The 61,445-nt window shown below is 48.3% G+C and overlaps 1 protein-coding gene across 1 annotated transcript; it reads left to right on the top strand.

The window, feature by feature from the left end:
- The first annotated feature begins 9,704 nt into the window (after positions 1 to 9,704).
- LOC124043262 (polypeptide N-acetylgalactosaminyltransferase 4-like) lies at positions 9,705 to 59,530 on the top strand. Its single transcript, XM_046361647.1, is given in 12 exon segments — positions 9,705 to 10,268; positions 17,463 to 17,918; positions 19,466 to 19,635; positions 44,751 to 44,940; positions 45,027 to 45,189; positions 45,191 to 45,213; positions 45,574 to 45,691; positions 52,184 to 52,360; positions 53,969 to 54,100; positions 54,484 to 54,594; positions 55,724 to 55,876; positions 57,499 to 59,530. Coding segments are annotated over 11 exon segments (1,770 nt in total). The 5' UTR covers positions 9,705 to 10,268; positions 17,463 to 17,529; the 3' UTR covers positions 57,643 to 59,530.
- Positions 59,531 to 61,445: the final 1,915 nt, after the last annotated feature.

The raw sequence follows: 61,445 nt of genomic DNA on the forward strand, positions 1-61,445 counted from the left end.
GGAAGTATGCTTGGGGTCAATGTCCATTTGGAAGACCCATTTCCAACCAAGCTTTAACTTCCTTCTTGAGATGTTGATTCAATATACCCACAACATTTTCCATCCTCATGAAGCCATCTATTTTGTGAAGTGCACCAGTTCCTCCTGCAGCAAAGCACCCCACAACATGATGCTGCCACCCCCGTGCTTCACGGTTGGGATAGTGTTCTTCGGCTTGCAAGCCTCCCTCTTTTTCCTCCAAACATAACAATGGTCATTATATGGCCAAACAGTTCTATTTTTGTTTCATCAGACCAGAGGACATTTCTCCAAAAAGTATGATCTTTGTCCCCATGTGCAGTTGCAAACCATAGTTGGGCTTTTTTATGGCGGTTTTGGAGCAGTGGCTTCTTCTTTGCTGGGCGGCCTTTTAGGTTATGTCGATATAGCACATTTTACTGTGGATATAGATACCTTTGTACCTGTTTCCTCCAGCATCTTCATAAGGTCCTTTGCTGTTGTTCTGACTGCACTTTTCACACCAAAGTACATTCATCTCTAGGAGACAGAACGCGTCTCCTTCCTGAGCGGTATGACGGCTGCGTGGTCCCATGGTGTTTATACTTGTGTACTATTGTTTGTACAGATGAACGTGGTACCTTCAGGCATTTGGAAATTGCTCCCAAGGATGAATCAGACTTGATGAGGTCTACAATTATTTTTCTGAGGTCTTGACTGATTTATTTAGATTTTCCCATGATGTCAAGCAAGGAGGCACTGAGTTAGAAGGTAGGCCTTTAAATACATCCACATGTACACCTCCAATTGACTCAAATGATGTCAATTAGCCTATCAGAAGCATCTAACGCCATGATATAATTTTATGGAATTTTCCAGGTTGTTTAAAGGCACAGTCAACTTAGTGTATGTGTGTAAACGTCTGACCCACTGGAATTGTGGTACAGTGAATTATAGATTAAATAATCTGTCTGTAAACAATTGTTGGAAAAATTACTTGTCTCATGCACAAAGTAGATGTCTTAACCGGCTTGTCAAAACTATAGTTTGTTGACAAGAAATTTGTGGAGTGGTTGAAAAACTAGTTTTAATGACTCCAACCGAAGTGTATGTAAACTCCTGACTTCAACTATATATATATATAATATATATATATATTTATTATTATTTTTGCTAAAAATGTGGAGCTCAGAATCTGCCCTGAATGACGTGTTGCCACCGATTATAACTCATAGCCTACTGACAACATTTAGAGGTAGGCCACTGTCAAATCTTATTCTAGAGTGGGTTGTGCTGTTTCAACTGGGTTAGGATTATCAGACTGGAAAAGTGAAATATGAAAAAAGCTTTTCAATCATGCACTGGCAGACAGTTCAGTTACCTGTTCGAGGGAGTAAAAATTGCAGCGCATCCGATTGGTATTTTCTAGTTGGCTGAGGCAATTAAAGCATTTCAGTGAGAGCTTGCTCGGAACGATTTTATTGACTCTGTGTTTTGATAGATGTGACGAGGGATGGAAGCGGTAGGAACAGTTCCAGCAGTGCTATCAGGTGCAAACAGAAGGAGTCAGGATCTCCGGCTCCACAGGGGTAAGACATCAGAGGACGCACGCTTCCCAGTTCCCGCGTCACTGCCTCCGGGCTGTGACTCATCCAGTTGTCATTGACGATGATGAGCTCCCCAGTGTGCTAGGTCAGGGGAGAGAAACGACACTTGACTCCGGATCGAATGTTCCTCTAGTACTCAGGGCCGTAACCACATATGAAGACACAGAGGTCCGTACCTTGATAATTGATTCAAGAAAAAAAGTATATATCTTTTTTAAAATTTCACCTTTATTTAACTGGGTAGTCCTCAACTGGCAGCTTCATTAAATAGTACCTGCAAAACACCAGACTCAACGTCAACAGTGAAGAGGTGACTCCGGGATGCTGGCCTTCTAGGCAGAGTTGCAAAGAAAATGCCATATCTCAGACTGTCCAATAAAAATAAAATATTAAGATGGGAAAAATAACACAGACACTGGACAGAGGAACTCTGCCTAGAAGGCCAGCATCCCGGAGTCTCCTCTTCACTGTTAACATTAAGACTGGTGTTTTGCGGGTACAATTGAATTAAGCTGCCAGTTGAGGACTTGTGAGACATCTGTTTCTCAAACTAGACACTCTATATTACTTGTCCTCTTGCTCAGTTGTGCACCGGGGCCTCCCACTCCTCTTTCTATTCTGGTTAGAGCCAGTTTGCACTGTTCTGTGAAGGGAGTATTACACAGCGTCATACGAGATTTTCAGTTTCTTGGCAATTTCTCGCATGGAATAGCCTTCATTTCTCAAAACAAGAATAGACTGACAAGCTTCAGAAGATAGGTCTTTGCTTCTGGCCATTTTTAGCCTGTAATCGAAACCACAAATGCTGATGCTCCAGACACTCAACTAGTTTAAAGAAGGCCAGTTGTATTGCTTCTTTAATCAGAACAACAGTTTTCAGCTGTGCTAACATAGTTGCAAAAGGGTTTTCTAATGATCAATTAGCCTTTGAAAATGATAAACTTGGATTAGCTAACACAACGTGCCATTGGAACACAGGAGTAATGGTTGCTGATAATGGGCCACTGTACACCTATGTAGATATTACGTAAAAAATCAGCCATTTCCAGCTACAATGGTCATTTACAACATTAATAATGTCTACGCTGTATTTCTGATCAATTTGATGTTATTGTAATGGAATAGTTTTCTTTCAAAAACAAGGAAATGTCTAAGTGACACCAAACTTTTGAACGGTAGTGTAACTCTGGGTATTCCTTTCCTGTGGCGGTCCTCATGAGAGCCAGTTTCATCATAGTGCTTGATGGTTTTTGCGACTGCACTTGAAGAAACGTTCAAAGTTCTTGTGGGCAAAGCTGTCATCAAGGCAAATGTTGGCTACTTTGAAGAACCTCAAATATAAGTGTAACGGGATTCTTCCTGGGAAGGAGAGGCGGACCAAAATGCAGCGTGGTTATTTTGATACATCTTTAATAAAGATGAAAATAGAACAATATACAAGAAACGTAAAAAAACAAAAACAGCCCTATCTGGTGTATCAAACACAAAGACTGGAACACTCACCCACAAAACCCAACACCATATATCATATATCATAGTTGAGTACTTTTTTCACCACTACACAGAGATATGAGAAGAATGTAGTTCAACAAAAGTGTATTCAAAATTCACGGGTGCCTCATTACATGATGTGTGCCAGTTCCTTCAGGTCTAAGACAATCATAAATAGTAAACAAGTACCATGTCAAAAAGCTCTCATACCATCCAATAGAGTCTGTCAAATGCAATTGAGAACGAGCCAGTTGTATGCAGTAATAGAACTAGCTCTCACATCTCTGCACAGATCCCAAAAGCAGAAAGCTGGCCATTTGCCTGCCTTTCTTCCAAAATGATTCTTACTTACTGTACAACTTTCTTTGAGGCACAGTCTTCCAAAACAGCTTGCCCACAAGCTTCACACCTCCTTCTCTCCTCCTACCCCCTTTGTGTCTCTTATAAATGACACAAACAGCTAACAGACTTCGATGTGTTGCCAGGACAATGGGATGAGAGCCTTGGGGAGTTTGGTGCAGGAGAGGGGAGGGAGTTTTTGGAGAGTGTGTGTGTGTGTGAGATGGGAGTTTTGGAGGTATGAGGAAATGGGGTGGTGTGTTTGCATGCCATGGAGGAGCTTTGTTTAACAGAGGCTCCCAGAGGGCCCCGTGGCTAGAATGGGAATAAGCCCTTCTCTCTCACACATTATCACTTAGAGGATTCAGGTTCTGGCTCAGGTCTGCTTTGGCTGCATAAACAGTTGTCGTGTCTTTACTATCATTAAACTGAAGACTTATGGTTTTTATCAAAGATTCTCTGTAATTAGTATTACGCGATTAGACTGATTTAATCATGTAACCGTAATTAACTAGGAAGAAGGGGCACCAAGGAAAAATATTCAGATTACAAGGTTATAATTTCCTAATATAACCTTTCAGATATTTTCATATCTGATCCACAGTCTTCTGATTAATGAATGATTTACTTTACCTCACGTTAGTCTCATTCCAAACATCATAAATTGTTGGTTATCTGCACGAACCCAGTCTTCACTATGAGTCATCCATATACATCAATTGTCTTAAATAATTTATTTATTACTAAGTAATTCACAGAAATGCATAAACAAACAAACAAACAAACAAGGTCAATGTGGTTACAAGAAATGATAGGAGAATGTGCCCTAGTGGGCTAAACCGGCATGGCGGCTTGTTAGACAAAAGGGGAAGTGTGGGTCATCTAAGAAGTCACTACAGAGTGATAATTATAACAATTGAAATGCTAATTCTTTGCACATGAACGCTCACTCATTCGGGAACAATTGCAATCAATATATATATTTACGCTCAGTGTGTCGTCTTGATCGCTGGTGAAAAGTTTGTTTCTGTTGGAGAGTTTCGTCCTCTCTCTCTCTCCCCTCTCTCTCTCTCTCTCTCTCTCTCTCTCTCTCTCTCTCTCTCTGTCTAGAGGGGATAGTTCAGAGTGATATTCATTAATTTGTTATAGAATGGATGTTTCGGCGGTTGTCGTTACCGAATTCCTAGCTGCAGACCAGTAATTCATATCAAAGACTTGTTCTTATTCTGTCAGTATCGATAGTCTAAGAGTTTAACCACGTGGTATGGTTAAAAGATTCAGCAATGGTCTACAACCTTTGTCCACCCCTAATGGAGAAAAACATGGTCTGGTGATAATTTCTCAAGGTTGCGTTTTATTCAGAATGACAGAAAAGGGCCTGTCCCAGGATGCCTGACCCTAACTGGGCTCAGGGGCGGTCCTCTGATTTAGTTAACTCCAATCCCCTTTTTGAGTTTTCCTTCATTAAACAGTCCAAAATCATATTACACAATTTTACAAACAGTATCATACTCACTCATTCATCTTATACAACAATTAGATGTAAACCTCATATCTGAGGCTATTATATAAACATTGTTATGGTAATGTGGCCACACAGTCTCCCATGAGCTTCCCCAAGTTGTGACAAATGGACCAGTTTGTATCTGGTTTTTTCACCGATCTTTTATACTTTCTCCGGAACATGAAATTTGTTCGTACCTCAAGTTCTGTGAGGTGGAAGGAATTGCTTTGTTCTCCATGAAAATTTACTCTGCCTCTTATACTATGTGGCCATGTGGCAGGGTCTTCTCAGGAATTTACGACCTCTCTGACCACAGCAACCTAGTTGAAGGAGGCAAGGGGAGGCAGGGTGAGGGGGATGGGGCTTGCTATGCCCAAAGAGGCCAACGTCATTACATAGTGCATGGCACCCTGCCTCTTGCATCCTTGGCACAGTCACTCACCACCGCAGCACACTGTAGCAGCAGCTCCTGGCACAGAGTCAGTCTGGAGGGTGAGAGACACGTCCTTGTTGTGACCTCTCTACCTCCCTCAATGACAGCACAGCGAACTCAAACAACACTCGCTGTCATTGTCTGTATTTCCCTACCTACCTCCCTCCCTCCCACTCCCTCCCTCCCTCACTCACTCACTCACTCACTCACTCACTCACTCACTCACTCACTCACTCACTCACTCACTCACTCACTCACTCACTCACTCACTCACTCACTCACCAACCTCCCTCACTCCCTCACCCCGTCCCTCACTCACTGACTCCCTCCCCCCTCCCTCCCTCCCTCGCGGTTGCGTAGTAGAACATCATCTGTAATTGATGGAAATATACTCTGACACATCCATTTGGGAGAGCGAGGGTCTGAGGGTAGGCTCAGGTAATTATGAGTCACTCACTGTGTCAACTAAGGTCGAAAGAAATGTCAAAAGTCCCATTAGTGTGTTCACAAATTGACTAGCCTCGCCAGTCCTGGTCGTTGAAGGTCACCCTTACTATTCCTTTCTAATGGCTGAACTTCATAAGGACAGAAGTCAGAATACGGCAGACCTGGGTTTAAATACTATTTGAAATAATTTCACATACTTTAGTTTGCCTTGATTGAGCTTACCTGGCTAAATGGAATCAATAGTCGCACATGAGCAAATCCATCTGGCACTACAGGCAGACGAAAGCAAACACTCAAAGTATTTGAAAGATTTCAAATAGCATTTGAACCCAGACATGGAATGTGGGCCAGAATCCATCTCAATTAAGAGCCGGGACCTTCCAATAGACCTTGATTCACAGTGATTTATTGCATGGCCTAACCAAATGAAAAACAACTGCAGTGTGTGGGGACACTGGAGTAATTATATCACACTTGAAAATGTAAATATTGGTGATGGTGTTGGAAATGCAACAGGGACACTCCATGTTTGTGGGGGAGTATGTTCAGTTTTCCGATCAGCTCTCGCTCCTTTGCATAAATGGCATATCCTTGAACAGTGCTCTACAGATTGCAGATATGGTGGAAGAAGTTCACATGGATGGGATTTGAGATGTCATTGGCCTGCTCCGGTATAGTTCCTCTGTGGAATCTATGGCACACACAAAACGTCTGAGGTGCATGAAGGTGGTGAAGAGTATTAAGAAGGCCGTCGATCAGCATTTCAGATGAGTTCACGACTTTGTGACCTGTCCTTGCAGATCTGATTATTGTGCCACTGGTAAATATGTAATATGATGTACTATCTAACAAAGCCACTAGATGTCGATGCACACTTTGATAATTGTTTTCCCACTGAGCATTGCATTTCGACTTCTGTAATGACTACTTGATATTCAGCACCCGAAATCCTTTCAAAATAACTGCATGGTTAATAAGGTCCCAAGATGAGAGACGTGTTCAACTTGAACTGTGTTTGACCTGAAACGACCCTCCAGGTGACAATAAGATGCTATATTCAGACAATGTTCTAATTGGCTTAATCAGGCCAATCTGAGAAAAAAGCCTTTCTGGCCTGTTTAAAAACAGTTTACCACTTTAATGTTGTTTAAGAAACAATTCATTACTGGAATATATTTGACAAATTATGATCTGAATCATCTTCATTGTTCCTTTATCACTTTCCATAGAACAAGCACAAATGGTTAGTCTTTGTATGTAGGCCTAACACTGTCATGTCATGTGATCTCACATTGATACCATAGCTGTCAACACATTGTATGTTTAGTATAATGTTTAATTTTAATCAATTAATTGAATGAACATTTACATTTTTTTTAGGAACACATGGGTAAGCGAACTTGTACAATTCAGAGGCTGCAACTAATTAAGCTTTTGGATTCAGGAAAGGTTGTAACGTAAGACTATGCAAGAGTCCCTCTTGTTTAGTTGCTTGAGATCTCCGATAATATCAGGGAAACGGGACCCCTCTGGTTCTGCCTGGGGGCTCCTGGGAGAGAAAGAAGTGTCAATTGGTTTCAACGGGAGAAAGAGAGAAGGAGAAAGAGAGGGAAAGATAAAGAGAAAATGAGAAAGAAAGAGATGGAAGATGAAAGAAAAGTTCCCTGGCAGGCTACCAATAGTCACAGGTGTCTGCCGAACAATGGGCCAGTACAATGGTGGTTGCCAGCCTGGCACACTGCTGCCCAGCCAGGCCTGGTTCGGTATGAACAGGACCCCTAGAGGAAAGACACCAAACCAATCCTTATAGGGGATTAAACTGTTAATAAATCATTTGGGGGGTAATTTGTAGCTGTCATTTGTTAATTTACCATAAAAGAGGTGTAGCCTATACTCTTTTCCTGTTAAAATGATGTTATTACACTGTGACACACGATTCACAGTCTTGTGAGAATGATTGTGAACTTGAGTTATTTACAAAAGTTAAAACTGGCTTCATTGAATATCCTCAGCATTTGCATTAAATATCGACAACATTCCAGCAGTGGAGGCTGCTGAGGTGAGAAGAGGACGGCTCATAATAATATCTGGAACGGATCAAATGAAATGGCATCAAACACTTCAAAACCATGTGTTTGATGTATTTGATACCATTCCACTCATTCTGCTCCAGCCATTACCACAAGCTCGTCCTCCCCAATTAAGGTGCCACCAACCTCATGTACATTCCAGTATTGCATTTATATTCTTATCAGTGCTAGTCTGTGCATTGAACTTTAGCCACAACCCATTATACAGCCTGTGATATCAGATTCAAACCTAAACCCTGTTTTAAGTTATGAAACCATAAACCATGTGTTGGTATTGATCTAACATAAGCAACGTTGTCTTGACACTGTGAAATGAGAAGGCAAATAAATTATTCACACAGAACACTTTGCCTGATAGCTGGCTGTGAATTGTATCTATTGGAATTTAATTTGTTTCATATTTTCAGTGTTTGAGTGATCCGTCCTCGGTCGTCTGCAATAGCTACAGACTTGAACTGACACGTGGCCACAAGTGTTCTCAAGCCACATTCATATAGTTCCTCTCCTTTTACTGAAGGTCAAATTTCCAAAGTTTTTATTTGGCAAATAAACCTGAACTGACTGACAGCTCTCTGGTTAAAGAAACCTGTTCTCATGACATACATTTGTTGACATTGCAATGCCTATGTAGTCAATTACACAGAGTAGGCCTAACCTATTTTATACTGTTGAAATATGCCACACCGGGGCTGCCCTTTGCAATAAAGTCGGTGGAGTTGAAGTCCAGGTTATCTAGGCTACTTCAGGCTTTGAAACACAGGGATGTAGACAGTAGATGGATATTTACCAGGTAATAAAGGCTGGGTACAACAATGGTCTGTAGGATGTGAAAGGCTTCCTTTAACCAACAGTTGTGAAATACTGATCACAAAAAAGTCAAAGCCAAACAGTTATGGTCCAAAGGTTTGATTCTGTTAACTCCTCCATTCCCATTTAAGGGGGTGTTTCACATCCTTTTTCATTTATGCATATATGTGCCTTTTGTTTATTCCCACAAGTATTCAACAATTGTTTTTTTATTTGTCAATTTTAAGAAGTTGTCAAAAATAATGTTAATGTTCAAAAGCATGCAAACTTACATAGACATATTGAGAGTTCAGACTGGGGCACATGAAAATCTAATTAATAAATGCAGGCTCTAACCTGTAAGCCACACCTCTTAGAGTGTCAACCATGGATAGAATATATATACACATATACAGTACTAGTCAACAGTTTGGACACACCTACTTATTCTAGGGTATTTCTTTATTTTGACATTGTAAAACTACGAAATAACAGAAATGGAATCATGTTGTAACCGAAAACGTTCTAAAGAAATCCAAATATATTTTATATACTTCAAAGTAGCCACCCTTTGCCGTTGTAATGTGTTCGCTAAGAATCGGAAAGCAAGTACAGAGAGTGAATTTAATAAATAATGTAACAAAACGAGAGTAGGTACAGACATAAAAGATTGGAACAGAATCAATAAAAACCTGGGGAAAGAACCAAAAGGAGTGACAGATATAGGGGAGGAAATCAGCAAGGCAATGGAGTCCAGGTGAGTCTCATGAAGCGCAGGCGCACGTAACGATGGTGACAGGTGTGGTAATGAATAACCTGGCGACAACGACTGCCAGAGAGGAGGAGTAGACGTGACAGCCTTGATGATAGCTGAGCACTTGTTGGCTGCTTTTCCTTCACTGTGTTTCTGATCAATTTGATGTTATTTTAATGGACAAAAAAATGTTGCTTTAATTTAAAAAAAGGACATTTCTAAGTGAACCCAAACTTTTGAACAGTAATATATATACACACACTATTAGAGATATGGATTAACTGGTAAAGTGTCACATAACGCCAAACACACACACTATATATATAAGATCAATTAGCTACATTTTTATGTATTATTTATGACAGAAAATGTGTTACAAGTGGATATCACGTTTTATAAAATGAAATATTATTTTTCCCCGCAATGCTATGCTCACGTGTTTTTAATTTATTTTTATGTTTAGCTCTAACTTCCTGGTGACCAACCAACTACACTTGCTCAATCAGCAAACCTGAATTTCTGGAATAACAAGCGGTTTTAAAGTAAAACATATTTTCCAGTACGCCTACATTTAGTCTGGTATCTAATTGAGTACACAGCTTGAAGAAGCTTCCATTGAAATCGAGTGAAAACAAGAGCTGGCTTCCTAAATTCCAGAACGTAAAAGTGACATCCCCAGCTAGCCAGCGCTCATCAACGTGGAGAGGACGTGGTTGTGCCTTGTGCTTACTGACAGCTGTAGTCAGAGCTAGAAGACAGATGCAAACTAGAGAAAACCCTGAGCAGTTTCTAAGAACACGGAATGCAGTGGAATGATAAGGTAAGAATTATATTAACTTGCACACTTGGCTAATCAGGTGTAATCTATCAAGCAAGGTAATTTAGCACCAATGGTCGCCCTGGACCAGAGCTAACTATCAAGGAGGTCCGTCAGCTGGCTAGCAGATAGATCGCTTTCTCTTTTGCGACAGGACGTTTTGCTAAACGTGGCTAACGTTAGTTGATGCGTAAGTCTCTTGTTCTCGAAAATGACTGGCTGGGCAACCAGCTCCAAGTGAGTAATACGCTAGCGAACGTCAGGTGTATAACAAGCTAACGTTTGAGTCTCTGATTAGATAACTATCTCTCAGCTCTGATAGCTAGTTAATATAGCTAGTTAGTTAACGTTAGTAATTCCAATTTGACAGCTGAACTAGGCTAACCTAACCCATGTCCATGCAAATAACTTTTACTAATGTTATTTTGTAACAAACCGTCTGTTGGAACAAAAGGTAGTCATGCTGATTGCTGAAGATGGATCTTCTGCTCACTCCCTGCACTCAGACCACAACCTTAACATCTGGGAAAACAATAACTAAACTAAACCTGTCAACATACAAGAAGACATCAGTTATCATTTTAGAGTTTGAGTCAACAGCATGCAAAATGCATCACTTTCTATTAAAGAGAAAGTAGGCTGAAGCTGAACTACAAGCTTTCCCTGTAGGCTATAGTCTATTTGCGTCAGTGTGATGGAGGTCTGTGAAATACATTTTATATAACACTTATCAACCTCCTGATACTGTTTGATACGGCCAGCCGTCGGTCTTACTACAATGTGTAGGTCTAGCGTAATCACTGAGGAGTTGTTTGTGTCATTGAGGGATGTTTTTCAATGCTGAATGTTTACACCGAGTAAATGCTCACATAAGCCTGTTGGCACTTGTAGTTGAAGCTGGCCAACTGTTCCTCTCTGGTGTACCAGTGACACTCCGGGGGGGAGGAGGAGTTTCCCATAGGTACAAATCAAGGATCAGCATCCCCTCCCCCCATTCTAACCATTATGGGGGTAAATGCAAAACTGACCCAAGATTAATGTTGGGGGAGGGGGGGGGGGGGGGGCAACTTTAACCTACACCATTCAGTGACACTGATAACATCATGGTAAAATACAGAATGTACTAGTACCTATTTTGTCATGGGTTTTTCAGTGCTGAAGGTTGATTTTTATTTGCTGGTTGAAAACACACACACCGTATATACATTTTAAAAACGTGACAGGGATATCACAAACAAGTCAGACTTATTTCCATTGTGGAAATAAATTAACAGCGAGTAAACTCTCACATATTGGCCCTCATGTTTCAGGTTGTCTAGCTGTTCATCTGCAGTGTACCAATCCAATCACTGTACCATTCAGTATACCATTCAGTGACACAGATACAATCACACAGTATGTGTGTCAATCACACAGTGTGTAGGAATGTACTCACACCTATTTTCTAACTTGCAGTTACTGTTGTCAGTGCAACTTGTTTGACTGGTCTCTGAGATGGATGTCACAGCAAAAGCGCAGCCCTGTTCCGTGTTTGTACTTTAACATCCTTGTAGATTACGCTAGCTCTCTGTCAATGTCAGGGAGATGTTTCTTCTCCTTAGCTGTTGCAGATGAAGACATTGGCTACATCCATTCCTAGTGGTGTGCGAATAGAGTAGAGAAGAGGCTGATGATAATTATGTTGGAACATTATTCTAGGGCTAGGCTAGCCCAACTGGTTCTAGCCCAACTGGTTCTAGCCCAACTGGTTTGTGCATAGCAGCAGAATTCATTCCACCACACAAAACAATACAAGATTATGGCTGGATTAAAGTCCTTCTCCAGATGGCTATAGTCTACTGTACACTAAACTCTATAGTCTACTGTACACTACTCTAGTCTCTATAGCCTACTGTACACTACTCTATAGTCTACTGTACACTACTCTAGTCTCTATAGCCTACTGTACACTAAACTCTATAGCCTACTGTACACTAAACTCTATAGTCTACTGTACACTACTCTATAGTCTACTGTACACTACTCTAGTCTCTATAGCCTACTGTACACTAAACTCTATAGCCTACTGTACACTAAACTCTATAGTCTACTGTACACAACTCTATAGTCTACTGTACACAACTCTATAGTCTACTGTACACAACTCTATAGTCTACTGTACACAACTCTATAGTCTACTGTACACTAAACTCTATAGCCTACTGTACACTACTCTATAGCCTACTGTACACTACTCTAGTCTCTATAGCCTACTGTACACTAAACTTTATAGCCTACTGTACACTAAACTCTATAGCCTACTGTACACTAAACTCTATAGCCTACTGTACACTACTCTAGTGTCTATAGTCTACTGTACAGTAAACACTATCCTATTGTACACTACTCTATTGTCTACTGTACACTACTGTATAGCCTACTGTACACAACTCTATAGTCTCTACAGCCTACTGTACACTACTGTATATCCTACTGTACACTACTCCATTGTCTCTATCCTACTGTACACTACTCTATAGTCTACTGTACACTACTCTAGTCTCTATAGTCTACTGTACACTAAACTCTATAGCCTACTGTACACTACTCTATAGCCTACTGTACACTACTCTATAGCCTACTGTACACTACTCTATAGCCTACTGTACACTACTCTATAGCCTACTGTACACTAAACTCTATAGCCTACTGTACACTAAACTCTATAGCCTACTGTACATTAAACTCTATAGCCTACTGTACATTAAACTCTATAGCCTACTGTACACTACTGCCTATAGCCTACTGTACACTAAACTCTATAGTCTACTGTACACTAAACACTATAGCCTATTGTACACTACTCTGTCTACTGCACACTACTCTATAGCCTACTGTACACAACTCTATAGCCTACTGTACACAACTCTATAGTCTCTATAGCCTACTGTACACTACTCTATATCCTACTGTACACAACTCCATTGTCTCTATTTCCTACTGTACACTACTCTATAGCCTACTGCACACTACTCTATAGCCTACTGCACACTACTCTATAGCCTACTGTACACTACTCTATAGCCTACTGTACACAACTCTATAGTCTCTATAGCCTACTGTACACTACTGTATATCCTACTGTACACAACTCCATTGTCTCTATTTCCTACTGTACACTACTCTACAGCCTACTGTACACTACTCTACAGCCTACTGTACACTACTCTACAGCCTACTGTACACTACTCTATAGCCTACTGTACACTACTCTATAGCCTACTGTACACTACTCTATAGCCTACTGTACACTACTCTATAGCCTACTGTACACTACTCCATAGTCTTTATATCCTACTGTACACTACTCTATAGTCTACTGTACACTACTCTATAGCCTCCTGTACACTAAACTCTATAGCCTCCTGTACACTAAACTCTATAGCCTACTGTACACTACTCTATAGTCTACTGTACACTACACTCTATAGTCTACTGTACACTAAACTCTATAGCCTACTGTACACAACTCTATAGCCTACTGTACATTACTCTATAGCCTACTATACACTACTCTAGTCTATATACCGTACTGTAAACTACTCTATAGCCTACTGTACACTACTCTATAGCCTACTGTACACTACTCTAGTCTCTATAGCCTACTGTACACTACTCTATAGTCTACTGTACACTACTCTATAGTCTACTGTACACTACTCTATAGCCTACTGTACACTACTCTAGTCTCTATAGCCTACTGTACACTACTCTAGTCTCTATAGCCTACTGTACACTACTCTATAGCCTACTGTACACTACACTCTATAGCCTACTGTACACTACACTCTATAGCCTACTGTACACTACACTCTATAGCCTACTGTACACTACACTCTATAGCCTACTGTACACTACACTCTATAGCCTACTGTACACTACACTCTATAGCCTACTGTACACTACTCTATAGCCTACTGTACACTACACTATAGCCTACTGTACACTACACTATAGTCTACTGTACACTACACTATAGTCTACTGTACACTACTGTATAGTCTCTATAGCCTACTGTACACTACTGTATAGTCTCTATAGCCTATTGTACACTACTGTATAGTCTCTATAGCCTACTGTACACTACTGTATTGTCTCTATAGCCTACTGTACACTACTGTATAGTCTCTATAGCCTACTGTATAGTCTCTATAGCCTACTGTACACTACTCTATAGTCTGTATAGTCTACTGTACACTACTCTGTAGTCTCTATAGCCTACGGTACACTACTCTATAGTCTACTGTACACTACTGTATAGTCTCTATAGCCTACTGTACACTACTGTATAGTCTCTATAGCCTACGGTACACTACTCTATAGTCTACTGTACACTACTGTATAGTCTCTATAGCCTACTGTATAGGCTCTATAGCCTACTGTACACTACTCTATAGTCTACTGTACACTACTGTATAGTCTCTATAGCCTACTGTACACTACTGTATAGTCTCTATAGCCTACGGTACACTACTCTATAGTCTACTGTACACTACTGTATAGTCTCTATAGCCTACGGTACACTACTCTATAGTCTACTGTACACTACTGTATAGTCTCTATAGCCTACTGTACACTACTGTATAGTCTCTATAGCCTACGGTACACTACTCTATAGTCTACTGTACACTACTGTATAGTCTCTATAGCCTACTGTATAGTCTCTATAGCCTACGGTACACTACTCTATAGTCTCTATAGCCTACTGTATAGTTTCTATAGCCTACTGTACACTACTGTGTAGCCAGCAAGCGATGGTGGACCCAAAGCCTCCTGTAGCTGGTGGCTTAGTCCTACTTGTTTTGGATTTTTCAGAACTCCCACAGTCTTACTCCAAAGAGGAGGCAGATCTTCTCCCTAAGCCTGCTGTTAGGCTGCTGGTCCGAATCCCTCCCTCCCCAGACACACCAAGGGCTATCAGATTCAGTGGGAGGAAGTTGTGATGGCCTGCTAATATAAAGGAGGTTTTGTTTAGTAGCGTTCTCTATTTTGTAACCCCAGGCCTCGAAGAAAGAGGCATGGGCCTGGTAATGCCTCGAAGAACTGAAATGGAGACTCATGCTTTGTGACTTAGCAATGCTGCAGCGCACATCAAGCTGACAATGTTTTGGCTTAGGCCTATCATATAAAAATCTATTTAGGGGGTAACATTCTTGCCATCCTCTCAGAATTTCCCTGTCAAGATCAAATATTGAATATTTTTAAATTTACGACGTTATAGTAAAGCAGTCTAGTCTTGATAATGGAAAAAATCTCAATGCTCGAGTAGAACGCTGGAATGTGTGTGTGAATGGAACACATCACATGTAGGCTATTTTCGGAGTGGAAAGGTACAGAGTGGATTAAAGCGTGTGGAAGTTACTGTCTAAAGCCTCAGTCAGTCACTGCTGCTGTACTGAGTATCCCTGCTGAAATATTAATACTGTGATTACACTCAATGACAGTAATGCTGGCGACGGGTTTAGCAGTATCTGCCCTCTTTGATTCGCCTCTGGTATGCCTGTCTTTTGAGTTGAGCTATCTGACTGTATCTAAGCCTACATGTTGTTACTACTAGAAGAACATTAGAACAACATTAGGCCTAGACTGTTGCTTAACCCTATCACCTTAGAGAACCTTGGCTATATAGTACGCTTTGAAAAAATGGTTCCAAAAGGGTTCTCTGGCTGTCCCCATTGGAGAACCCTTTGAAGAACCTTTTTGGGTTCCATGTAGAACCCTCTGTGGAAAGGGTTCTCACATCAGGACAGCCAGAGAACCCTTTTGGAACCATTTTTTTCCAAAACCATCTAGGGTGTACAATATGTGTTGTTTCCTGTATAAAATGTTGGATTTGATTAAAGATGCAATGTACAGAAATCGCTCCGCCATTTCCTGGTAGCTAAGATTCTATTCGTTTGCCTCAATTCAGTTTGTGACAAAACAGTGTAGAGAATCATTGTACCATCTAAACCACTGTGAAATATTATTTCCATAACAAAACATATTGTATTTTCAGCTGTTTGAAGCTGGTGTATAAAACTGAAGAACGGGAAGCATAGAAATAGAACAGATCTACCTCTTCTTAGACTTGCTTTCACTGAGAATTACAGATACAACTCGTAAATTTGGTCAGGTCGCCCAAAAAGTTACATGTTGAAACATCTCAACACACAGCGTAGCAGCCTATAATTCCACCAGTGATCTTTGCTATTTCTATTTAATTTCAGCTCCCATTTAGCCCTGAATTTGTCAGTCAATTTGAGCGGCATCATTAGCAGTGTTTTCTCATTTAGCAGTAAACATACGTCTCTGTCAAGCATTAGCGCTGCCACGGAGTGGAATGAAATTAGCATAAAATCATTAGCCTTTAAGCGTTTTGTGTTTAATCAAATCTTGTTGTCATGTGGAATGCTCTGAGTGATAATTTTAATGAATCAACATATTTTTAATCAACAGATAGGCCTGTCCCCAACCTCCACTGTCATAATGATTTCTATCACAGTTATGCATAACTTGTTATAATCAGTATTATTCAGCTGTTGTAATGGAAATATTTAAGATGATAATTTAGAGTAATCAACAGTGTTGGACTTTCTGTAATACAGCATTTCCAGTGTTCTATTTGTAACACTCAAGGTGCAGGTTGATGGTCGCCAGACTTGTTCTGGATTATTTTCATATCTGTTGATAGTGGTTGACGCCAGACTGGAGGTACATAGACCGAGGACACACTGATTATTCACTGTCCTATTGATGACATTCTATGAACACTGATTCTGTAGCAGCTGACAAAGTCACTGCCTTTTTAGTTCTCTTCCTACAAGCCTCTCAGGCTAGTGTTTCCACAGCATTTGGTGTGCTCTTAATAGGATGTGAAGGTCCAGTCTCCAAGAGGCCAGTTAGACATTTTCTCTGCTTCTGCGCTTTAGGTGTCTCCCTGTTGCAACTTGTAATAAACCGGATGGATTTTTGAATGAACTACGACTGCTCTCCTTTTTGTTCACCTGGTAGTTCCTAGTACAGCCTGTTTTTAAGTGGTTTAGGTCTAATGGTTCACTGTCATGGATCCACTTATAACTCAGCTCAAGGTATCTAATACTTTCATCGTAGGCCAAACTTCAAACTGGACCTAAACCTTTTCTCAGCCCTCCTTGCTGTTTGTTGTGTTTTCCACAGAGCTGTGTGGCCTGGGCACTCTTGAGTGGCAGTTGGTGAGACTCCACGTGACTGGTTGCTGGGGGCGATGAGGGTGCGTTGGTCCCGGAAGCTGGGCTTCCTAGCAAAGACCTTCTTCCTGCTGTGGGTGCTATGGCTGGGCTACATTCTCCTAGCCCGCTCCACCGCCTCCTCCATAGGGGCCGATGGAGGGGAGGACGGAGGGGGCCGCAACCTGCTGGTCAGGCACTTCTCCCGTGTGGAGGAGCAGGGAGGTGAGCAGCTGGCCAGGCCCGTGTACGTGAAGGCGCCAGCGGACGCCAACGCGCACGGGGAGTGGGGCCAGGCTACCAGGCTGAACCTCAGCCCGGAGGAGAGGAAGCAGGAAGAGGACAGCGTGGAGAGATACGCTATTAATATCTTTGTTAGTGATAAGATCTCCCTGCACCGACACATCAAGGACAGCAGGATGAAAGAGTGAGTAGCCAAATGATCTTCATCTCAACACAGGGCATAGAGAGCCCCGCCCCTCCCAGCAGTACAATCAGGTAGCCTAGCAGTTAAGATCGTTGAGCCAGTAACCGAACGGGCGCTAGTTTCAGTCCCGAGCCGATTAGGTGACAAATCTGTGTCCTTGATCAAGGCAATTAACCCTAATTGCTCCTGTAACTTTTGATAAGAGTGTCTACTAAATGACTAAAATGTCATAAATGTAATTCATCTGGACCAGTAGTTTAGACCAGTAAACATCTGTTACTGATTGCAGAAACATACTGTTGGCATACAGTCAGCTTCCAATAAACACTGAATCTGTCTGGGCTCACTGTCAGCTTCCAATAAACGCTGAATCTGTCTGGGCTCACTGTCAGCTTCCAATAACCGCTGAATCTGTCTAGGCTCACTGTCAGCTTCCAATAACCGCTGAATCTGTCTGGGCTCACTGTCAGCTTCCAATAAACACTGAATCTGTCTGGGCTCACTGTCAGCTTCCAATAAACACTGAATCTGTCTGGGCTCACTGTCAGCTTCCAATAAACACTGAATCTGTCTGTCTGTCTGGCTCACTGTCAGCTTCAATAAACACTGAATCTGTCTGGGCTCACTGTCAGCTTCCAATAAACACTGAATCTGTCTGGGCTCACTGTCAGCTTCCAATAAACACTGAATCTGTCTGGGCTCACTGTCAGCTTCCAATAAACACTGAATCTGTCTGGGCTCACTGTCAGCTTCCAATAAACACTGAATCTGTCTGGGCTCACTGTCAGCTTCCAATAAACACTGAATCTGTCTGGGCTCACTGTCAGCTTCCAATAAACACTGAATCTGTCTGGGCTCACTGTCAGCTTCCAATAAACACTGAATCTGTCTGGGCTCACTGTCAGCTTCCAATAAACACTGAATCTGTCTGGGCTCAATTCCAAAAACACTGAATCTGTCTGGGCTCACTGTCAGCTTCCAATAAACACTGAATCTGTCTGGGCTCACTGTCAGCTTCCAATAAACACTGAATCTGTCTGGGCTCACTGTCAGCTTCCAATAAACACTGAATCTGTCTGGGCTCACTGTCAGCTTCCAATAAACACTGAATCTGTCTGGGCTAAACTGTCAGCTTCCAATAAACACTGAATCTGTCTGGGCTAAACTGTCAGCTTCCAATAAACCCTGAATCTGTCTGGGCTTGCGGTCAGCTTGGAGTGAGGCCATGATCCTTTTGTAAGGCATACGAGCTGTCTGTGTCCATAACTTTACAGAGAGTAGCCTACTTCCCTGACTGGCTTTTCTTTTTTTTCTTTCTTTCGTCTCTACATGAGCACTGCTCAGGCATGTGGGACATCGGTGTGATTTCTTTCCCTTAACATTTCTGCCTCCACAGCTCCCAACAGGAATGACACCAAATGCTCCTCTCCTGCACTGACCAAAGCAACTCTCAAACAACTCTCCAATGAGCCACTGATTGTGTGGTCAGTCTTGCAGTCAGTTTATAACCTGATCCTCCTAACAACAACTCTCTCATTTGAGTACAGATGCAGAGCTAAGAAGTTTGACTACCGCCGTCTGCCGACCACGTCAGTGATCATAGCGTTCTACAACGAGGCCTGGTCCACCCTGCTCAGGACCATCCACAGTGTTCTGGAGAGCACACCCGCTGTCCTCCTTAGAGAGATCATCCTCATAGATGACTTTAGTGACCGAGGTGAGACAGAGCATGAAACTGGCTTTGCCTGATTTTAAGATTTATTTTGGAGAGAAGGGTAGTGCATGAGCGAGAGAGAGCGGGTAGTGCATGAGCGAGAGAGAGCGGGTAGTGCATGAGCGAGAGAGAGCGGGTAGTGCATGAGCGAGAGAGAGCGGGTAGTGCATGAGCGAGAGAGAGCGGGTAGTGCATGAGCGAGAGAGAGCGGGTAGTGCATGAGCGAGAGAGAGCGGGTAGTGCATGAGCGAGAGAGAGCGGGTAGTGCATGAGCGAGAGAGAGCGGGTAGTGCATGAGCGAGAGAGAGCGGGTAGTGCATGAGCGAGAGAGAGCGGGTAGTGCATGAGCGAGAGAGAGCGGGTAGTGCATGAGCGAGAGAGAGCGGGTAGTGCATGAGCGAGAGAGAGCGGGTAGTGCATGAGCGAGAGAGAGCGGGTAGTGCATGAGCGAGAGAGAGCGGGTAGTGCATGAGCGAGAGAGAGCGGGTAGTGCATGAGCGAGAGAGAGCGGGTAGTGCATGAGCGAGAGAGAGCGGGTAGTGCATGAGCGAGAGAGAGCGGGTAGTGCATGAGCGAGAGAGAGCGGGTAGTGCATGAGCGAGAGAGAGCGGGTAGTGCATGAGAGAGCGGGTAGTGCATGAGAGAGCGGGTAGTGCATGAGCGAGAGAGAGCGGGTAGTGCATGAGCGAGAGAGAGCGGGTAGTGCATGAGCGAGAGAGAGCGGGTAGTGCATGAGCGAGAGAGCGGGTAGTGCGGCGAGAGTGCATGAGCGAGAGAGAGCGGGTAGTGCATGAGCGAGCGAGAGAGAGGGTAGTGCATGAGCGAGAGAGAGAGAGAGAGAGAGGTAGTGCATGAGCGAGAGAGAGAGAGAGAGAGGGTAGTGCATGAGCGAGAGAGAGAGAGAGAGGGTAGTGCATGAGCGAGAGAGAGAGAGAGAGAGGGTAGTGCATGAGCGAGAGAGAGAGAGAGAGGGTAGTGCATGAGCGAGAGAGAGAGAGAGAGGGTAGTGCATGAGCGAGAGAGAGAGAGAGAGTGCATGAGCGAGAGAGAGAGAGAGGGTAGTGCATGAGCGAGCGAGAGAGAGAGAGAGGGTAGTGCATGAGCGAGCGAGAGAGAGAGAGAGGGTAGTGCATGAGCGAGAGAGGGTAGTCCATGAGCGAGCGAGAGAGAGAGAGGGTAGTGCATGAGCGAGCGAGAGAGAGAGGGTAGTGCATGAGCGAGCGAGAGAGAGAGAGGGGTAGTGCATGAGCGAGCGAGAGAGGGTAGTGCATGAGCGAGGAGTAGTGCATGAGCGAGAGAGAGAGAGAGAGAGAGGGTAGTGCATGAGCGAGAGAGAGAGAGGGGTAGTGCATGAGCGAGCGAGAGAGAGGGTAGTGCATGAGAGAGAGAGAGAGAGTAGTGCATGAGCGAGAGAGAGAGGGGGTAGTGCATGAGCGAGAGAGGGTAGTGCATGAGCGAGCGAGAGAGAGAGAGGGTAGTGCATGGGCGAGAGAGAGAGAGAGGGTAGTGCATGAGCGAGCGAGAGAGAGAGAGAGGGTAGTGCATGAGCGAGCGAGAGAGAGAGAGAGGGTAGTGCATGAGCGAGCGAGAGAGAGAGAGAGGGTAGTGCATGAGCGAGCGAGAGAGAGTGCATGAGCGGTAGTGCATGAGCGAGCGAGAGAGAGGGTAGTGCATGAGCGAGCGAGAGAGAGAGAGGGTAGTGCATGAGAGAGAGAGGGTAGTGCATGAGCGAGCGAGAGAGAGAGGTAGTGCATGAGCATGAGAGAGAGAGGGTAGTGCATGAGAGAGAGAGAGAGAGGTAGTGCATGAGCGAGAGAGAGAGGGTAGTGCATGAGCGAGAGAGAGAGAGAGGGTAGTGCATGAGCGAGAGAGAGAGAGAGAGGGTAGTGCATGAGCGAGAGAGAGAGAGAGGGTAGTGCATGAGCGAGAGAGAGAGAGAGGGTAGTGCATGAGCGAGAGAGAGAGAGAGTGCATGAGCGAGAGAGAGAGAGCGGGTGCGAGAGAGAGAGAGCGGGTAGTGCATGAGCGAGAGAGAGAGAGGGTAGTGCATGAGCGAGAGAGAGAGGGTAGTGCATGAGCGAGAGAGAGAGAGAGGGGTAGTGCATGAGCGAGAGAGGGTAGTGCATGAGCGAGAGAGAGAGGGTAGTGCATGAGCGAGAGAGAGAGAGAGGGTAGTGCATGAGCGAGAGAGAGAGAGAGGGTAGTGCATGAGCGAGAGAGAGAGAGAGAGGGTAGATGAGCGAGAGAGAGAGGTAGTGCATGAGCGAGCGAGAGAGAGAGAGGGTAGTGCGAGTGCATGAGAGAGAGAGAGGTAGTGCATGAGCGAGAGAGAGAGATGAGCGGTAGTGCATGAGCGAGCGAGAGAGAGAGAGTGAGGGTAGTGCATGAGAGAGAGAGGGTAGTGCATGAGCGAGCGAGAGAGAGGGGTAGTGCATGAGCGAGAGAGAGAGAGAGAGCGAGCGAGAGAGAGAGGGGGTAGTGCATGAGCGAGCGAGAGAGAGAGAGAGGGCGAGTGCATGAGCGAGCGAGAGAGAGAGAGAGGGTAGTGCATGAGCGAGCGAGAGAGAGAGAGAGGTAGTGCATGAGCGAGCGAGAGAGAGAGGGGTAGTGCATGAGCGAGCGAGAGAGAGAGAGGGTAGTGCATGAGCGAGCGAGAGAGAGAGAGGGTAGTGCATGAGCGAGCGAGAGAGAGAGAGGGTAGTGCATGAGCGAGCGAGAGAGAGAGGGTAGTGCATGAGCGAGCGAGAGAGAGAGAGAGAGAGGAGTGCATGAGCGAGAGAGAGAGAGAGGGTAGTGCATGAGCGAGCGAGAGAGAGAGGGTAGTGCATGAGCGAGCGAGAGAGAGAGAGAGGGTAGTGCATGAGCGAGAGAGAGAGAGAGGGTAGTGCATGAGCGAGAGAGAGAGAGAGGGTAGTGCATGAGCGAGAGAGAGAGAGGGTAGTGCATGAGCGAGAGAGAGAGAGAGAGGGTAGTGCATGAGCGAGAGAGGGTAGTGCATGAGCGAGAGAGAGAGAGAGAGAGAGAGAGAGAGGGTAGTGCATGAGCGAGAGAGAGAGAGAGAGGGTAGTGCATGAGCGAGAGAGAGAGAGAGGGTAGTGCATGAGCGAGAGAGAGAGAGAGGGTAGTGCATGAGCGAGAGAGAGAGAGAGAGAGAGGGTAGTGCATGAGCGAGAGAGAGAGAGAGAGAGAGAGAGAGGGTAGTGCATGAGCGAGAGAGAGAGAGAGAGGGTAGTGCATGAGCGAGAGAGGGTGAGCGAGAGAGGGTAGTGCATGAGCGAGAGAGAGAGGGTAGTGCATGAGCGAGAGAGAGAGAGGGTAGTGCATGAGCGAGAGAGGGTAGTGCATGAGCGAGAGAGAGAGAGAGGGTAGTGCATGAGCGAGAGAGAGAGAGAGGGTAGTGCATGAGCGAGAGAGAGAGAGAGAGGGTAGTGCATGAGCGAGAGAGAGAGAGAGAGAGGGTAGTGCATGAGCGAGAGAGAGAGAGAGAGAGAGGGTAGTGCATGAGCGAGAGAGAGAGAGAGAGAGAGAGAGAGGGTAGTGCATGAGCGAGAGAGAGAGAGAGGGTAGTGCATGAGCGAGAGAGAGAGAGAGGGTAGTGCATGAGCGAGAGAGAGAGAGAGGGTAGTGCATGAGCGAGAGAGAGAGAGAGGGTAGTGCATGAGCGAGAGAGAGAGAGGATAGTGCATGAGCTAGTAGGGTAGTGCATGAGCGAGAGAGAGAGAGAGAGAGGGTAGTGCATGAGCGAGAGAGAGGGTAGTGCATGAGCGAGAGAGAGGGTAGTGCATGAGCGAGAGAGAGGGTAGTGCATGAGCGAGAGAGAGGGTAGTGCATGAGCGAGAGAGAGGGTAGTGCATGAGCGAGAGAGAGGGTAGTGCATGAGAGAGAGTGCAGAGCGAGAGAGAGGGTAGTGCATGAGCGAGAGAGAGGGTAGTGCACGAGCGAGAGAGAGGGTAGTGCACGAGCGAGAGAGAGTAGTGCACGAGCGAGAGAGGGTAGTGCACGAGCGAGAGAGAGAGGGTAGTGCACGAGCGAGAGAGAGAGAGAGGGTAGTGCACGAGCGAGAGAGAGAGAGAGGGTAGTGCACGAGCGAGAGAGAGAGAGAGGGTAGTGCACGAGCGAGAGAGGGTAGTGCACGAGCGAGAGAGGGTAGTGCACGAGCGAGAGAGAGAGAGGGTAGTGCATGAGCGAGAGAGGGTAGTGCATGAGCGAGAGAGAGAGAGGGTAGTGCATGAGCGAGAGAGGGTAGTGCACGAGCGAGAGAGAGAGGGTAGTGCACGAGCGAGAGAGAGAGAGAGGGTAGTGCGAGAGAGAGAGGGTAGTGCACGAGCGAGAGAGAGGGTAGTGCACGAGCGAGAGAGAGAGGGTAGTGCACGAGCGAGAGAGAGGGTAGTGCACGAGCGAGAGAGAGGGTAGTGCACGAGCGAGAGAGAGGGTAGTGCACGAGCGAGAGAGAGGGTAGTGCACGAGCGAGAGAGAGGGTAGTGCACGAGCGAGAGAGAGGGTAGTGCACGAGCGAGAGAGAGGGTAGTGCACGAGCGAGAGAGAGGGTAGTGCACGAGCGAGAGAGAGGGTAGTGCACGAGCGAGAGAGAGGGTAGTGCACGAGCGAGAGAGAGGGTAGTGCACGAGCGAGAGAGAGGGTAGTGCACGAGCGAGAGAGAGGGTAGTGCACGAGCGAGAGAGAGGGTAGTGCACGAGCGAGAGAGGGTAGTGCACGAGCGAGAGAGGGTAGTGCACGAGCGAGAGAGGGTAGTGCACAAGCGAGAGAGAGAGGGTAGTGCACGAGCGAGAGAGAGAGGGTAGTGCACGAGCGAGAGAGAGAGGGTAGTGCACGAGCGAGAGAGAGGGTAGTGCACGAGCGAGAGAGAGGGTAGTGCGAGAGAGAGGGTAGTGCACGAGCGAGAGAGAGGGTAGTGCACGAGTGAGAGAGGGTAGTGCACGAGCGAGAGAGAGAGGGTAGTGCACGAGCGAGAGAGAGAGGGTAGTGCACGAGCGAGAGAGAGAGGGTAGTGCACGAGCGAGAGAGAGGGTAGTGCACGAGCGAGAGAGAGGGTAGTGCGAGAGAGAGGGTAGTGCGAGAGAGAGGGTAGTGCACGAGCGAGAGAGAGGGTAGTGCACGAGTGAGAGAGAGGGTAGTGCACGAGCGAGAGAGAGAGGGTAGTGCACGAGCGAGAGAGAGAGAGGGTAGTGCACGAGCGAGAGAGAGAGAGGGTAGTGCACGAGCGAGAGAGAGAGAGGGTAGTGCACGAGCGAGCGAGCGAGAGGGTAGTGCACGAGCGAGCGAGAGAGAGGGTAGTGCACGAGCGAGCGAGCGAGAGGGTAGTGCACGAGCGAGCGAGAGAGAGGGTAGTGCACGAGCGAGCGAGAGAGAGGGTAGTGCACGAGCGAGCGAGAGAGAGGGTAGTGCACGAGCGAGAGAGAGAGAGGGTAGTGCACGAGCGAGAGAGAGAGAGGGTAGTGCACGAGCGAGCGAGAGAGAGAGAGAGAGAGAGAGAGAGAGGGTAGTGCATGAGCGAGCGAGAGAGAGGGTAGTGCGAGAGAGAGAGGGTAGTGCGAGAGAGAGGGTAGTGCACGAGCGAGAGAGAGGGTAGTGCACGAGCGAGAGAGAGGTAGTGCACGAGAGAGAGAGAGAGGGTAGTGCACGAGCGAGAGAGAGAGGGTAGTGCACGAGCGAGAGAGAGAGAGGGTAGTGCACGAGCGAGAGAGAGAGAGGGTAGTGCACGAGAGAGAGAGGGTAGTGCACGAGCGAGCGAGCGAGAGGGTAGTGCACGAGCGAGCGAGCGAGAGGGTAGTGCACGAGCGAGCGAGCGAGAGGGTAGTGCACGAGCGAGCGAGAGAGAGGGTAGTGCACGAGCGAGCGAGAGAGAGGGTAGTGCACGAGCGAGCGAGAGAGAGGGTAGTGCACGCGCGAGCGAGAGAGAGGGTAGTGCACGAGCGAGAGAGAGAGAGGGTAGTGCATGAGCGAGCGAGAGAGAGAGAGAGGGTAGTGCATGATTGACAGAGGGTAGTGCATGAGCGAGCGAGAGAGAGGGTAGTGCACGCGCGAGCGAGAGAGAGGGTAGTGCATGAGCGAGCGAGAGAGAGGGTAGTGCATGAGCGAGCGAGAGAGAGAGAGAGAGAGAGAGAGAGAGAGAGAGAGGGTAGTGCATGAGCGAGCGAGAGAGAGGGTAGTGCATGATTGAGAGAGGGTAGTGCATGAGCGAGCGAGAGAGAGAGGGTAGTGCGAGAGAGAGGGTAGTGCGAGAGAGGGTAGTGCGAGAGAGAGAGGGTAGTGCGAGAGAGAGAGGGTAGTGCGAGAGAGAGAGGGTAGTGCGAGAGAGAGAGGGTAGTGCGAGAGAGAGAGGGTAGTGCGAGAGAGAGAGGGTAGTGCACGAGCGAGAGAGAGGGTAGTGCACGAGCGAGAGAGAGGGTAGTGCGAGAGAGAGAGGGTAGTGCGAGAGAGAGAGGGTAGTGCGAGAGAGAGAGGGTAGTGCGAGAGAGAGAGGGTAGTGCATGAGCGAGAGGGTAGTGCATGAGCGAGAGCGAGAGGGTAGTGCATGAGCGAGAGGGTAGTGCATGAGCGAGAGGGTAGTGCATGAGCGAGAGAGAGAGGGTAGTGCATGAGCGAGAGAGAGAGGGTAGTGCATGAGCGAGAGAGAGAGGGTAGTGCATGAGCGAGAGAGAGAGGGTAGTGCATGAGCGAGAGAGAGAGGGTAGTGCATGAGCGAGAGAGAGAGGGTAGTGCACGAGCGAGAGGGTAGTGCACGAGCGAGAGAGAGGGTAGTGAACGAGCGAGAGAGAGGGTAGTGCACGAGCGAGAGAGAGGGTAGTGCACGAGCGAGAGAGAGGGTAGTGCACGAGCGAGAGAGAGGGTAGTGCACGAGCGAGAGAGAGAGAGGGTAGTGCGCGAGCGAGAGAGAGGGTAGTGCGCGAGCGAGAGAGAGAGAGGGTAGTGCGCGAGCGAGAGAGAGAGAGAGGGTAGTGCACGAGCGAGAGAGAGAGAGAGGGTAGTGCACGAGAGAGAGAGAGAGGGTAGTGCACGAGCGAGAGAGAGAGAGAGGGTAGTGCACGAGCGAGAGAGAGAGAGGGTAGTGCACGAGCGAGAGAGAGGGTAGTGCACGAGCGAGCGAGAGAGAGGGTAGTGCACGAGCGAGCGAGAGAGAGGGTAGTGCACGAGCGAGAGAGAGAGAGGGTAGTGCACGAGCGAGAGAGAGAGAGGGTAGTGCACGAGCGAGCGAGAGAGAGAGAGAGAGAGAGAGAGAGAGGGTAGTGCATGAGCGAGCGAGAGAGAGGGTAGTGCGAGAGAGAGGGTAGTGCGAGAGAGAGGGTAGTGCACGAGCGAGAGAGAGGGTAGTGCACGAGCGAGAGAGAGAGGGTAGTGCACGAGCGAGAGAGAGAGGGTAGTGCACGAGCGAGAGAGAGAGAGGGTAGTGCACGAGCGAGAGAGAGAGAGGGTAGTGCACGAGCGAGAGAGGGTAGTGCACGAGCGAGCGAGAGGGTAGTGCACGAGCGAGCGAGCGAGAGGGTAGTGCGCGAGCGAGCGAGAGGGTAGTGCACGAGCGAGCGAGAGAGAGGGTAGTGCACGAGCGAGCGAGAGAGAGGGTAGTGCACGAGCGAGCGAGAGAGAGGGTAGTGCACGCGTGAGCGAGAGAGAGGGTAGTGCACGAGCGAGAGAGAGAGAGGGTAGTGCATGAGCGAGCGAGAGAGAGAGAGAGGGTAGTGCATGATTGAGAGAGGGTAGTGCATGAGCGAGCGAGAGAGAGGGTAGTGCACGAGCGAGCGAGAGAGAGGGTAGTGCACGAGCGAGAGAGAGAGAGGGTAGTGCATGAGCGAGCGAGAGAGAGAGAGAGAGAGAGAGAGAGAGAGAGAGAGAGAGAGAGGGTAGTGCATGAGCGAGCGAGAGAGAGGGTAGTGCATGATTGAGAGAGGGTAGTGCATGAGCGAGCGAGAGAGAGAGGTAGTGCGAGAGAGAGGGTAGTGCGAGAGAGAGGGTAGTGCGAGAGAGAGAGGGTAGTGCGAGAGAGAGAGGGTAGTGCGAGAGAGAGAGAGGGTAGTGAGAGAGCGAGAGAGGGTAGTGCGAGAGAGAGAGGGTAGTGCGAGAGAGAGAGGGTAGTGCGAGAGAGAGAGGGTAGTGCGAGAGAGAGAGGGTAGTGCACGAGCGAGAGAGAGGGTAGTGAGCAGAGAGAGGGTAGTGCACGAGCGAGAGAGAGGGTAGTGCACGAGCGAGAGAGAGGGTAGTGCAGAGCGAGAGAGAGTGCATGAGAGAGGGTAGAGCGAGAGAGAGAGGGTAGTGCATGAGCGAGAGGGTAGTGCATGAGCGAGAGCGAGAGGGTAGTGCATGAGCGAGAGGGTAGTGCATGAGCGAGAGGGTAGTGCATGAGCGAGAGAGAGAGGGTAGTGCATGAGCGAGAGAGAGAGGGTAGTGCATGAGCGAGAGAGAGAGGGTAGTGCATGAGCGAGAGAGAGAGGGTAGTGCATGAGCGAGAGAGAGAGGGTAGTGCATGAGCGAGAGAGAGAGGGTAGTGCATGAGCGAGAGAGAGAGGGTAGTGCACGAGCGAGAGGGTAGTGCACGAGCGAGAGGGTAGTGCACGAGCGAGAGAGAGGGTAGTGCACGAGCGAGAGAGAGGGTAGTGCACGAGCGAGAGAGAGGGTAGTGCACGAGCGAGAGAGAGGGTAGTGCACGAGCGAGAGAGAGGGTAGTGCACGAGCGAGAGAGAGAGAGGGTAGTGCACGAGCGAGAGAGAGAGAGAGGGTAGTGCGCGAGCGAGAGAGAGAGAGGGTAGTGCGCGAGCGAGAGAGAGAGAGGGTAGTGCGCGAGCGAGAGAGAGAGAGAGGGTAGTGCACGAGCGAGAGAGAGAGAGAGGGTAGTGCACGAGAGAGAGAGAGAGGGTAGTGCACGAGCGAGAGAGAGAGAGGGTAGTGCACGAGCGAGAGAGAGGGTAGTGCACGAGCGAGAGAGAGGGTAGTGCACGAGCGAGAGAGAGGGTAGTGCACGAGCGAGAGAGAGGGTAGTGCACGAGCGAGAGAGAGGGTAGTGCACGAGCGAGAGAGAGGGTAGTGCATGAGCGAGAGAGAGAGAGAGGGTAGTGCATGAGCGAGAGAGAGAGAGGGTAGTGCATGAGCGAGAGAGAGAGAGGGTAGTGCATGAGCGAGAGAGAGAGAGAGGGTAGTGCATGAGAGAGAGAGAGGGTAGTGCACGAGCGAGAGAGAGAGGGTAGTGCACGAGCGAGAGCGAGAGAGAGGGTAGTGCACGAGCGAGAGAGGGTAGTGCACGAGCGAGAGAGAGGGTAGTGCACGAGCGAGAGAGAGGGTAGTGCACGAGCGAGAGAGAGGGTAGTGCACGAGCGAGAGAGAGGGTAGTGCACGAGCGAGAGCGAGAGAGAGGGTAGTGCACGAGCGAGAGAGAGGGTAGTGCACGAGCGAGAGAGAGAGAGGGTAGTGCACGAGCGAGAGAGAGAGAGGGTAGTGCACGAGCGAGAGAGAGAGAGGGTAGTGCACGAGCGAGAGAGAGAGAGGGTAGTGCACGAGCGAGAGAGAGAGAGGGTAGTGCACGAGCGAGAGAGAGGGTAGTGCATGAGCGAGAGAGAGAGAGGGTAGTGCATGAGCGAGAGAGAGGGAGAGGGTAGTGCATGAGAGAGAGAGAGGGTAGTGCATGAGCGAGAGAGAGAGAGAGAGAGAGGGTAGTGCATGTGCGAGAGAGAGAGGGTAGTGCATGTGCGAGAGAGAGGGTAGTGCATGTGCGAGAGAGAGAGGGTAGTGCATGAGCGAGAGAGAGGGTAGTGCACGAGCGAGAGAGAGAGAGAGAGGGTAGTGCACGAGCGAGAGAGAGAGAGAGAGGGTAGTGCACGAGCGAGAGAGAGAGAGAGAGGGTAGTGCACGAGCGAGAGAGAGAGAGAGAGAGGGTAGTTCACGAGCGAGAGAGAGAGAGAGAGGGTAGTGCATGAGAGAGAGAGGGTAGTGCACGAGCGAGAGAGAGAGAGAGGGTAGTGCACGAGCGAGAGAGAGAGAGAGAGGGTAGTTCATGAGCGAGAGAGAGAGAGAGGGTAGTGCATGAGCGAGAGAGAGAGGGTAGTGCATGAGCGAGAGAGAGGGTAGTGCATGAGCGAGAGAGAGAGAGAGGGTAGTGCATGAGAGAGAGAGAGGGTAGTGCATGAGCGAGAGAGAGAGAGAGAGGGTAGTGCATGTGCGAGAGAGAGAGGGTAGTGCATGTGCGAGAGAGAGGGTAGTGCATGTGCGAGAGAGAGAGAGTAGTGCATGAGAGAGAGAGAGGGTAGTGCATGAGCGAGAGAGAGAGGAGTAGTGCACGAGCGAGAGAGAGAGGGGTAGTGCATGAGCGAGAGAGAGAGAGAGGGTAGTGCATGAGCGAGAGAGAGAGAGAGTGCATGAGCGAGAGAGAGAAGGTAGTGCATGAGCGAGAGGGAGAGAGAGGGTAGTGCATGAGCGAGAGAGAGAGAGAGGGTAGTGCACGAGCGAGAGAGAGGGTAGTGCACGAGCGAGAGAGAGAGAGAGGGTAGTGCACGAGCGAGAGAGAGAGAGAGGTAGTGCACGAGCGAGCGAGAGAGAGAGAGCGAGAGAGAGAGAGAGAGGGTAGTGCACGAGCGAGAGAGAGAGAGGGTAGTGCACGAGCGAGCGAGAGAGAGAGGGTAGTGCACGAGCGAGCGAGAGAGAGAGGGTAGTGCACGAGCGAGCGAGAGAGGGTAGTGCACGAGCGAGAGAGAGAGAGAGGGTAGTGCACGAGCGAGCGAGAGAGAGAGGGTAGTGCACGAGCGAGCGAGAGAGAGGGTAGTGCACGAGAGAGAGAGAGAGAGGGTAGTGCACGAGCGAGCGAGAGAGAGGGTAGTGCACGAGCGAGCGAGAGAGAGGGTAGTGCACGAGCGAGAGAGAGAGAGGGTAGTGCACGAGAGAGAGAGAGGGTAGTGCACGAGCGAGAGAGAGAGGGTAGTGCACGAGCGAGAGAGAGAGGGTAGTGCATGAGCGAGCGAGAGAGAGAGAGAGAGAGAGAGGGTAGTGCATGAGCGAGCGAGAGAGAGAGAGAGGGTAGTGCATGAGCGAGCGAGAGAGAGAGGGTAGTGCGAGAGAGAGAGGGTAGTGCGAGAGAGAGAGGGTAGTGCGAGAGAGAGAGGGTAGTGCGAGAGAGAGAGGGTAGTGCGAGAGAGAGAGGGTAGTGCATGAGCGAGAGGGTAGTGCATGAGCGAGAGAGAGAGGGTAGTGCATGAGAGAGAGAGAGAGTAGTGCATGAGCGAGAGGGTAGTGCATGAGCGAGAGGGTAGTGCATGAGCGAGAGGGTAGTGCATGAGCGAGAGGGTAGTGCATGAGCGAGAGGGTAGTGCATGAGCGAGAGGGTAGTGCATGAGCGAGAGAGAGGGTAGTGCATGAGCGAGAGAGAGGGTAGTGCATGAGCGAGAGAGAGGGTAGTGCATGAGCGAGAGAGAGGGTAGTGCACGAGCGAGAGAGAGGGTAGTGCACGAGCGAGAGAGAGGGTAGTGCACGAGCGAGAGAGAGAGGGTAGTGCACGAGCGAGAGAGAGAGGGTAGTGCACGAGCGAGAGAGAGAGGGTAGTGCACGAGCGAGAGAGAGAGGGTAGTGCACGAGAGAGAGAGAGGGTAGTGCACGAGCGAGAGAGAGGGTAGTGCACGAGCGAGAGAGAGGGTAGTGCACGAGCGAGAGAGAGGGTAGTGCACGAGCGAGAGAGAGGGTAGTGCACGAGCGAGAGAGAGGGTAGTGCACGAGCGAGAGAGAGGGTAGTGCACGAGCGAGAGAGAGGGTAGTGCACGAGCGAGAGAGAGGGGGTAGTGCGCGAGCGAGAGGGAGGGGGTAGTGCGCGAGAGGGAGGGGGGTAGTGCGCGAGCGAGAGAGGGGGTAGTGCGCGAGCGAGAGGGAGGGGGTAGTGCGCGAGCGAGAGAGAGGGGGTAGTGCGCGAGCGAGAGCGAGGGGGTAGTGCGCGAGCGAGAGAGAGGGGGTAGTGCACGAGCGAGAGAGAGAGAGAGGGTAGTGCACGAGCGAGAGAGAGAGAGAGGGTAGTGCACGAGCGAGAGAGAGAGAGGGTAGTTCACGAGCGAGAGAGAGAGGGTAGTGCACGAGCGAGAGAGAGAGGGTAGTGCATGAGCGAGAGAGAGAGAGAGAGGGTAGTGCATGAGCGAGAGAGAGAGAGAGAGGGTAGTGCATGAGCGAGAGAGAGAGAGGGTAGTGCATGAGCGGGAGAGAGAGAGAGAGAGCGCATGAGCGAGAGAGAGAGAGAGGGTAGTGCATGAGCGAGCGAGAGAGAGAGAGAGGGTAGTGCATGATTGAGAGAGGGTAGTGCATGAGCGAGCGAGAGAGAGAGAGAGGGTAGTGCGAGAGAGAGAGGGTAGTGCGAGAGAGAGAGGGTAGTGCTAGAGAGAGAGGGAAGTGCGAGAGAGAGAGGGTAGTGCGAGAGAGAGAGGGTAGTGCGAGAGAGAGAGGGTAGTGCATGAGCGAGAGGGTAGTGCATGAGCGAGAGAGAGGGTAGTGCATGAGCGAGAGAGAGGGTAGTGCATGAGCGAGAGAGAGAGGTAGTGCATGAGCGAGAGAGAGAGGGTAGTGCATGAGCGAGAGAGAGAGGGTAGTGCATGAGCGAGAGAGAGAGGGTAGTGCATGAGCGAGAGAGAGAGAGAGGGTAGTGCATGAGCGAGAGAGAGAGAGGGTAGTGCATGAGCGAGAGAGAGAGAGAGGGTAGTGCATGAGCGAGAGAGAGAGAGAGAGAGAGAGAGGGTAGTGCATGAGCGAGAGAGAGAGAGAGAGAGAGGGTAGTGCATGAGCGAGAGAGAGAGGGTAGTGCATGAGCGAGAGAGAGAGAGAGGGTAGTGCATGAGCGAGAGAGAGAGAGAGGGTAGTGCATGAGCGAGAGAGAGAGAGAGGGTAGTGCATGAGCGAGAGAGAGAGAGGGTAGTGCATGAGAGAGAGAGAGAGGGTAGTGCATGTGCGAGAGAGAGAGGGTAGTGCATGTGCGAGAGAGAGAGAGGGTAGTGCATGTGCGAGAGAGAGAGAGAGAGAGAGGGTAGTGCATGAGCGAGAGAGGGTAGTGCATGAGCGAGAGAGGGTAGTGCATGAGCGAGAGAGAGAGAGAGGGTAGTGCATGAGCGAGAGAGGGTAGTGCATGAGCGAGAGAGGGTAGTGCATGAGCGAGAGAGAGAGAGAGGGTAGTGCATGTGCGAGAGAGAGAGGGTAGTGCATGAGCGAGAGAGAGAGAGAGGGTAGTGCATGAGCGAGAGAGAGAGAGGGTAGTGCATGAGCGGGAGAGAGAGAGAGGGTAGTGCATGAGCGAGCGAGAGAGAGAGAGAGGGTAGTGCATGAGCGAGAGAGAGAGAGAGGGTAGTGCATGATTGAGAGAGGGTAGTGCATGAGCGAGCGAGAGAGAGAGAGAGGGTAGTGCGAGAGAGAGAGGGTAGTGCGAGAGAGAGAGGGTAGTGCTAGAGAGAGAGGGTAGTGCGAGAGAGAGAGGGTAGTGCGAGAGAGAGAGAGAGGTAGTGCAGAGAGAGAGAGAGAGAGAGGGTAGTGCATGAGCTAGAGAGTGCAGAGCGAGAGAGAGGGTAGTGCATGAGCGAGAGAGAGGGTAGTGCATGAGCGAGAGAGAGGGTAGAGAGGGTAGTGCATGAGCGAGAGAGAGAGGGTAGTGCATGAGCGAGAGAGAGAGAGGGTAGTGCATGAGCGAGAGAGAGAGAGGGTAGTGCATGAGCGAGAGAGAGAGAGGGTAGTGCATGAGCGAGAGAGAGAGAGAGAGAGAGAGGGTAGTGCATGAGCGAGAGAGAGAGAGAGAGAGAGAGAGGGTAGTGCATGAGCGAGAGAGAGAGGGTAGTGCATGAGCGAGAGAGAGAGAGAGGGTAGTGCATGAGCGAGAGAGAGAGAGAGGGTAGTGCATGAGCGAGAGAGAGAGAGAGGGTAGTGCATGAGCGAGAGAGAGAGAGAGGGTAGTGCATGAGCGAGAGAGAGAGAGGGTAGTGCATGTGCGAGAGAGAGAGAGGGTAGTGCATGTGCGAGAGAGAGAGAGGGTAGTGCATGTGCGAGAGAGAGAGAGGTAGTGCATGTGCGAGAGAGAGAGAGAGAGAGGGTAGTGCATGTGCGAGAGAGGGTAGTGCATGAGCGAGAGAGGGTAGTGCATGTGCGAGAGAGAGAGAGAGAGAGAGAGAGAGGGGTAGTGCATGTGCGAGAGAGGGTAGTGCATGAGCGAGAGAGGGTAGTGCATGAGCGAGAGAGAGAGAGAGGGTAGTGCATGAGCGAGAGAGGGTAGTGCATGAGCGAGAGAGGGTAGTGCATGAGCGAGAGAGAGAGGGTAGTGCATGAGAGAGAGAGAGAGGGTAGTGCATGAGAGAGAGAGAGAGGGTAGTGCATGAGCGAGAGGGTAGTGCATGAGCGAGAGGGTAGTGCATGAGCGAGAGGGTAGTGCATGAGCGAGAGGGTAGTGCATGAGCGAGAGGGTAGTGCATGAGCGAGAGGGTAGTGCATGAGCGAGAGGGTAGTGCATGAGCGAGAGGGTAGTGCATGAGCGAGAGGGTAGTGCACGAGCGAGAGAGAGGGTAGTGCACGAGCGAGAGAGGGTAGTGCACGAGCGAGAGAGGGGTAGTGCACGAGCGAGAGAGAGGGTAGTGCACGAGCGAGAGAGAGGGTAGTGCACGAGCGAGAGAGAGAGGTAGTGCACGAGCGAGAGAGAGGGGTAGTGCACGAGCGAGAGAGAGAGGGTAGTGCACGAGCGAGAGAGAGAGTGCACGCTTCGAGAGGAGGGTAGTGCACGAGCGAGAGAGAGAGGGTAGTGCACGAGCGAGAGAGAGAGGGTAGTGCACGAGCGAGAGAGAGGGGTAGTGCACGAGCGAGAGAGAGGGTAGTGCACGAGCGAGAGAGAGGGTAGTGCACGAGCGAGAGAGAGGGTGCAGAGAGAGAGAGGGTAGTGCACGAGCGAGAGAGAGGGTAGTGCCCGAGAGAGAGAGAGTGCGCGAGAGGGGAGGGGGGGTAGTGCATGAGAGAGAGGGGGTAGTGCGAGAGAGAGGGGGGTAGTGCGCGAGCGAGAGAGAGGGGTGCGCGAGCGAGAGAGAGGGGGTAGTGCGCGAGCGAGAGAGAGGGAGGGTAGTGCACGAGCGAGAGAGAGGAGGGTAGTTCACGAGCGAGAGAGAGGGTAGTGCACGAGCGAGAGAGAGAGGGTAGTGCACGAGCGAGAGAGAGAGAGAGGGTAGTGCATGAGCGAGAGAGAGAGGGGTAGTGCACGAGCGGGAGAGAGAGAGGGTAGTGCATGAGCGAGAGAGAGAGAGGGGTAGTGCATGAGCGAGCGAGAGAGAGAGAGAGAGGGTAGTGCATGATTGAGAGAGGGTAGTGCATGAGCGAGCGAGAGAGAGAGAGAGAGGTGTGCGAGAGAGAGAGGGTAGTGCGAGAGAGAGGTAGTGCATGTGCGAGAGAGAGAGGGTAGTGCGAGAGAGAGGGTAGTGCGAGAGAGAGGGTAGTGCATGAGTGCATGAGCGAGAGGGTAGTGCATGAGCGAGAGAGAGGGTAGTGCATGAGCGAGAGAGAGAGGGTAGTGCATGAGCGAGAGAGAGAGGGTAGTGCATGAGCGAGAGAGAGAGGGTAGTGCATGAGCGAGAGAGAGAGGGTAGTGCATGAGCGAGAGAGAGAGAGAGAGAGAGGGTAGTGCGCGAGCGAGAGAGAGAGAGAGAGAGAGAGAGAGGGTAGTGCATGAGCGAGAGAGAGAGGGTAGTGCATGAGCGAGAGAGAGAGAGAGGTAGTGCATGAGCGAGAGAGAGAGAGGTAGTGCATGAGCGAGAGAGAGAGAGAGAGTAGTGCATGAGCGAGAGAGAGAGAGAGGGTAGTGCATGAGCGAGAGAGAGAGGGTAGTGCATGTGCGAGAGAGAGAGAGAGGGTAGTGCATGTGCGAGAGAGAGAGAGGGTAGTGCATGTGCGAGAGAGAGAGAGAGGGTAGTGCATGTGCGAGAGAGAGAGAGAGAGGGTAGTGCATGAGCGAGAGAGGGTAGTGCATGAGCGAGAGAGGGTAGTGCATGAGCGAGAGAGAGAGAGAGGGTAGTGCATGAGCGAGAGAGGTAGTGCATGAGCGAGTGCATGAGCGAGAGAGAGAGAGGAGGGTAGTGCATGTGCGAGAGAGAGAGGGTAGTGCATGAGCGAGAGAGAGAGAGAGGGTAGTGCATGAGCGAGAGAGGGTAGTGCATGAGCGAGAGAGGGTAGTGCATGAGCGAGAGAGGGTAGTGCATGAGCGAGAGAGAGAGGGTAGTGCATGAGCGAGAGAGAGAGAGAGGGTAGTGCATGTGCGAGAGAGAGGGGTAGTGCATGAGCGAGAGAGAGAGAGGTAGTGCATGAGCGAGAGAGAGAGAGGGTAGTGCATGAGCGAGAGAGAGAGAGGTAGTGCATGAGCGAGAGAGAGAGGGATAGTGCATGAGCGAGAGAGAGAGAGGTAGTGCATGAGCGAGAGAGAGAGGGTAGTGCATGAGCGAGAGAGAGAGAGAGGGTAGTGCATGAGCGAGAGAGAGAGAGAGGGTAGTGCATGAGAGCGAGAGAGAGAGAGGGTAGTGCATGAGCGAGAGAGAGAGAGAGAGGGTAGTGCATGAGCGAGAGAGAGAGAGAGAGGGTAGTGCATGAGCGAGAGAGAGAGAGAGTAGTGCATGAGCGAGAGAGAGAGAGGGTAGTGCATGCATGTGCATGCGAGAGAGAGAGGGAGTGCATGTGCAGAGAGAGGGTAGTGCATGAGCGAGAGAGAGGGTAGTGCATGTGCGAGAGAGAGAGAGAGAGAGAGAGAGGGTAGTGCATGTGCGAGAGAGAGAGGGTAGTGCATGATGAGCGAGAGAGAGAGGGTAGTGCATGAGCGAGAGAGAGAGGGTGTGCATGCGAGAGAGAGAGGGTAGTGCATGAGCGAGAGAGGTAGTGCATGAGCGAGAGAGCGAGAGAGAGAGTAGTGCATGAGCGAGAGAGAGAGAGAGAGAGGGTAGAGAGAGAGAGAGGGTAGTGCATGTGCGAGAGAGAGAGAGAGAGAGGGTGTGCATGTGCGAGAGAGAGAGAGGGTAGTGCATGTGCGAGAGAGAGAGAGTGCAGGAGAGAGAGAGGAGGGTAGTGCATGCATAGTGCATGTGCGAGAGAGAGAGAGAGAGGTAGTGCATGTGCGAGAGAGAGAGAGGGTAGTGCATGTGCGAGAGAGAGAGGGTAGTGCATGTGCGAGAGAGAGAGAGAGAGGGTAGTGCATGTGCGAGAGAGAGAGAGGGTAGTGCATGAGCGAGAGAGAGAGAGGGTAGTGCATGTGCGAGAGAGAGAGAGGGTAGTGCATGTGCGAGAGAGGGTAGTGCATGAGCGAGAGAGGGTAGTGCATGAGCGAGAGAGAGAGAGAGGGTAGTGCATGAGCGAGAGAGAGAGAGGGTAGTGCATGTGCGAGAGAGAGAGAGTGCATGAGAGGTGCAGAGCGAGAGAGGGTAGTGCATGAGCGAGAGAGAGAGAGAGGAGTGCAGTGAGCATGAGAGGGAGAGAGAGAGGGTAGTGCATGAGGAGAGGGTAGTGCATGAGCGAGAGGGTAGTGCATGAGCGAGAGGGTAGTGCATGAGCGAGAGGGTAGTGCATGAGCGAGAGGGTAGTGCATGAGCGAGAGGGTAGTGCATGAGCGAGAGAGAGGGTGCGAGAGAGAGGGTAGAGCATGAGAGAGAGGGTAGTGCATGAGCGAGAGAGAGGGTAGTGCATGAGCGAGAGAGAGTAGTGCATGAGCGAGAGAGAGGGTAGTGCATGAGCGAGAGAGGGGTAGTGCATGAGCGAGAGAGAGAGGGTAGTGCATGAGCGAGAGAGAGGGTAGTGCATGAGCGAGAGAGAGAGGGCAGTGCATGTGCGAGAGAGAGAGAGGGTAGTGCATGAGCGAGAGAGAGAGTGCATGTGCGAGAGAGAGAGGGTAGTGCATGAGCGAGAGAGAGAGAGAGGGTAGTGCATGTGCGAGAGAGAGAGTGCATGAGAGAGAGAGAGGGTAGTGCATGTGCGAGAGAGAGAGAGTAGAGAGTGCATGAGAGAGAGAGAGAGGGTAGTGCATGAGCGAGAGAGAGATGAGAGAGAGAGAGGGAGAGTGCATGTGCGAGAGAGAGAGAGTAGTGCATGAGCGAGAGAGAGAGAGAGAGAGGGTAGTGCATGTGCGAGAGAGAGAGAGGTGTGTGCATGAGCGAGAGGGTAGAGAGAGAGAGGGTAGTGCATGTGCGAGAGAGAGAGTAGTGCATGTGCGAGTAGAGAGAGAGAGTAGTGCATGTGCGAGAGAGAGAGGGTAGTGCATGTGCGAGAGAGAGAGGAGAGAGGGTAGTGCATGTGCGAGAGAGAGAGAGAGGTAGTGCATGAGCGAGAGAGAGTGCATGAGCGAGAGAGGGTAGTGCATGAGCGAGAGAGAGGGTAGTGCATGAGCGAGAGAGAGAGAGGGTAGTGCATGAGCGAGAGAGAGAGAGGGTAGTGCATGTGCGAGAGAGAGAGGGTAGTGCATGTGCGAGAGAGAGAGAGGGTAGTGCATGAGCGAGAGAGGGTAGTGCATGAGCGAGAGAGAGAGAGGGTAGTGCATGAGCGAGAGAGAGAGAGGGTAGTGCATGAGCGAGAGGGTAGTGCATGAGCGAGAGAGTGCATGAGCGAGAGGGTAGTGCATGAGCGAGAGGGTAGTAGTGCATGAGCGAGAGGGTAGTGCATGAGCGAGAGGGTAGTGCATGAGCGAGAGAGAGCGAGAGGGTAGTGCATGAGCGAGAGAGTGCATGAGCGAGAGGGTAGTGCATGAGCGAGAGAGTGCATGAGCGAGAGGGTAGTGCATGAGCGAGAGAGAGAGAGGGTAGTGCATGAGCGAGAGAGAGAGGGTAGTGCATGAGCGAGAGAGAGGGTAGTGCATGAGCGAGAGAGAGAGGGTAGTGCATGAGCGAGAGAGAGAGAGGGTAGTGCATGAGCGAGAGAGAGAGAGGGTAGTGCATGAGCGAGAGGGTAGTGCATGAGCGAGAGGGTAGTGCATGAGCGAGAGGGTAGTGCATGAGCGAGAGGGTAGTGCATGAGCGAGAGGGTAGTGCATGAGCGAGAGGGTAGTGCATGAGCGAGAGGGTAGTGCATGAGCGAGAGGGTAGTGCATGAGCGAGAGGGTAGTGCATGAGCGAGAGGGTAGTGCATGAGCGAGAGGGTAGTGCATGAGCGAGAGGGGGTAGTGCATGAGCGAGAGAGAGGGTAGTGCATGAGCGAGAGAGAGGGTAGTGCATGAGCGAGAGAGAGAGGGTAGTGCATGAGCGAGAGAGAGGGTAGTGCATGAGCGAGAGAGAGAGGGTAGTGCATGAGCGAGAGAGAGAGGGTAGTGCATGAGCGAGAGAGAGGGTAGTGCATGAGCGAGAGAGAGGGTAGTGCATGAGCGAGAGAGAGTGCATGAGAGAGAGGGTAGTGCATGTGCGAGAGAGAGAGGGTAGTGCATGTGCGAGAGAGAGAGGGTAGTGCATGTGCGAGAGAGAGAGAGAGGGTAGTGCATGTGCGAGAGAGAGAGAGAGGGTAGTGCATGTGCGAGAGAGAGAGAGGGTAGTGCATGTGCGAGAGAGGGTAGTGCATGAGCGAGAGAGGGTAGTGCATGAGCGAGAGAGAGAGAGAGGGTAGTGCATGAGCGAGAGAGAGAGAGGGTAGTGCATGTGCGAGAGAGAGGGTAGTGCATGTGCGAGAGAGAGGGTAGTGCATGAGCGAGAGAGGGTAGTGCATGAGCGAGAGAGAGAGAGGGTAGTGCATGAGCGAGAGAGAGAGAGGGTAGTGCATGAGCGAGAGAGAGAGAGAGTAGTGCATGAGCGAGAGGGTAGTGCATGAGCGAGAGGGTAGTGCATGAGCGAGAGGGTAGTGCATGAGCGAGAGAGGAGAGTGTGCATGAGCGAGAGAGAGTGCATGAGCGAGAGGGTAGTGCATGAGCGAGAGAGGTAGTGCATGAGCGAGAGGGTAGTGCATGAGCGAGAGGGTAGTGCATGAGCGAGAGGGTAGTGCATGAGCGAGAGGGTAGTGCATGAGCGAGAGAGAGGGTAGTGCATGAGCGAGAGAGAGGGTAGTGCATGAGCGAGAGAGAGAGGGTAGTGCATGAGCGAGAGAGAGAGGGTAGTGCATGAGCGAGAGAGAGAGGGTAGTGCATGAGCGAGAGAGAGAGGGTAGTGCATGAGCGAGAGAGAGAGGGCAGTGCATGTGCGAGAGAGAGAGGGTAGTGCATGTGCGAGAGAGAGAGAGGGTAGTGCATGTGCGAGAGAGAGAGAGAGGTAGTGCATGTGCGAGAGAGAGAGAGAGGGTAGTGCATGTGCGAGAGAGAGAGAGGGTAGTGCATGTGCGAGAGAGAGAGAGGGTAGTGCATGTGCGAGAGAGAGAGAGAGGGTAGTGCATGTGCGAGAGAGAGAGGGTAGTGCATGAGAGAGAGGGTAGTGAGGGTAGTGCATGTGCGAGAGAGAGAGAGAGGGTAGTGCATGTGCGAGAGAGAGAGGGTGCATGAGCGAGAGAGGGTAGTGCAGAGCGAGAGGGTAGTGCATGAGCGAGAGGGTAGTGCATGAGCGAGAGGGTAGTGCATGTGCGAGAGAGAGGGTAGTGCATGTGCGAGAGAGAGGGTAGTGCATGTGCGAGAGAGAGAGGGTAGTGCATGTGCGAGAGAGAGAGGGTAGTGCATGTGCGAGAGAGAGAGAGAGAGAGGGTAGTGCATGTGCGAGAGAGAGAGAGTGCATGGCGAGAGTGCATGTGCAGAGAGAGAGGGTAGTGCATGAGCGAGAGAGGGTAGTGCATGAGCGAGAGAGAGAGAGGGGTAGTGCATGAGCGAGAGAGAGAGAGAGGGTAGTGCATGTGCGAGAGAGAGAGAGAGAGAGTGCATGAGAGAGAGGGTAGTGCATGAGAGAGGGTAGTGCATGAGCGAGAGAGAGAGAGGGTAGTGCATGAGAGAGAGAGAGAGGGTAGTGCATGAGCGAGAGAGAGAGAGAGCGAGAGAGAGGTAGTGCATGAGCGAGAGAGAGAGAGGGTAGTGCATGTGCGAGAGAGAGAGAGAGGGTAGTGCATGAGCGAGAGAGAGAGGGTAGTGCATGAGCGAGAGAGAGAGAGAGAGAGTGCATGAGCGAGAGAGAGAGGGGTAGTGCATGAGAGAGAGAGAGGTAGTGCATGTGCGAGAGAGAGAGAGGGTAGTGCATGAGCGAGAGAGAGAGAGAGGGTAGTGCATGAGAGAGAGAGAGAGAGGGTAGTGCATGTGCGAGAGAGAGAGAGAGAGTGCATGTGCGAGAGAGAGAGAGAGAGGGTAGTGCATGAGAGAGAGAGAGAGAGAGAGGGTAGTGCATGTGCGAGAGAGAGAGAGAGAGAGAGGGTAGTGCATGTGCGAGAGAGTGCATGTGAGAGAGAGAGAGGGTAGTGCATGTGCGAGAGAGAGAGAGAGAGAGAGAGGTAGTGCATGTGCGAGAGAGAGAGAGAGAGAGAGGGTAGTGCATGTGCGAGAGAGAGAGAGAGAGGGTAGTGCATGTGCGAGAGAGAGAGAGAGAGGGTAGTGCATGTGCGAGAGAGAGAGAGGGTAGTGCATGAGCGAGTGAGGGTAGTGCATGTGCGAGAGAGAGAGAGAGAGAGGGTAGTGCATGAGCGAGAGAGAGAGAGGGTAGTGCATGAGCGAGAGAGAGAGAGAGGGTAGTGCATGAGAGAGAGAGGGTAGTGCATGAGCGAGAGAGAGAGAGAGGGTAGTGCATGAGCGAGAGAGAGAGAGGGTAGTGCATGAGCGAGTGAGGGTAGTGCATGTGCGAGAGAGAGAGAGAGAGAGGGTAGTGCATGAGCGAGAGAGAGAGAGAGGGTTGTGCATGGGCGAGAGAGAGAGAGAGGGTAGTGCATGTGCGAGAGAGAGAGAGGGTAGTGCATGTGCGAGAGAGGGTAGTGCATGAGCGAGAGAGAGAGAGAGAGGGTAGTGCATGAGCGAGAGAGAGAGAGAGGGTAGTGCATGAGAGAGAGAGAGAGGGTAGTGCATGAGCGAGAGAGAGAGAGAGGGAAGTGCATGAGCGAGAGAGAGAGAGGGAGGTGCATGAGCGAGTGAGGGTAGTGCATGTGCGAGAGAGAGAGAGAGGGTAGTGCATGAGCGAGAGAGAGAGAGAGGGTTGTGCATGAGAGAGAGAGAGGGTAGTGTGCAGAGAGAGGGAGTGCATGTGCGAGAGAGAGAGAGAGAGGTAGTGCATGAGCGAGAGAGAGAGAGAGGGTAGTGCATGTGCGAGAGAGGGTAGTGCATGAGCGAGAGAGAGTGCATGTGCGAGAGAGAGAGGGTAGTGCATGAGCGAGAGAGAGAGAGGTAGTGCATGTGCGAGAGAGAGAGGAGTGCATGAGCGAGAGAGAGGTAGTGTGCATGAGCGAGAGAGAGAGGGGTGGTGCATGAGCGAGAGAGAGAGGGTAGTGCATGAGCGAGAGAGAGAGGAGAGAGGGTAGTGCATGTGCGAGAGAGAGAGAGGGTAGTGCATGTGCGAGAGAGAGAGAGGTAGTGCATGTGCGAGAGAGAGGGTAGTGCATGTGCGAGAGAGAGAGGAGGGTAGTGCATGTGCGAGAGAGAGAGAGTGCATGGAGAGAGAGTAGTGCATGTGCGAGAGAGTGCATGAGCGAGAGAGAGGGTAGTGCATGAGCGAGAGAGAGAGAGAGGGTAGTGCATGAGCGAGAGAGAGAGAGAGGGTAGTGCATGAGCGAGAGAGAGAGGGTAGTGCATGAGCGAGAGAGAGAGAGGGTAGTGCATGAGCGAGTGAGGGTAGTGCATGTGCGAGAGAGAGAGAGAGGGTAGTGCATGAGCGAGAGAGAGAGAGGGTTAGTGCATGTGCGAGAGAGAGAGAGAGAGTAGTGCATGTGCGAGAGAGAGAGAGGGTAGTGCATGAGCGAGAGAGGGTAGTGCATGAGCGAGAGAGAGAGAGAGGGTAGTGCATGAGCGAGAGAGAGAGAGAGAGGGTAGTGCATGAGCGAGAGAGAGAGAGAGGGTAGTGCATGAGCGAGAGAGAGGGTGCATGTGCGAGAGAGAGAGAGAGGGTGTGCATGAGCGAGAGAGAGAGATGAGCGAGTGAGGGTAGTGCATGTGCGAGAGAGAGAGAGGTAGTGCATGAGCGAGAGAGAGAGAGAGGGTAGTGCATGTGCATGAGAGAGAGAGAGGGTAGCATGTGCGAGAGAGAGGCGCATGAGAGAGAGAGAGAGAGGGTAGTGCATGAGCGAGAGAGAGAGGGTAGATGAGAGGGTAGTGCATGTGCGAGAGAGAGAGGTAGTGCATGAGCGAGAGAGAGAGAGAGGGTAGTGCATGTGCGAGAGAGGAGAGAGGGTAGTGCATGAGCGAGAGAGAGAGAGAGGGTAGTGCATGAGCGAGAGAGAGAGAGAGGGTAGTGCATGTGCGAGAGAGAGAGAGAGGGTAGTGCATGAGCGAGAGAGAGAGGGTAGTGCATGAGCGAGAGAGAGAGGGTAGTGCATGAGCGAGAGAGAGAGGGTAGTGCATGAGCGAGAGAGAGAGAGAGGGTAGTGCATGAGCGAGAGAGAGAGAGAGTGCATGAGCGGAGGAGAGATGTGCGAGAGAGGTAGTGCATGAGCGAGAGAGAGAGAGAGAGAGGGTAGTGCATGAGAGAGAGTGCATGTGCGAGAGAGAGAGGGTAGTGCATGAGCGAGAGAGAGAGAGAGGGTAGTGCATGAGCGAGAGAGAGAGGGTAGTGCATGTGCGAGAGAGAGGGTAGTGCATGTGCGAGAGAGAGAGAGAGGGTAGTGCATGAGCGAGAGAGAGAGAGGGTAGTGCATGAGCGAGAGAGAGTGCATGAGTGAGAGGTAGTGCATGTGCGAGAGAGAGAGAGAGGGGTAGTGCATGAGCGAGAGAGAGAGAGAGGTAGTGCATGAGCGAGAGAGAGAGAGAGGGTAGTGCATGAGCGAGAGAGAGAGTGCATGAGCGAGAGAGAGAGAGGTAGTGCATGAGCGAGAGAGAGAGAGAGGGTAGTGCATGAGCGAGAGAGAGAGTGCATGTGCGAGAGAGAGAGAGGGGTAGTGCATGGCGAGAGAGAGAGAGAGAGGGTAGTGCATGTGCGAGAGAGAGAGAGGGTAGTGCATGAGCGAGAGAGGAGAGGGGGTAGTGCATGAGCGAGAGAGAGAGAGAGGGGTAGTGCATGTGCGAGAGAGCGAGCATGAGAGAGAGAGAGAGAGAGGGTAGTGCATGAGCGAGAGAGAGAGAGAGGGGTAGTGCATGAGCGAGAGAGAGAGAGAGGAGTGCATGAGCGAGAGAGAGAGAGGAGGGTAGTGCATGAGCGAGAGAGGAGAGGGTAGTGCATGAGAGAGAGAGGGTAGTGCATGAGCGAGAGAGAGAGAGAGGGTTGTGCATGAGAGAGAGAGAGGGTAGTGCATGTGCGAGAGAGGGTAGTGCATGAGCGAGAGAGAGAGAGGGGAGTGCATGTGCGAGAGAGGGTAGTGCATGAGCGAGTGAGGGTAGTGCATGTGCGAGAGAGAGAGAGAGGGTAGTGCATGAGCGAGAGAGAGAGAGAGGGTAGTGCATGTGAGAGAGTGAGAGAGGGAAGTGCATGAGCGAGAGAGAGAGAGGGAAGTGCATGAGCGAGAGAGGGAGAGGGTAGTGCATGTGCGAGAGAGAGAGAGGGTAGTGCATGTGCGAGAGAGAGAGAGGGTAGTGCATGAGCGAGAGAGAGAGAGAGGGTAGTGCATGAGCGAGAGAGAGAGAGAGGGTAGTGCATGAGCGAGAGAGAGAGGGTAGTGCATGAGGGAGAGAGAGGGTAGTGCATGAGGGAGAGAGAGAGAGAGGGTAGTGCATGAGGGAGAGAGAGAGAGGGTAGTGCATGAGGGAGAGAGAGAGCGGGTAGTGCATGAGCGAGAGAGAGAGGGTAGTGCATGAGCGAGAGAGAGAGAGAGAGAGGGTAGTACATGAGCGAGAGAGGGTAGAGAGGGGGTAGTGCATGAGCGAGAGAGGGTAGAGAGAGAGAGAGAGAGAGAGAGAGAGAGAGAGAGGGTAGTGCATGAGCGAGAGAGAGAGAGAGGTAGTGCAGTGCATGGGAGTGAGGTTAGAGCGAGAGAGAGGGTAGTGCACGAGCGAGGGTTGTGGGAGAGTGCGAGGGTTGTGGGAGAGTGCGAGGGTTGTGGGAGAGTGCGAGGGTTGTGGGAGAGTGCGAGGGAAGGGGTAGAGAGTGCGAGGGAAGGGGTAGAGAGTGAAGCCTTGACCGTCTCTCTGTGAAACCCAGTCTATCTGAAGTCTCAGCTGGAGCAGTACATCAGTAACTGGGAGCGTGTCCGCCTCATCCGCACCAACAAGAGGGAGGGGCTGGTCAGGGCGAGGCTCATCGGCGCCAGCTACGCCACGGGTGACGTACTGACCTTCCTGGACTGTCATTGCGAGTGTGTCCCCGGCTGGATCGAGCCGCTGCTAGAGAGGTGTGTGCGTGTCACAGCCTCCATATTGACAATGTGATTACAGTTTCATGTGTGTAAGTTTCATGTGTATCTTCTCCTCCCTCCAGGATTGGTGAGAATGAGAGCACTATCGTGTGTCCGGTGATCGACACCATCGACTGGAACTCGTTTGAGTTCTACATGCAGACGGATGAGCCCATGATCGGAGGCTTCGACTGGAGGCTGACCTTCCAGTGGCACGCCATCCCTGAGGTCGAACGCAAGAAACGCAAAGTCCCGCATCGAACCTATCAGGTCCGTCTGGTCATCAGTTTGATTACAAAATTAGATCTCTGTCTGTGTCCAAAATGGCAAGCTTTTCCCTATATAGTGCACTACTTTTGACCAGGACCCTAATGCTCTGACTAAAAGTTATAATCCCAACTCAAATACTCTCCGGCCTTGTTTGAAATGGTTTGAAATGCATCTTTCCTTCTCTCTTCCAATCCTTGAGTTAATCAGTTATCTAGTTTGATTGATGATGCAACTAGACCAAAACATTGCTTTTACTTTAGCTGCCCTCTTGGCCAGGTGACAGGTCATTTTAAAAGTCTTCAAGTCTCTCTGACTATTGATGGGGCTCAACTCCATGTTCCACTATGATCTCTCTCTCAGGTCTCCTACCATGGCTGGTGGGCTGTTTGCAGTGAGCAAGGCGTACTTTGAGCATCTGGGCACATATGACATGGGCATGGATGTGTGGGGAGGAGAGAACCTAGAACTGTCCTTTAGGGTGAGTACTGGACACTGTCACTGACACTATGGCATCAACATCTCAGTGGCTGAACAGTCTATTTAATATGGCATCAACATCTCAGTGCCTGGCCACTGTCTATTTAATATGGCATCATCATCATCTCAGTGGCTGAACAGTCTATTTAATATGGCATCATCATCATCTCAGTGGCTGAACAGTCTATTTAATATGGCATCATCATCATCTCAGTGGCTGAACAGTCTATTTAATATGGCATCAACATCTCAGTGGCTGAACAGTCTATTTAATATGGCATCATCATCATCTCAGTGGCTGAACAGTCTATTTAATATGGCATCATCATCATCTCAGTGGCTGAACAGTCTATTTAATATGGCATCAACATCTCAGTGCCTGGCCACTGTCTATTTAATATGGCATCATCATCATCTCAGTGCCTGGACACTGTCTATTTAATATGGCATCATCATCATCTCAGTGACTGGACACTGTCTTTCAATATGGCATCATCATCATCTCAGTGACTGGACACTGTCTTTCAATATGGCATCATCATCATCTCAGTGCCTGGACACTGTCTTTCAATATGGCATCATCATCTCAGTGACTGGACACTGTCTTTCAATATGGCATCATCATCAACTCAGTGCCTGGACACTGTCTTTCAATATGGCATCATCATCTCAGTGACTGGACACTGTCTTTCAATATGGCATCATCATCATCTCAGTGACTGGACACTGTCTATTTAATATGGCATCATCATCATCTCAGTGACTGGACACTGTCTTTCAATATGGCATCATCATCAACTCAGTGCCTGGACACTGTCTTTCAATATGGCATCATCATCTCAGTGACTGGACACTGTCTTTCAATATGGCATCATCATCATCTCAGTGACTGGACACTCTATTTAATATGGCATCATCATCATCTCAGTGACTGGACACTGTCTTTCAATATAGCATCATCATCTCAGTGCCTGGACACTGTCTTTCAATATGGCATCAACTTCTCAGTGGCGTTTGCTGTTCATCTAATCTCAGCAAAAAAAGACACATCCCTTTTTCAGGACCCTGTCTTTTTAAGATAATTTGTTAAAATCCAAATAACTTCACAGATCTTCACTGTAAAGCGTTTAACCTCTTGATTCTAGCCATCCCGGATCCGGGATCGTGAATACAGCCTCAAGCTCATTACCATAACGCAACGTTAACTATTCATGAAAATCGCAAATGAAATGAAATAAATATGCTAGCTCTCAAGCTTAGCCTTTTGTTAACAACACTGTCATCTCAGATTTTCAAAATATGCTTTTCAACCATTGCAAAACAAGCATTTGTGTAAGATTATTGATAGCTAGCGTAGCATTTAGCATAGCATTCAGCGGGCAACATTTTCACAAAAACAAGAAAAGCATTCAAAAAAATCATTTATCTTTGAAGAACATCAGATGTTTTCAATGAGGAGACTCTCAGTTAGATAGCAAATGTTCAGTTTTTCCAAAAAGATTATTTGTTTAGGACTAATTGCTCCGTTTTGTCATTCACGTTTGGCTGCGAAAAAAACCTGTATCCAGGAGTGTAATTATCCCCGCAAGGACATTAGCATAACACAACATTAACTATTCATGAAAATCGCAAATGAAATGAAATAAATATATTAGCTCTCAAGCTTAGCCTTTTGTTAACACTGTCATCTCAGATTTTCAAAATATGCTTTTCAACCATAGCAAAACAAGCATTTGTGTAAGATTATTGATAGCTAGTGTAGCATTTAGCGTAGCATTCAGCGGGCAACATTTTCACAACAAGAAAAGCATTCAAATAAAATAATTTACCTTTGAAGAACTTCGGATGTTTTCAATGAGGAGACTCAGTTAGATAGCAAATGTTCAGTTTTTCCTGAAAGATTCTTTGTGTAGGAGAAATTGCTCCGTTTTGTTCGTCACATTTGGCTACCAAAAAAAAAAAGAAAATTCAGTCATCAAAACGGCAAACTTTTTTCCAAATTAACTCCATAATATCGATTGAAACATGGTAAACGTTGTTTAGAATCAATCCTCAAGGTGTTTTTCACATATCTCTTCGATGATATATCGTTTGTGGAAGTCTGCTCTCTCCTCTGAATCACATGGAGGAATGCTTGCAGCTGGAGATTACGCACCAATTTCGACAAAGGACACCGGGCGGACACCTACAAACACGTCACAATGCTGCAGACACCTTGGGGAAAGGGCAGAAAGTGTAGGCTCGTTCAGGGCACATTCACAGCCATATAAGGAGACAATGGAAAACAGCGCCTCAATTTTTGCTCATTTCCTGTTTGAAGTTTCATCTTGGTTTCGCCTGTAGCATCAGTTCTGTGGCACTCACAGATAATATCTTTGCAGTTTTGGAAACGTGTTTTCTTTCCAAAGCTGTCAATTATATGCATAGTCGAGCATCTTTTGACAAAATATCTTGTTTAAAATGGGAACGTTTTTTCATCCAAAAATGAAATACTGCCCCTAGTGTTCCAAGAGGTTAAACACTGTTTCCCATGCTTGTTCAATGAACCGTAAACAATTAATGAACATGCACCTTTGGAACAGTCATTAAGACTGTCACTAACAGCTTACAGATGGTAGGCAATTAAGGTCACAGTTATGAAAACTTAGGACAATAAAGAGGTCGTTCTACTGACTGAAAATTACCAAAAGAAATATGCCCAGGTCCCTGCTCATCTGCATGAATGTGCCTTAGGTATACTGCAAGGAGGCATGAGGACTGCAGATGTGGCCAGGGCAAGAAATTGCAATGTCCGTACTGTGAGACGCCTAAGACAGCACAACAAGGAGACAGGACGGACAGCTGATCGTCCTCACAGTGGCAGACCACGTGTAGCACCTGCACAGGGATCGGTACATCAGAACATCATACCTGCGGGACAGGTACAGGATAGCAACAACAACTGCCCGAGTTACACCAGGAATGCACAATCCCGCCATCAGTGCTCAGACTGTCCGCAATAGGCTGAGAGAGGCTGGACATCACCAGCAACAACATCGCCTATGGGCACAAACCCAACGTAGCTGGACCAGCCAGGACTGGCAAAAAGTGCTCTTCGCTGACGAGTTGCGGTTTTGTCTCAGCAGGGGGGATGGTCGGATTCGCGTTTATCGTCAATGGAATGAGCGTCACAGCATCATCGGACTGAGCTGGTTGTCATTGCAGGCAATCTTTACAGGGAAGACATCCCTGGGCTAGGGTCATTCCCACCCCAAAGATGTCCGGGAAATTGCAGGTGCCTTGGTGGAAGAGTGGGCTAACATCTCACAGCAAGAAGTGCCAAATCTGGTACAGTCCATGAGGAGAAGATGCACTGTAGTACTTAACGCCCCCCCCCCCCCCCCTTTGTTCAGGGACATATTTTTAAATTTCTGTTAGTCACATGTCTGCGAAACTTGTTCAGTTTGTTTCAGTTGTTCAATATTGTTATGTTCATACAAATATTTGCACATGTTAAGTTTGCTGAAAATAAACGCAGTTGACAGTGAGAGGATGTTTATTACCTCTCAGGTCCTTGGTTAAGAATAGAATGGACACTTACTTGCATTCTGATCTAGGCTCGCAAAAAGGTTTACTTAAAGTCTATCGGCCTCAAGGCACTGTGTCGCAATGCTGACGTGCTACTACAGCCTGAAGTTCGATCACAGGCGCACAATTGGCCCAGTGCCATCCGTGGAGGGGAGGGTTTGGCTGGAGGGCGTTCCTTGGCTTATTATCGCGTATCTAGTGACTCCTTGTGGCAGGGGTGGGCGAACCGGGCGCCTGCAAACTGACTGGTCGTCAGTCTAACGGTTTCCTCCGACACATTGATATGGCTGACTTCCGGGTTAGTGAGCAGTGTGTTAAGAAGCAGCTCCACTTGGCGGGTCATGTTTCGGAGGACGCAAGTCTCGACCTTCGCCTCTCCCGATCTCGTTGGGGAGTTGCAGAAATGAGACAAGGTTATAACTACCAATTGGGGAGAAGAAAATATAAGATGGTGCATAAAAAGGTTGAAATGTTTTATTTGAGGAAAATGGATATAGGCTGATTCTTATTTATTTTATTTGACCTTTATTTAACCAGGCAAGTGAGTTAAGAACACATTCTTATTTTCAATGACGGCCTGGGAACAGTGGTTTAACTGCCTGTTCAGGGGCAGAACGACAGATTTGTACCATGCCAGCTCGGGGGTTTGAACTCACAACCTTCCGGTTACTAGTCCAACGCTCTAACCACTAGGCTACGCTGCCGGATGGGGTATCACCTTGAGTGATGTTTTATGTAGGTAGAATTAAAATGCCTCTGCGAATCCCCATTTCATAATTGATGTCTTGTGATTTGGTTTACAACAGTTTTTTGAGACTACAAAGAAATAAATAAGGCACGGGAATTAAATGTTTTGATGAGAATGAATAGGGTTCTACGAGGTATAGCTAAGTATCCATTACACTGAGAGAATCTGTCTGGTAATTAGGGCATAACTCAAGGAAGTCCCTAAATGTAGTTAGCAAATAGCGAGGTAGCCTAGCTACGTGTCATTTCCCGCAAGCTGTTTTCTTGGCCGTAGTGGGAAACAAGCAATTTAAAAGATGCAAGTTCATACTATAAATAAAATGTTCTGCAGGAAATAGATACAATTAAAAATGTTCCCCAACAAACAGTTTTTTGACTCTGTCATTTGTATAATAGCTGAGAGAGGACAGAGAAGAAGAGTGGTAGTGTTGCTGATTATTCATAGACAATGTCCATTGTGGTTTCTGCCTGCATTATCGCACCACTTACATCCCAATTTGGATCCTTTTCAATAGTCTGGAGAACATTTGAGGCACTAATTTGACTTGTGTGGAAAGGAAAATCTCTCCACAAATCGTATGGGAAAGTTTGAGTCCCATGCATCTTGTCTGGATTTTTGCCAGAACGATTAGGTGAAGGGATACTCTACAATGATATGCACTGCTCAAAAAAATAAAGTGAACACTTAAACAACACAATGTAATTCCAAGTCAATCACACTTCTGTGAAATCAAACTCCACTTAGGAAGCAACACTGATTGAAAATAAATGTCACATGCTCTTGTGCAAATGGAATAGACAACAGGTGGAAATTATAGGCAATTAGCAAGACACCCCCAATAAAGGAGTGGTTCTGCAGGTGATAACCACAGACCACTTCTCAGTTCCTATGCTTCCTGGCTGATGTTTTGATCACTTTTGAATGCTGGCGGTGCTTTCACTCTAGTGGTAGCAGGAGACGGAGTCTACAACCCACACTACTCAGGTAGTGCAGCTCATCCAGGATGGCACATCAATGCGAGCTGTGGCAAGAAGGTTTGCTGTGTCTGTCAGGGTAGTGTCCAAAGCATGGAGGCGCTACCAGGGGACAGGCCAGTACATCAGGAGACGTGGAGGAGGCCGCAGGACAACCACCCAGCAGCAGGACCGCTACCTCCACCTTTGTGCAAGGAGGAGCAGGAGGAGCACTGCCAGAGCCCTGCAAAATGACCTCCAGCAGGCCACAAATGTGCATGTGTCTGCTCAAACGGTCAGAAACAGACTCCATGAGGGTGGTATGAGGGCCTGACGTCCACAGGTGGGGGTTGTGCTTACAGCCCAACACCGTGCAGGACGTTTGGCATTTGCCAGAGAACACCAAGATTGGCAAATTCGCCACTGGCGCCCTGTGCTCTTCACAGATGAAAGCAGGTTCACACTGAGCACATGTGACAGATGTGACAGTCTGGAGACGCCGTGGAGAACGTTCTGCTGCCTGCAACATCCTCCAGCATGACCGGTTTGGCAGTGGGTCAGTCGTGGTGTGGGGTGGCATTTCTTTGGGGGGCCGCACAGCCCTCCATGTGCTCGCCAGAGGTAGCCTGACTGCCATTAGGTACCGAGATGAGATCCTCAGACCCCTTGTGAGACCACATGCTGGTGCGGTTGGCCCTGGGTTCCTCCTAATGCAAGACAATGCTAGACCTCATGTGGCTGGAGTGTGTCAGCAGTTCCTACAAGAGGAAGGCATTGATGCTATGGACTGGCCTGCCCGTTCCTCACACCTGAATCTAATTGAGCACATCTGGGACATCATGTCTCGCTCCATCCACCAGACTGTCCAGGAGTTGGCGGATGCTTTAGTCCAGGTCTGGGAGGAGATCCCTCAGGAGACCATCCGCCACCTCATCAGGAGCATGCCCAGGCGTTGTAGGGTGGTCATACAGGCACGTGGAGGCCTTTAATTTTCAGTGTGACTCCAAATCCAGACCTCCATGGGTTGATACATTTGATTTCCATTGATAATTTTTGTGTGATTTTGTTGTCAGCACATTCAACGATGTAAAGAAAAAAGTATTTAATAAGAATATTTCATTCATTCAGATCTAGGATGTGTTATTTTAGTGTTCCCTTCATTGTTTTGAGCAGTGTATCATATGTCCTTTACTATGTTGTATTCATCTGTTCATCTGGTCCACAGGTGTGGCAGTGTGGAGGTTCTCTGGAGATCCACCCCTGCTCTCACGTGGGACACGTCTTCCCAAAGAAAGCACCCTATGCCAGGCCCAAGTTCCTCCAGAACACGGTCCGTGCTGCAGAGGTGTGGATGGACACCTATAAACAGCATTTCTACAACAGAAACCCCCCGGCCAGAAGGGTAAAGTACTGTAGTACACTTTACAATAAAATGCTATCTTAACTTATTGTAAAGTGATTAACTAACTTACTGTAATGTAATAAAGCAATAAACAAACTTGATGTATTGTAATAAAGCGACAAAGTAACTTATTGTAAAGTGCATAATTCCAGCAGGTGTTAAGAAGTAGGTCATGCTCTAGTTAAAGGTGTGATGGTTAGGCTATACCCAGGAAGGAACACCTTAGACTTGGATATATATTGTAAAGGATTAACTTGGTTGGAGGTGTTGCTTCACCAGCGGTGTTGATGAGGTGCTGTCTGGGTGTGAGAGGAATCATCTGTGTGTGTGTCTTTTTCTTTTGTGTTAGCTGACATCAAGGTTTCATGTTTCTTGGCTTCACCACTGAAATCAATTCCATTATTAATGCCAGGGATCTTTGATCATACAAAACATTACCTTACCAAAGGGAGATGGCGACTGGGTGCCAGTTGGAGCTGGCAGGTTTGAATTCACTTGGGTGTCATTTACATATAGGCCTTTATCAATTTGGTTTGTTTTGTTTGAAGAGAAATGTGGTCACAGTGGTTTTGGTTTAAACCACCAAAGTAGTTTTTGTCCAATCGGAAGCAAATTGGCCAAAACAGGGCGGGAGTACAATCTACCTGAATCTGTCCAATAACAAATGCATGGTTTATTGTTTCTGTTGCAAAATGTTTTGCATAGTCCAACTTTAGTGTCACAATCTGACGTGTTTGAATTCCCAACCTTTGGTTTGTTCAAGGTGGGGAGTCCCACTGCTCCCATTAGTACAACAGGTATCACTCGCCACCTTGGCAAACGTTACCTCCTTAAACAATCTCAACAACACCCTATCATATGTGAAATCCTTTTCTTAAGAACACAACAGCAATTCCCCAACCAGGATTCAAACATATTCAAGATAACGGCCCAGGATGTAGCTACATACACTACATAGCCAAAAGTATGTGGTCACCCCTTCAAATGAGTGGATTCGGCTATTTCAGCCACACCCATTGCTGACAGGTGTGTAACATCAGGCACACAGCCATGCAATCTCCACAGATTAATTGGCAGTAGAATTGCTCGTACTGAAGAGCACAGTGACATTCAACATGACATGTGATTGGATGCAACCTTTCCAACAAGTTAGTTCTTCAAATTTCTGCCCTGCTAGAGCTATACCGGTCAACTGAATGTGCTGTAATTGTGAAGTGGAAACATCTAGGAGCAACAACGGCTCAGCCGCGAAGTGGTAGGCCACACAAGCTCACAGAACGGACCGCCAAGCGCGTTGCAATACTCACTACCGAGTTCCAAACGGCCCCTGGAAGCAACGTCAGCACAATAACTGTTCGTCATGAAATGGGTTTCCATGGCCGAGCAGCCGCACACAAGCAGTGCCAAGCGTCGGCTGGAGTGGTGTAAAGACCATGTAGTGTATGTGTACATGATATGGTGTGTCATATCAAACCACTCCTAGGATTGTCAACTTTGACCTGAACTGCATTTAGCATTGCAGGGAGATTTAGCCTATTATTCTGCTGTAGCTTTAGAGTTGTGTGTGGAAATTGGCGCTAGCTAAATAAGTGTGTTATTTTTCCACAGGAGACCTATGGGGACATCTCAGAGAGGGTGGTCATTCGAGAGCGACTGAAGTGTAACAGCTTTGACTGGTACCTGAACAACGTCTACCCTGACCTGCATGTACCAGAGGACCGGGATGGTTGGCACGGGGCGGTGAGTCTCTGTTCGTCTGTGTCTCTCTCTGTCACTTTCTGTTAGTTTGTCTCTGTCTCCATGTCATAATCAAGTACATTTTTCCCTAAACACCAGAGCACCACTTGAAAAAATGTAGACAGGCAGCATAATCCAGCACTTTGTTCTTTCAAATGTATATAGGTGGCCTCAATAACAGTGTCTAGGTGTGGACTCAAGGTGTTGACTTCACCCCAGGCAATTGTTTCAGTCAATCAATCAAATGTATTTTATAAAGACCTTTTTACATCAGTAGTTATCACAAAGTGCTTTACAGAAACCCAGCCTCAACCCTCAAAGAGAAAGCAATGCAGAGATATGGATGGCAGATCTCATGATGCTAATACAGATCATTCTCATCACAGTTGCTTAGCTCTGGGATGCATTCAGAGTGCCTGGACTACAACACTCCGGAACACAATCCCACAGGGGCGCACGTCTCCCTCTTCAGCTGCCATGGGCAGGGCGGCAACCAGGTGATATAATATTTCACGTCTGTTTATTTTGTCTCTCCACCCTCCCTGACCCACGTCTGTCTCCCTGATGGACAGACGGAGTGGTTTTTCTGAATATCAACAATATCCGGTGACCACGGGAGAATATCCACCTCATCTAGAATCTAGCTTCAAAGCGAGATACGAAGACATCTTAAACTTTGTTTTAGTATTGCCAGACAGTGTCCTAGATAATATTTTAATCCTAAATCTACAGATATCTTAAACACTCAACTAAGATGTATAACTTTTCTAGCCAAGTTAGTTAATAGCCAAGAAGACTTGCTGGGCTGTATGGGTGTATATTTTATGTCCAGTCATAAACGGGGTAGTGAGGCATTCAGGCAGAGGCCTCATCTCCACCAGCTATATCTCTCTGATTACTCATTGATGCATTGCATCAGGTGTACACCGCTTCTAAAAGCAACATGTGTGTTTCCACAACCTGCTCTGAAACAAGAAACGGGAACCTCTACCTTCTCTTTAGAGGTCCCCCCTAGTTCCATTTAAAAGATACATGAGGCCACACGAGGGAGAACTATTGATTTGAATAGAAATCACAGTTACCCCGTCTGAAAGATACATAGGATGTGGGGAGAATGAAGCGAATGATCGGACCATTGATTTATGGGTCGTGGTCAAAAGTAGTGCACTATATAGGGAATAGGGTGCCATTTGGGACGCAACCTCAGTGTTTATATCTGGGTGATTGAAATGGTTGGGAGCCTTCTTATTAGCATGATGAACCCCACTGACTGTTAAGTACACACAAATCTGGCTCAATGGAGATCCATCCAGCAGCCATTTCTCAGAGGGAGAGATAAATGAAAGAGGGGGAGAAAAAGAGAGAGGGGAGATGCAGGGGGGGGGTGCACATAAATGTTTGGTCAACAGACATTCATTTGACCTAAATCCAATCCTAAATCTCTGAAAGGGAAGAGATTATTTTGGTGAAATCTCAGATAGCTGTGGAACGCTAATGTTCAGAGCTGCTGATTTGATAAGCAGAAGCACAGCGAGGAAACATTGATCCATTCCCCAGGATAACAGTGATTACTATAATTCAGAAAGCATGCATGTAAATGCCTCTCTCTCTCTCCTTCCCCCCCAGTACTTTGAGTATACGAGCCATAAGGAGATCCGCTATAACTCGGTGACGGAGCTGTGTGCCGAGGTCCCCGAGGGACAGATTTACATTGGGATGACACACTGCCCCCACGACAGAACCCCTACACCCCCCACCATCATCTGGGAGTTCAGAGAGGTGAGTGATGCAGACGCAAGCATAAAGATTCATGTTAACAGAGGAATGCTCGTACACACACACTCACTCATTCACCGAAAAACAAAGCATTTATAGTATTGAGTATGAACAACTGGGCTGATCGAATTTGAAAAGACATGACAGTTGTAAAGCGATTTTGGGTCCTTGAAAACCGCTATATAAGTCCCATGTATTATTAGTGGTCTTCATACTACATTTAGTTTTCAGTTTGCTCTAATGCCTTATACCTGGATCATTGGCAGGGTGTGCATAAGGCTAGGAGACGCTAAGCTTCCCCTAAAGTAAATTGAATTAAATTGCCAAAATGATATACTGTAATTAGCCTACTCCAGTCTATACAGAAATAAATACAATCATTCAAAATAGGCTACTGCAACAGAAAGCATGGTTTGGCCATAGAGGATCATTAGCTTAAAAAAATAAATAATAACCTGTGGATTGTTTTAAATCGCATTGCCTGCAGTCGGAAAGGCCTGCAATTTGGGCAGCACGCAGGGCATATACCAAATAGATCATTGTTTAGTTGCGACCCAGTGAAAAGTAGAGGCCCAGCCAAGCATATTGCAATGTTCAAAAATACAATTGCGAGAAAACAGTTTGGAAAGCAAGTGGCTATTGCTGTAAAGAGACAACAATAGAAAATACTCTAATCTGTCTTTTCGTTCTCAACTTAATTGATTGAACGTCATAGCCTATCTTATCTGCACTAGCGGAGAGCATCGGCCATATTACTGGTGAGTGTGCATATATGTTCACTCTTTATCATTGGGTCAGTGCCACATTTAGTTTTTGGACGATCATTTCATATTGTATTTGTCTCCCCTTTTTTGGCCTATTATATGGATCAGACAATGTCGTTTTTGTATTGATCTGTTTGTCTGTATCAGCAGAGTTGGCCACCCGGTCATTTTGATCATTTTTATACCAGAGACTCTGGGTTCGCGCCCAGGCTCTGTCGCAGCCGGCCGCGACCGGGAGGTCCGTGGGGCGATGCACAATTGGCCTAGCGTCTTCCGGGATACGGAGGGCTTGGCCGGTAGGGATATCCTTGTCTCATCGCGCACCAGCGACTCCTGTGGCGGGCCGGGCACAGTGTGCGCTAACCAAGGTAGCCAGGTGCACAGTGTTTCCTCCGACACATTGGTGCGGGTTGAAGGCACGCTGTGTTAAGAAGCAGTGCGGCGTGGTTGGGTTGTGTATCGGAGGACGCATGGCTTTCGACCTACGTCTCTCCCGAGCCCGTATGGGAGTTGTAGTGATGAGACAAGATAGTAACTACTAACAATTGGATACTATGAAATTGGGGAGAAAAGGGTGTTTAAAAAAAGAAGAAAAAAACAGATTCTGCAAATATCTTCAGTCATATAAAGGGTCGTAAATTATAAAAGGACATCTTTTTTTGTGAACAATGATTGAATTCTATTATTAGCCTATATTATGACTATCCAATGTAATCATCACGTTAGGAATAGTAGGCTCCTCCCATATGTCTGAAAATACGATGATGCATGGAATGGTTTATTATAAAAATGCATTTTTATCATGACAATGAGCTTGAAACTCACACACCGCCTATGACCTGATGCCTCTTACCACTTCAGGACGGGACGCTCTACCACCCTCACTCAGGCATGTGTATCACCTCCTACCGCACAGCCGAGGGGCGCACAGACGTCCAGATGAGAATCTGCACGCCCGGGGACAAGCAACAGCGCTGGAAGTTTGAGAATGGTCACCCTAAGTGACCTCTTGGAAAGAGGGAGAGACTCTCTACACACTACTGAATACTTGACAAATGTCCTCATTTAAAGTGCCTTTGCAAACCAAATGGGTGGTAGATGGGCTCCACACCTGAGGTGACAATATTTCTCTCTGTCGGAATTCCTCCTTTACAGTTTACCTCCTCTCACTGTGAGGGCTGAAAAACAATAACAAAAGCTTGAACGTGTGGTGTCAGTTCTAAAAGACTGGTTTGAAAGAGGAACAAGGTCATGGGAATTCAGTGGGATAAGCATAGATGCTAACAAATACTCTTGCATTGAACAATGTTTTTTAAATCCTATTTTTGTTGTTTTTTTACAGGTAAACCACACAACAAGTCATCTAAGGGTGTTTCTGGGGTTTGAAATGAAAAAGTAAAATGTTTACTAAACAAATATGATTCATTTAGGGGTCTAAAGGATTAGTCGTTCCTGGGTGTTGTTAATCTGGGGTTTGTTACTCAAATATAACACTGAGATAGCTTAATAAGTCCAAACGCTTGGTGTCATATGAGACTTACACAAGATGGGGCTTGTATAGTGAGTGAATGAAGTGGACTCTGACACTTGTAGGCTACATGCGTTCTACTCATCAGCTTCTGACTCTGTTTGAAGACTGTTCAAGGTAGGATCAGATTGGGCTGTTCAAACAACACTTGAAACACTTAAGCGTGCGCTATGCACAATTTCACCATTGCCTGAGGTTGGCGGGACATTTGACATGGTTGTTTGGTAGTATTCACTGTGCTGTGCAAAAACATTCTTTACACAGGCTGATTTACTGTGTCTACATTGTGCCTAACAAAACCGAACAGTTGTATTTTCTGAGGAGTTTTTTAACGTGTTTTAATCTAAAATCTACTGTGCCTAACAAACGCAAAAACATGTTCATTTCACTTTCATAGTAGCAATATTCTCATATGGGTGTTTGTCTGCAGCAATATTGTCTGCTCTCTTGCGTAGCCTCACCATTTCAGCTAGCACATGGCATTGCTTACTGTAGCGTTCATCAATTGTTGATCTCTCAAGGGCTTGATTCTCTTAAATGCCCAGTGCAGTCAAAATTAGTTTTTTCCTGTGTTTTGTATCATATTGTACAACTGCCGATGAAACGAACACTGTAAAAGCTAGAAAATGTGATCAGTGTTGGTTCCTGATAGTTGCTGATTAATAATAAATCTACACAGGACTTTCTAAACAGCAGGTCTTGCATGGATGGAGTTTTTTGACTGCCTGGTGACATCACCAGGTGGTAAATTAGTTAATAGATCAATAACAAAGAGTTCCAAACCTCTTGGCCAATAACAGCTATTTTTCCCTTCCCCAGACTTACATCAATGCAGCCTTTGTATCAGTACTTGAAACTTCAACAGCACCAGCACTCTGCTCAATCCACTAAACCTAAACTTTTCCTAAAATAACTTTTCTGGTTCACTTGATTGGGATTCTACAACCAATGGAGATGAATAATCGTGTGTGTTGCCATTGAAGTGCTTATTGAAATCAGCTATACTGCTGAAGACTGCTCTTCCTAATGCAGTCTTTTTTTGTGGTGCTTTGCACTAGGGCCCTTTTTAAATCAAATATTTGTACTGAATGGTTGATCTTTCAAAGCTTTTATATGATTCTATGAATTCTTTTTTAGTTCCTTTGTAAATGATACTTTTTGGTATAAAGGGACCTGAATGGGATGGGGCTTATTTTAACTACTGTACTGATTTAATAAGCATAAGAGACGGTGGGGATTGTTTGTACCGGTGAAGCATGAAAGAGTTTAAATAAAGTTGGGAGTTTTGGAAGATTGCTGTAGATCAATTAATGCTTTTTTATCTCACTGACCAATGACTATTAAAATCAAGAATCCAAAGGTGTTGATTTTGTGTTTCTTCTTGCTTCGCACAGACACACGACTCCATTGAAGATTGACAAGCAAGTAAGAAATATTAACTTCACTGTTTTCTTCACTATAGGTATTTCCAAATATACTGCTTTAGCACCATCTGGTGGCCATGGAAGGAACCAACCCGAATGTCAAATGGTGAAATTGACGCTGTTTGTTGTTCAATAAATATTGGTATGTCATTTTTTTAACCTTTACAGTAAGTAATAAAACAATCACGTTTTAAACATTCTTGAGTTCATTACATGACATGGTTACACCAACGGCTTCAGTGTTCACTACTCCAGTCAATTACTCTATTACTGTTTGTGAAATTGGCTGCGTTTACACAGGCAGCACAATTCTGATATTCTTTTCCACTAATTAGTCTTGATCAATCAGATCTGAAAAAGAACAGTGGAAAAAATATCAGATTTAGGCTGCCTGTGTAATCTAGGTTTAGTGAAGTGTAAACCTAAAATAATTTTGCTTGCCATAAATTATGTAAATTACACTTGTAAAATGCTGTAGCATGTGCATTACTCTGGACAGCATCCTGGGGTATTGCATCATAAGCACCTTGGAAATGAAGCCAATTAGCTGTGGGTTGATGCAGTGCCATATTAGTTGGCCATTTGAGAATAATGCCATATGAGCTACCGTCTTGAGAAAAGAGTGTATGGACAATTTAATTTCCATTTACAGTATCTCGGTTTTACATATTTGATTTTTTAATTGGTGTAGAGAGAATACCTGTTGTGCTACAACATGAGTGTTGACTCTGTCTTGTATGAAAATGTCCACTTGCATAAAATGTAGCCTAATGTATGTTTTCTCCCAGTGATAGTAAGAAAGACCGGTCAGTGTACTGTGGTATATTACAACACTCCAGTTGCCTTGTTTCTTTGTTCCTTTCACAATAACACTATTCAATCAAACAGTATGGCACTCAAATGACCTCACTCTGAACAGTTAACTCAATTATTAATCATTTTAGTTTGCTTAAAGATGTTTGCTTCAAACTTGACATTTTTTACATAAAGACCTGTGACAGTGCTAAGAGAAATAATGTAGGAATATTTGTCAATAATGAAAACATTGTTGCACCCGTAAATGTTGAACGACGACAAGTAAATGTTAAGTTACCATTTTTATAACAAGTGCTACTCATGCAAGAACACAGAACAGCAGTAGTCTCTTTGACACCAGTGCATGAAAACTACAGGAAACTCTTCAGACACCATCTCGATACGGAAGTACATTTTTTCATAGCAGGTTAGGAGACTGAGGGTAACGATAGGAAAAGGATTAGAGTTAGTGAAAATGCTCTCCTAAACTTCTACAAAAATCCCTGAAAACGACAGTTTTTTGTTTAACCAGGCAAGTCAGTTAAGAACAAATTCTTATTTGCAATGACGGTCGAGGAACAGTGGGTTAACTGCCTTGTTCAGATGCAGAACAAAATATTTTTACCTTGTCAGCTTGGGGATTTGATCTAGCAACCTTTTGGTTACTGGCCCAACACTCTAACCACTAGGCTACCTGCCATGGTATAAAATACAGTCATGTGATATTGTACTGTTTTAGTGGAGCGGGTCGAGAGCTTCAAGTTCCTTGGGGTCCAAATCACGAAAGACTTAAAATGGTCCACACACTCACAGTTGTGCAGAAGGCATGACAGCACCTCTTCCCCCTCACAAGGTTGAAAAAGTTTGGCATGGGCCCTCAAATACTCAAAAAGTTCTACAGCTGCACCATTGAGAGCATCTTGACTGGCTGCATCATTGCTTGGTATGGCAACAGCACCACCCTCGATCGCATACATCACTGGGGCCAAGCACCCTGCCATCCAGGACCTCTATACCAGGCGGTGTGAAAGGAAGGCCCAAGCCATAAACTGTTCTCTCTG

This window comes from Oncorhynchus gorbuscha, linkage group LG09 (genome assembly GCF_021184085.1).
Source record: "Oncorhynchus gorbuscha isolate QuinsamMale2020 ecotype Even-year linkage group LG09, OgorEven_v1.0, whole genome shotgun sequence".
Taxonomy (NCBI): Eukaryota; Metazoa; Chordata; class Actinopteri; order Salmoniformes; family Salmonidae; genus Oncorhynchus; species Oncorhynchus gorbuscha.